This window comes from Thunnus albacares, chromosome 12, assembly GCF_914725855.1.
Source record: "Thunnus albacares chromosome 12, fThuAlb1.1, whole genome shotgun sequence".
Taxonomy (NCBI): Eukaryota; Metazoa; Chordata; class Actinopteri; order Scombriformes; family Scombridae; genus Thunnus; species Thunnus albacares.
Window position 1 is genome coordinate 32,391,838 of NC_058117.1, and position 72,089 is coordinate 32,463,926.

At 39.0% G+C, this 72,089-nt stretch overlaps 7 gene segments (V, D, J or C); 1 reads left to right on the forward strand and 6 right to left on the reverse strand.

The window, feature by feature from the left end:
• Positions 1-7,037: 7,037 nt before the first annotated feature.
• On the reverse strand, positions 7,038-7,639 carry LOC122993844 (the record flags this gene model as incomplete). The annotated part of the segment is given in 2 exon segments: positions 7,038-7,384; positions 7,475-7,639. Coding segments are annotated over 2 exon segments (393 nt in total), but the record flags the coding sequence as incomplete, so codon positions are not given.
• An 8,743-nt stretch (positions 7,640-16,382) lies between these two features.
• LOC122993855 lies at positions 16,383-17,270 on the reverse strand (the record flags this gene model as incomplete). The annotated part of the segment is given in 2 exon segments: positions 16,383-16,693; positions 16,985-17,270. Coding segments are annotated over 2 exon segments (354 nt in total), but the record flags the coding sequence as incomplete, so codon positions are not given.
• Positions 17,271-20,736: 3,466 nt separating this feature from the next.
• On the reverse strand, positions 20,737-22,237 carry LOC122994064. The segment is given in 3 exon segments: positions 20,737-21,194; positions 22,047-22,122; positions 22,214-22,237. Coding segments are annotated over 3 exon segments (432 nt in total).
• Positions 22,238-22,617: 380 nt separating this feature from the next.
• On the forward strand, positions 22,618-23,117 carry LOC122994065. The segment is given in 2 exon segments: positions 22,618-22,669; positions 22,786-23,117. Coding segments are annotated over 2 exon segments (384 nt in total).
• Positions 23,118-23,790: 673 nt separating this feature from the next.
• On the reverse strand, positions 23,791-25,156 carry LOC122994066. The segment is given in 3 exon segments: positions 23,791-23,956; positions 24,485-24,809; positions 24,900-25,156. Coding segments are annotated over 3 exon segments (537 nt in total).
• A 21,492-nt stretch (positions 25,157-46,648) lies between these two features.
• Positions 46,649-47,396, reverse strand: LOC122993850 (the record flags this gene model as incomplete). The annotated part of the segment is given in 2 exon segments: positions 46,649-46,971; positions 47,264-47,396. Coding segments are annotated over 2 exon segments (366 nt in total), but the record flags the coding sequence as incomplete, so codon positions are not given.
• Positions 47,397-65,654: 18,258 nt separating this feature from the next.
• On the reverse strand, positions 65,655-69,016 carry LOC122994067. The segment is given in 3 exon segments: positions 65,655-65,807; positions 68,372-68,676; positions 68,767-69,016. Coding segments are annotated over 3 exon segments (504 nt in total).
• Positions 69,017-72,089: the final 3,073 nt, after the last annotated feature.

The window sequence follows — 72,089 nt, forward strand, 5'->3', positions numbered from 1 at the left end:
GAAATGTTCTTTGGAAGAGGTTCTGGTAATGATACGGGCAGCCGACTCTTGAACAAGTTGAAGTTTATGGAGGAACTTGTGAGGAAGACCAGAAAGGATAGAGTTGAAGTAATCAATACAGGATGTAATCAGAGCATGAGTGAGAATGGCGGTACTGTTGGATGTAAGAGACAGACAGAGATGAGAGATATTGTGTAAGTGGAAGTCAGCAGACAGGATGATATTATTGATGTGTGGCTCAAAGGATAATGTGCTGTCAAGGATGACGCCCAGACTCTTAACCTGGGGGGAAGGGGTGACTGTGGAATAATCAATAGTCAGTGAAAAACTGGTGAGTTTGGATAAAGTAGATTTTGTACCCATGAGGAGAATCTCTGTTTTATCACTGTTAAGTTGGAGGAAATTTTGTGAAAGCCAGGATTTGATTTCCAGCAGGCAAGCGGAAGAGGAAGAGGATGCAAGAGTGGAAGTAGTTTTGGTAGACAGGTAGAGCTGGGTGTCATCCGCATAGCAGCGGAACTGTATTCCAAATTTTCTCAGAATATGGCCAAGTGGTGAGAGATAAATGATAAAATGAAGGAGGCCCAAGACAGAGCCCTGAGGAACACCGCTAATAACAGGGAAGGACTGGGATGACCTTGTTCAGGTCGTCCATGGAAGAGGTTTTTTGTTCATTTATTTATGTGTCTTGTTTAGTTTATTTTTAGTTTCCAGAGGGATCACCTATATTTCACAGCTGCTACATTCCCAAAGGATAAAACAGTGGACAGAAAGGTAAGAAATACTTCATCTACATATTTAATATCCCACAACTTTGGGTAAAGATGAAGATGAATTCCCTGTTTTTCTATATTAAACATCCTTGTAACAGTCTTTTCTGCTGACGTTCTTATCCAGAACAGCTCATGAGAGGCTTGAAAACCTGGAAACAGTGAAAGTTTGTGTCTTTTCTGTTCTGGTTTACATAACTTAAAACTTTTATCAGGTAGATAATAGTAAAACACTGACAACTGACAGTTCTTATGTCAACAAATGTAAATACCTGAAGACAACATGAAGTCAGTGACCATATCTCATTCACACTCGTAGTTCAAACAGTGGAGGCAGCAGACACCCTTGTTGAATGTCTAATGGAAACAGCTCATGATAAAAACTGACAGTATGAAACAAACATTCTCATATTTTCATTACATTCACTTTTTAACCCGACGAGTAACTTCAGGTTTTTGTTCAACACACAGTTTTATGTCACTTTATGTTTGATGGTGTCTTGTGTTTGAAGCATCATCCAGCTGGTTTGTCATTGATGTGGATTTGCTGCTCATGTGAATCCTCCCACAGTGTTTCATTAGCAGCTGTAACCACAGTGACTCTGATAAAACAGGAATTAGCAGAATCCATCTGATATGAAGCTGTGGTTTGAATACCACTTCCCTCCTCTTTGAAGAGTAGTCAGATATCTGTGTTCAGGTTTTTGTACAGCCTCTTCTACACTTTCTATCACTGTGTGTCTACAGCACAGTAGTAGAGAGCTGTGTCTGCCAGGGTTAGACTCTGTATGGTCAGCTCAGTTGTTGTAGCTGATGTTTGGGATTTATATCGTTTATTAGGAATATGTTCAGCTGTGCTCCCTTCTCGTTTCCAGAGTATAAACTGAGGTGCCTGAAGGTCAGAATTATGTCTGTACCAGTAAAGCCTAGGATTGCTATAGCTTGCCTTATAGGTACATGTGAGTGTGACAGATTCTCCTTCTCTTCCACTGACTTCATCTCGCACAGGAGAGATTGTGTCTCCAGCTATTAGTCCTGGAAAAAGTAGAGAAAATGAAGCCATTAGACTAACATTGTTCATGAGGCTGAGAGGAGAAGACAGTGGAAAATGTCAACTGTACAGTGTTACTCTGTGGACACAAACTGATCAACTGTTCATTTGACTGATTTCTATAGAAATCATCTTCCAAGGTGTTACCTAGTGAAGGAAACATGTTGTATTAAAGTTCTGTTCCAGAGTCAAATATCCATCATTTGGAAAATATCACACAATGACAAAAACATACGTACCTACAAGACCTGAAAACAGTAAAATGACAGCCAGTGTTTCCATGGTTACACAAGTGAAATGCTGTAAGTGAATGTTGAGTTTGAATAAGTGTTGAGTGGTTTTGTGAGTTGTGTTTGGTCTGATGTTCACAGCTGGAATCAAACAGCTCTCTGCCATGCAGCCACCTCTGCAGTCAGTAGGAGGAGACTCATATGTCAAATGACATTCATTTGTAAAACTCTTCATCACAACTGTGTCTCATGAGGGAAAAGAATCTAGACTGTTTGATAAGAAACCACTGAAGTTTAACAGTGTGTGACTCCCTCTAGTGGATGTTGTGGAGTATTCTGTTGTCTTTGCTCAAAAGGTTTTTGTACAGAGTTTTGGTGTTTCCTGTCACTGTGGGCTGCAGAGCACAGTAGTACACAGCAGAGTCAGACACTGCAGCAGAGGAGATCTGCAGTTTGACTCCACGCTTGTCTTCAAACAGTTCAGTGAAGAATCTTGTTTCTGACTTCAGAGAATCTGCTGGTCTTGTGAAACTACCACCTGAGATGTACATGAGGAACTCTGGTGGTTTTCCTGGATATTGTCGGTACCAGAAGAAATCATCAGTGCCAACAGCTTCTTTGGAGTATGTGTAGGACAGAGTAACAGTGCTGCCTTCTAAACTGTTCTCTTCATTGTTGACTGGAGTGAGTTCTTGACAGCTGACACCTAAAGGAAGAGATAACTCTGTTATAACATGTTGTCAAAGACTCATAACATGAATACATACAACTTCATGCTCAGTTTTCAATCAAACATCAATAGAGGTAAATATGAAGTGTGTCACCTACCTGTTAGTGTGATCAGAAACAAAGTTGAAAACAGACTTAATTGCATTGACACCATCTTGAAGATAAGAAGAAACTGTTTGTGTTGTTTAGTATGAAACACCACAGTGAAAGTTTGTGTCTTTCTGTACTTCAGTGACAGTTTTGCTCCTCCCTCAATCTCCTCCTCCCTGCTCTCACAGCTCCGACTAATAATGTGTTCAATGTGCTTTATATCACATTATACTGATTAGCTCATAGCTAATAGCATTACACTGGTTGACAGCTGACAGTTTTACCACATGGAGTTAATGACTGTGTTGTATATTGATTGAGTCCTTTAGGATAAAACAGCAGTGAGGAGAAAGTGGACCCTTGGTGGGAGCCTCTCAGCTGTTAGTGTTGTTGTCAGAAGAGTTACTGTGTGATACTCTCTCATTGATGTGAACCATACTTCATAGCTATCAGGACAGTCTACATCATTCTTCTATCTTTCTGCCTTCATTGTTCTTTCATTTTTTCTCACCAGTGAAAAGAATCTCGACTGTTTGGTAACAAACCACTGAAGTTTAACAGTGTGTGACTCCCTCTGGTGGAGTGAGTTCTTCACAGCTGACACCTAAAGGAAGAGATAACTTGATGTTAAACACAAAGTTAAAATCAGATTATCTTCTCCACAAGTTTCTCACATTGTTAAAGACATTTATTATTCCTGTATTGTTTCACCTCCCTTTTAGTACGGTCACAAAAAACAACAAAATATCACAACAATGCAGTGACAACATCTGACAGACAGTATCTGTGTTTAGTGGTTCAGGTATCGACTGCCTCTGACAACGGGAGTCTTCTTCTGTTCTCTTCTTCTGTGAGTCGCCCCTCCCTCCACCTATTCCTCCTCTCATGCCAATGTTATAAGCACCAAGACAAGACCTCTACATCTGTCTCTCTGTATATGTATGTATCTGTTTATTTGTTTGTTTGAAGCCCACAAAGATAAACCCGTTACTATGTCATCGTTCTCCAGACTAAATGTATTAAACTGCTGAATAATTAGAGACTCAAAACTCATCATGCACGAAGCAAACTACGAATCTCACATGAGACATTGTGGGACACTTTAATTAATATTCATGTTTGCATAAATCTTGGTATACATATGAACTACATTTTAATATAAAAATAGTACATTTATATAATAAATATATATTCTGACTATTGAACTGTATGTAGAGTATTTTAACTAACGTGCATATCCTGCACCATGGTAACACACTGTGAACCAGTCCTTCCACTGAACACACAGACAAAACTGATATCTATTCTACATCTAACTGCAGGTGAGACGCAAACAAGTTGAACTCCCAAAGAGTCAAAGTAACAGAATGTTACTGAGCTTAGTGAGTGTAATGTAATTAGTGAGAGTAAAGTTGTAATCCCTTACACTTCAAGGTAGTGAAAAACAGTCATCACATTCCTATAACATGAAACATGAAACTCACCTCAACAACCACAAATATGTAGAACCCACCTGGGTGATGCACAGCAGCCATTTTCACCAGAATGCTCACCACACATCATCTTGAGGTGGAGAGGAAGGGAATCATTGAGCCAGTTACACTGGGGGATGATCAGGTGGCCAGATGAAGAGAGTCAGGTTGGGAATTTTACCAGGAAACTGGGGTCACATGGGAGCTTTAACGACCACAGTGAGTCAGGACTTCAGTTTAACGTCTCATCTGAAGGACGGCGTCTCCTACAGCACAGTGTCCCGTTACTGCACTGGGGTAGCAGGATTTATTAGAAACAGAGGGAAGACTGGCCCCTACTGGCCCACCAACACCACTTCCAGCAACAACTTAGCTTTTCCAGGAGGTCTCCCATCAAAGTACTAACCAAACCCACACCTGCTTAGCTTCAGTCATTCAGCAGAAACAGGGTACATGTTGGTATGGCTACTGAATGCTCAGTCTTACTGCCCAAAACTTATAAATACACACATGTAATATTAATAACCTGATCAGATATCAAATAAACCATGTTGGATTTCCAAAAAGTCTTCCAGATTAAACACCAGAATACATCGTAGGTCCATGCCCTCCAGAATGACACGTAAGTATTTTTTTAAAGTCACTATAAGGACAAAATTGTTGTTTCAAAAATCAAACCTTTTTATGATGTGACCACACGATGGTTAAGGTTTGATTAGGTTAGGGCACTAAAACAACTTGGATAGGGAAACGTTGTACTTTGTTTTAAAAACTACTAGTTGGTAAAATACTCTGACTCTTTTAAACCTGCTGCTGCCTCTTTATTTGTCTTTGAATAAATGAATGTTTTACATCTGCTGCAGACTCACTTTCTTCCTGAGCATATAAAAGGTTCATTTTTGTGAACCTGCTGCTGCTCCTTTAATATTTCTATTATAAACTGAGAATGAATATTTGAAAAACTGATTTTTTGTTTTCTTTTTAGAATTTATTTCCTCTTGAATATAAATTGATAATTTTATGTCTTTTGGTGCTCTGCAGCTGTCAGAGGTCAGATGTAAAGATGGTGGAGTTGTTGTGGAAGCTTCAGTTTTTATGAATCAGCTGATTCTAAAGCTTCAGCTGTTAAAGTGATTCTGTTGAGTTTTTCATGTGTGAAGATATAAACGAGCAGTGATTTCAGAGTTTTAATGCTTCAGTGTGTATTTGGGGTGAAACTCAACATGTTGTCAAGGATAGTGAACAATGGAAGGAGCTGATTGTGACCTGATGGCCAACAGGGAACAAAGAGGATGAAGTCAGTCAGTCAGTGTCCATTTATAAATACCTGAAGACAACATGAAGTCAGTGACCATATCTCATTCACACTCGTAGTTCAAACAGTGGAGGCAGCAGACACCCTTGTTGAATGTCTAATGGAAACAGCTCATGATAAAAACTGACAGTATGAAACAAACACTCTCATATTTTCATTACATTCACTTTTTAACCCGACGAGTAACTTCAGGTTTTTGTTCAACACACAGTTTTATGTCACTTTATGTTTGATGGTGTCTTGTGTTTGAAGCATCATCCAGCTGGTTTGTCATTGATGTGGATTTGCTGCTCATGTGAATCCTCCCACAGTGTTTCATTAGCAGCTGTAACCACAGTGACTCTGATAAAACAGGAATTAGCAGAATCCATCTGATATGAAGCTGTGGTTTGAATACCACTTCCCTCCTCTTTGAAGAGTAGTCAGATATCTGTGTTCAGGTTTTTGTACAGCCTCTTCTACACTTTCTATCACTGTGTGTGTAGAGCACAGTAGTAGAGAGCTGTGTCTGCCAGGGTTAGACTCAGTATGGTCAGCTCAGTTGATGTAGCTGATGTTTTGGATTTATATCGTTCATCAGGAATATATTCAGCTGTAATGTCTCTTGCTCCTTTCGCCAGTATAAACTGAGGTGCCTGAAGGTCAGAATGATGTTTGTACCAGTAAAGGCCAACACGAGTCTCGGTTGTATCATAGGTACATGTGAGTGTGACAGATTCTCCTTCTCTTCCACTGACTTCATCTTGTTCCGGAGAGATTGTGTCTCCAGCTATTAGTCCTGGAAAAAGTAGAGAAAATGAAGCCATTAGACTAACATTGTTCATGAGGCTGAGAGGAGAAGACAGTGGAAAATGTCAACTGTACAGTGTTACTCTGTGGACACAAACTGATCAACTGATCATTTGACTGATTTCTATAGAAATCATCTTCCAAGGTGTTACCTAGTGAAGGAAACATGTTGTATTAAAGTTCTGTTCCAGAGTCAAATATCCATCATTTGGAAAATATCACACAATGACAAAAACATACGTACCTACAAGAGCTGAAAACAGTGAAATGACAGCCAGTGTTTCCATGGTTACACAAGTGAAATGCTGTAAGTGAATGTTGAGTTTGAATAAGTGTTGAGTGGTTTTGTGAGTTGTGTCTGGTCTGATGTTCACAGCTGGAATCAAACAGCTCTCTGCCATGCAGCCACCTCTGCAGTCAGTAGGAGGAGACTCATATGTCAAATGACATTCATTTGTAAAACTCTTCATCACAACTGTGTCTCATGAGGGAAAAGAATCTAGACTGTTTGATAAGAAACCACTGAAGTTTAACAGTGTGTGACTCCCTCTAGTGGATGTTGTGGAGTATTCTGTTGTCTTTGCTCCAAAGGTTTTTGTACAGAGTTTTGGTGTTTCCTGTCACTGTGGGCTGCAGAGCACAGTAGTACACAGCAGAGTCAGACAGCTGTAGCTTCTGGATCTTCAGAGGAACTGATCTTAAGTTGGAATCCAGTGTGGATGAAAATCTTTCCTTAAACTCATCTGGTGTGTTTCCTTCGTCCAGTTTAAAGCGGCTCAGGATGAATTTGGGGCTGTTGTTTCCATCCTGTTTGTACCAGAAGAGGTAATTAATTGTACCACTGCTGTTATATTGACAGTCAAGTGTTACTGCCTCTCCTTCAGCAGCAGTCACATCTCCTTTTGGTTGCAGCACGTTGTCTTTTTGTGCTCTGGATTCTGTAAAACAGCAACAAACAGTATCAGTGAGCTGTTAAAGAATCATGTCAATGTTGGATTGATATGACAGAAACAGAGCTGTGTTCATACCAAGGCACATAGCAGCCAGCAACACTGAGATGAACAGAGACGTCATATCTGCAGTGTTGAGTAACTCTGAGCTACAGCGAGTATAAAGAAGACTCTGATCTCTGTTTAGTCTTCATCAACACTAAGTTGGTGGATTTAAAGGAGGAGTCTGATCACAGTGACAGAGCTCATTCACAGCCCTGTGTTATTCCTCCTACTGACAACTTAACACTAAACACATGTTTGTGCCTCTCTCCTTTCCTAGCATAGCTTGTCTTATATGTAGTCATCACTGGAGATTTAATGTTTCCTGTTTTACATCTGGTGCAGACTCACTTTGATCTTCAACATATAATGATTGATTTATTTATTGACTGGGACAGTGTGCAGTTTTAAACATTAAAGATGCACCAGAGTTAGCTCAAAGCTAATTTGCATCCCTCGTCCTGACAAAAAACATACAACAGCACAACAACAAACAGTACAAAGCAAAAAAAAACCCAAAACAAAACACACAGAATACACCATACCAAATAGAAAATACAAAGACACACACAGCACATCACATACACCCACAATGTCAATTAGAAATTAATAATGTAAACTTGTCAAATTAAAAGCAAGACTACCTGCGCTAATGAGAAGACCATAGATGGAGTTTAGACTCAATGGTCACACAGCTGATTGGTCTTTAGTAGATTTTTTAATTTGGCCTTGAATGTATTGATTGAACTACAGTTCTTCATATCATCAGGTAGGACGTCCCACTGAGTTGTGGCTTTCACAGAGAAAGCTGATTGTCCAAATGCAGTGTGATTAAATGGTCCAATCTTGTGTAGAGGATATTCTGGAGGATCTAATAGAACTTACTGAGCGAGTGAACACAAAGTCACATAGTGGAGGAGGCCAAACCATTTAACATTTATAAACTAGGCACAAATTTGAGAATAATTTAAACTTCTCAAAGCTCAGTAAATTGTATTTCTCCAGAACCCTACAGTGATGGAAATGCATTGGCTTTTTGTCCAGAGTTTTTAGAGTTTGTTTGTAAAAGGACTCAAGAGGTTTTATGGCTGTTTCTCCAGCCTGCCCCCAACATGTGATCAATAAGACATATGAGAAAGAATCATAGCTGCATAAATATCTGCAGCGTCCAAAGAGAGACAGTTTCTAATATGTCTAAAATTTGCTAAGTTGAACTTTATGGTTTAAACCGTTTTTTTAACATGTTTCTCAAAGTTCAAATTTGGATCCAGTGTCACATCAAGATATTTAAAATCAGTAACTATGTCAATTTTTTCACCTTTGATGAGAATATCAGCGTTAGGAGGTTGTATCATAGTCTTAGAGAAAAACATACCCTTTGTCTTGTTTACATTTAGACTCAGACATAACTGATCAAGCCAATGTGTGATCCTTTCCAATGCAGCTGTTAGCTTAGCAGCAGCTAACTCAGCTGTTTTTGCATGTGTGTACACAACGGTGTCATCTGCATACATTTGTAGCTCTGCATCATGACACTGTTGAGGGGGGTCATTAATATATAGACTAAATAATAGGGGACCTAACACTGACCCTTGTGGAACACCCATTGTGCACTTCATGTTACTGGACAGTGTGTCACCAACTTTAACACATTGTCTCCTATTAGATAAATATGAAGACATCCATGCCAGTGCTCTAGATGAGAAGTTAAATTTAAAGAGTTTCAATGTTAAAACATCATGATTGACTGTGTCGAATGCTTTACGCAGATCTAAAAATACAGCAGCAACTACTCCTCCTTTGTCAAGTCTTGATTTAATTTGCTCTACTAAGTGCAAGGTAGCAGTTTCAGTGGAATGATTTGCTCTAAAGCCAAATTGCATACAATGTGGACCAAAATTGTTTGTATTAAGAAATGTTGTCAGTTGTTTAATGACAACTTTCTCAGCAACCTTTGAGAGTACTGGCAGTATACTTATTGGTCTGTAGTTACTGGCTTCAAGGCGGTCTCCAGATTTAAAAACAGGCTTGACAACGGCACGTTTCCAGTCATCAGGAAAGGAGCTGTGTTTAAAAGACAAGTTAATTAAATGAGCAATAGGGGGAGTTAAAATACCTTTGTGTTATTTGACAAACGTGGTGTCAAATTGGAAAGCATCTCTATATTTAAAGCTTTATAAGGAGCTGATGATTTTGTTTACCTGTAACTCATTAGTTTCTACCAGCTCGAAAACCTGACCTGTAGCATCTATATAATATCCAGTTTCCTTGAAGATGATCTTCAATTAACTTTCCCTGTACTTTGAGTTTAAAATTTTGTGTCCCTCCTTGTGAGATCATCAATGTTTTTCCAGATCAATTTACTGTTGCCTTTTGCCTCATTCAAAATATTGAGATAAAAACGAGATTTAGCTTCTCTTAGCTCTTGGATAACTTTGTTCCTTAAACCTTTATAAATCAGCATGTCGGTGTCTCTTCTAGTTTTAATTGCCGTCCTTAGTGCAGCATCTCTAGATTTCATTAGTTTCCACATATTTTCATTAAACCACGGTAAATTGTTTTTATTTTTAGATTTTATCTGTATCCTCACATTAAATATTTCCCTCACAGAGTTGATTCTGTGAGTAAAAGTATCACAGCCTGTCTAATGGAAACAACTCTTGATAAAAACTGACAGTATGAAACAAACATTCTCATATTTTCATTACATTCACTTTTTAACCCGACGAGTAACTTCAGGTTTTTGTTCAACACACAGTTTTATGTCACTTTATGTTTGATGGTGTCTTGTGTTTGAAGCATCATCCAGCTGGTTTGTCATTGATGTGGATTTGCTGCTCATGTGAATCCTCCCACAGTGTTTCATTAGCAGCTGTAACCACAGTGACTCTGATAAAACAGGAATTAGCAGAATCCATCTGATATGAAGCTGTGGTTTGAATACCACTTCCCTCCTCTTTGAAGACTAGTCAGATATCTGTGTTCAGGTTTTTGTACAGCCTCTTCTACACTTTCTATCACTGTGTGTCTACCGCACAGTAGTAGAGAGCTGTGTCTGCCACGGTTAGACTCTGTATGGTCAGCTTAGTTGTTGTAGCTGATGTTGTGGATTCATATCGTTCATCAGGAATATAATCATAACCACTCTGTGATTTTGCTCCTTTCCAGAGTATAAACTGAGGTGCCTGAAGGTCAGAATGATATTTGTACCAGTAAAGCCATGGACCAGTATTGGTTGTATCATAGGTACATGTGAGTGTGACAGATTCTCCTTCTCTTCCACTGACTTCATCTTGTTCAGGAGAGATTGTGTCTCCAGCTATTAGTCCTGGAAAAAGTAGAGAAAATGAAGCCATTAGACTAACATTGTTCATGAGGCTGAGAGGAGAAGACAGTGGAAAATGTCAACTGTACAGTGTTACTCTGTGGACACAAACTGATCAACTGTTCATTTGACTGATTTCTATAGAAATCATCTTCCAATGTGTTACCTAGTGAAGGAAACATGTTGTATTAAAGTTCTGTTCCAGAGTCAAATATCCATCATTTGGAAAATATCACACAATGACAAAAACATACGTACCTACAAGAGCTGAAAACAGTAAAATGACAGCCAGTGTTTCCATGGTTACACAAGTGAAATGCTGTAAGTGAATGTTGAGTTTGAATAAGTGTTGAGTGGTTTTGTGAGTTGTGTTTGGTCTGATGTTCACAGCTGGAATCAAACAGCTCTCTGCCATGCAGCCACCTCTGCAGTCAGTAGGAGGAGACTCATATGTCAAATGACATTCATTTGTAAAACTCTTCATCACAACTGTGTCTCATGAGGGAAAAGAATCTAGACTGTTTGATAAGAAACCACTGAAGTTTAACAGTGTGTGACTCCCTCTAGTGGATGTTGTGGAGTATTCTGTTGTCTTTGCTCCAAAGGTTTTTGTACAGAGTTTTGGTGTTTCCTGTCACTGTGGGCTGCAGAGCACAGTAGTACACAGCAGAGTCAGACACTGCAGCAGAGGAGATCTGCAGATGAAATGTCTTTGTGTCTTTGTCATGTTTCAAAGACAACCCTTCTCTCTCTGAATTTTCCATGATGAGCAGCTGTGGAGACGAACTGGACTTCTGTTGATACCAGTAGAGGTTTCTTATAGAACCAGAATAGTTGCAGGAGAGAGTCACATTGTCTCCTTCCAAAGCCAGCATTACATCTTTAAATGGTTTCAGTAAATCCTCAGAGGATCCTGAAAACAACAAATATGTATTTTACCTTAACATTTGTATTTTCAAAAGGATTAAATGTTTTTAAACTGAGTTTAATGGTTTAAAAAAGTAAGTAAATTCTGAAAAAAATAGTATATTGAATGATGTCTATCATCTCTTGTTACATGCTGATTGGTGTCCTGAGTACTTACCAGTATGAAAAGTGAGCATCATCATCCAAATGAAATGAAGTAACATTATTTGACTTGTAGTGAATGAACAATAGAAAGAACACAGTATCTCTTCAGTTCCAAATGAAGCCTTTCATATTCAGTTGTGTAGCTCCTCCTCTTGCTGTGGTCTGTTTACATTCAGGCTGATGGAAGCTTTAGAAATGACAGTGATGCTGCAGTCATCATCATCCAAGAAGGTCAGACTGAAGGAGGAATCTGCAGAAAATTCACCACAATCAATCTGTAGAGAAACAACTTTCTGACAAGTCAAAAAGTCCAAACTGCAAACTGTACAGAAAGAAACTGTGTTGTGAGTGTGAAACATGTTCAGGTTAACAGCGTTTTAGTCTCATACAGTCTGCCTGCTGGATGAACACATCATGGATACTGAACTACATGACTACTCACTTTCATTTCATTTATTAGTTGATTTGTCAGGGACAGTGCTCATTGATAAACATATACATATTAATGAGCAAGTGTTAGTCTGAGAGGATTAGTTTCATCTGTTGTCTCTGACCAGATATTAAAGCCTATAACTACATGAACAGAATAAGGTAATAACTGAAGACATATGATAAAACAGAATTACATGTATCACATTAAAAACACAAGATGGCAGCAGAGAGGGCTGTCGACAGACTAATGTCAGCAAACCTGGTTTTCAATGAGCCACATCGTCAGCTGGTCTGTGAAAGTGTGATATGTATGAATTTCCTTGATGAGCTTGAGGAGCGAGTTCCACTGTTTAGCTGCAATGACAGAATACTGACTGACTGAAAGCACTTTTTCTGATGGGAACGATGCGTTCTGTGTTGTGTTCATCTACTGACACATCATGGCTGAATAGTGACAACAAACACTTGAAATCTTGATACAAACCAAAACAAGGAAAAATGAACAAGGCTGCAAATATCAAAACTTTTTAAATTTGAATAATCTGTTGATTAATTTCACTAATTTAATTAGTGCATATAACTGGCACGGACCTGATATTATAGCCCCCTCTTCTATTTCCCCTCATCCCATAGGTTTATGCCTGAACTCTGCAGCTAGCTATCCTCTGAGTGATGATGGTGTTTCTGATTCCCCTTCACTGGTGTCAACTCTTCCAGTACATTATACTGCAAGGCTATCCAAAAAATGGACTGGCAGACACAAAAGGGTCCCATCTGACCTCATTTCTATTAAGACTCAGTCTGCCAGTTGTTGCAGTGCATCATTTTTAAATGGTTGTCTGTGGAGTTTAAGGTCCATCACCAATAAGTCTTTTACTGATAATGATTTTATTTCTTCTAATGATTTAGATTTTATCTTTATGGTTGAAACTTGAGCAGACACCGATGTCTCATTGAAGCATGTCCCCCTGGATATACATTTTGGAATAGTCCTAGGTTAAGTGGACGTGGAGGTGGACTTGCTGTCATTTATAAAGCTGACAACAAATGTACACCAACTGCTATTGGCAATTTTATCTCATTTGAGTTATTCTCATTCACTATTTCCCACCATACGATCTTTTTTGGGCTGTTATATAACCCTCCTAACTCAAAAGGCAACTTTCTTTCAGAATTTGATCACTTGCTTTCAATAACTACCACTAACTGTGAGAAAGTCATTTTATTGGGAGACTTAATATTCACATTGACAACCAAAGTGACAAACGTGCATCTGAATTCCTTGATCTTATCAGTACTTTTGACTGTATTCAGCATGTCTCTGGCTCTACTCACCAACATGGTCATACTCTTGACCTAATTATTACTTATGGCATTAATCCAGTAAATCTACAGTCCTTAAACAAGCATGTTTCTGACCTTGCAGCTATCCTTTTTAACATCCCATTAGTGCCTATGGTTTCGAACCCTAGAGGCCCTCGTTATTTTAGACCCATCACGCCACAAACCTGTGAGAATTTCTGCAATACCTCAGAAACTGCACTTTTAAAGTAAGTTTTAAATGACATTAGAATGAATTTGGATGCTGGCTGCTGTACTGTTCTGGTACTTTTAGACCTTTCTGCAGCATTTGACACAGTCGATGATGGAATATTAATTAATCGACTAGAAAACTGCATCGGCGTGACTCGTACTGCTCTAGACTGGTTTAAATCTTATTTGACAACAGAACATTCTCAGTTTCAATTGGAAATGTCTCTTCCAAATCCTCAATTATCAGCTGCGGCGTTCTTCAAGGATCAGTTCTTAGCCCTTTACTGTTTTCCATTTACATGTTACCACTGGGTCAAGTCATTCACAACTCCAATATTTCCTTCCATTTTTATGCAGACGATACACAGATATATCTATCCATAAATCCATCAGACATTACCTCACTTACCTCACTCACAACGTGTCTTGCAAGTATTAGATCTTGGATGTCCAATAATTTCTTAATGCTCAATAATGACAAAACTGAAGTGATGGTGTTTGGGCCCAGAGCACACAGGGACTCTATAAGCAAGACCTTAGTTTCCCAGGGTTTGCAGTGCACCCATGAGGCCAGAAATCTGGGTGTAATCTTTGATTCAGACTTGAATTTTTCTAAACATTTTACCAAAATCACCAAATCAGCTATCACTCAAATCAGGAACATTGCAAAGATTAGATCTTTTCTTTCTTTCAGTGATGCTGAAATACTCATTCATGCTTTTGTCTCTAGTCATTTAGATTACTGCAACTCCTTATTTGCTGAACTGCCCCTAAAATCAATCAACCACCTACAGCTTGTACAGAATACTGTGGCTAGGGTTCTTATAGGGGTGAGAAAATATGATCACATTTCCGCTGTTCTCGCCTCATTGCACTGGTTACCTGTGGTTTTTAGAATTGATTTTAAAATTTTACTGCTTGTTTTTAAATCTCTGAACAGCCTAGCTCCGTCTTATATCACTGACCTTCATCCCTTGCACCCCAGCTTGTTCTCTAAGATCTGTGGACCAGCTGTTGCTCTCAGTCCCCAGGGCAAAGCTTGAGACGGGGTAGAAGGGCATTTGCTGTTAGAGCTCCCCAATTGTGGAATAACCTTCCGCTGGAAATCACACAAGCTACCTCAGTGTCCTCTATTAAAACTCTTTTAAAAACTAATTTTTAGTGCATTTAGTGCATTTAATTAGAGTTTTTTTGTTCTTTTCATTTGTTTATTTGGTCTTACCTTTGTTTCCATTTCTTACTGTCTTTTAGCTTTTCGATATGTAATTGCATTGTGTATTTTGTTTTATGTCTGTGAAGCACTTTTTTTTAAACTTGTTTTTGAAAAGTGCTATATAAATAAAGTTTATTATTATTGTTATTTTTATTTGTTTTTTTTCATTTAATATTTTTTGTCTCTGAAATGGTGTCTTGTGTTTGAAGCATCATCCAGCTGGTTTGTCATTGATGTGGATTTGCTGCTCATGTGAATCCTCCCACAGTGTTTCATTAGCAGCTGTAACCACAGTGACTCTGATAAAACAGGAATTAGCAGAATCCATCTGATATGAAGCTGTGGTTTGAATACCACTTCCCTCCTCTTTGAAGAGTAGTCAGATATCTGTGTTCAGGTTTTTGTACAGCCTCTTCTACACTTTCTATCACTGTGTGTCTCACAGCACAGTAGTAGAGAGCTGTGTCTGCCAGGGTTAGACTCGGTATGGTCAGCTCAGTTGATGTCCATGTTTTGGATTTATATCGTTTATCAGGAATATATTCTTCATCACTCCGTGATTTTGCTCCTTTCCAGAGTATAAACTGAGGTGCCTGAAAGTCAGAATGATGTTTGTACCAGTAAAGGTCAACATTGCCATAAATTGTCTCATATGTACATGTGAGTGTGACAGATTCTCCTTCTCTTCCACTGACTTCATCTCGTACAGGAGAGATTGTGTCTCCAGCTATTAGTCCTGGAAAAAGTAGAGAAAATGAAGCCATTAGACTAACATTGTTCATGAGGCTGAGAGGAGAAGACAGTGGAAAATGTCAACTGTACAGTGTTACTCTGTGGACACAAACTGATCAACTGTTCATTTGACTGATTTCTATAGAAATCATCTTCCAAGGTGTTACCTAGTGAAGGAAACATGTTGTATTAAAGTTCTGTTCCAGAGTCAAATATCCATCATTTGGAAAATATCACACAATGACAAAAACATACGTACCTACAAGAGCTGAAAACAGTGAAATGACAGCCAGTGTTTCCATGGTTACACAAGTGAAATGTGCTGTAAGTAAATGTTGAGTTTGAATAAGTGTTGAGTGGTTTTGTGAGTTGTGTTTGGTCTGATGTTCACAGCTGGAATCAAACAGCTCTCTGCCATGCAGCCACCTCTGCAGTCAGTAGGAGGAGACTCATATGTCAAATGACATTCATTTGTAAAACTCTTCATCACAACTGTGTCTCATGAGGGAAAAGAATCTAGACTGTTTGATAAGAAACCACTGAAGTTTAACAGTGTGTGACTCCCTCTAGTGGATGTTGTGGAGTATTCTGTTGTCTTTGCTCCAAAGGTTTTTGTACAGAGTTTTGGTGTTTCCTGTCACTGTGGGCTGCAGAGCACAGTAGTATACAGCAGAGTCAGACAGCTGCAGCTTCTGGATCTTCAGAGGAACTGATGTCTCATTAACTGTAGCATCAAATCTGTTTTTCTGGAACTCTGCAGCATTATCTCCTCCACCAGACATGTAACGCCGCAGCATATACTTTGGCGAATCATTTAATTCTTGTTTGTACCAGAACAAAGAAGAACCTCTGTTACTGGTCTCAAATGTACAAGCAAGTGTAACTGTGTCTCCTTCAGCAGCAATGACATCTCCTGTTGGCTGGGTCACGCTGTCTTGTCCTTTACACTCTGGGGAAGAACAGAACATGCAGAGGAAGAGATGAATCAATAAAGATGATTGATTAAAGGAGAACAATCAGGAGCTTTAAAGAGTTACCTAGCAGACACTGACACATCTAGAATAGTCTGTTTTTTACTGACTGCTGTCTGTCAGACTGAACTACATCTTTTTTTCTAAAAAAGTTATAAATGGCAGCAGAAATTATCTGTCTCCTCTATGATGGACATTAAAAGCACTTATAGCTCAGTTCTGTGTTAAAAACTGTGGAGAAAGGAAACACATTCTGCTTTCTGTCTTACCAAAGAAAAGAGCAGCGAGAATAATCCACAGCCAATGTTCCATCTCTACAACAAGGTTTAAATCAACAGGAGAAACTATCTGATGTTCAACATTCGGTCTGAGAATTGTTCTCTTCACAGCAGCAGTTATTATTGACAGAATGGTTGAACACAGTGCAGAAGTAGTGCACCGCCTACTTGATAATGTGGCCCTCTAGTGGAGGTAAAAAGTTCAGTACAACAGTGTGGAAAAAAGGCTTCCAGCAGCTTGTCAGTGTGTCAGCTTGTGTTTTTGTACAGAGACTGTGGGTTTGCTGTCACTGTGGGCCTCACAGCACAGTAGTACAGAGCAGAGTCTGTCACTGCAGCAGAGGAGATCTGCAGACCCATTTGGGTTTTATCTTTAATCACATTAACAGACAGTCTAGGTACTGGATTTTCAACCACTTCTCCGTTTTCCATGTGAGAGATGAGGAATTCTGGTGGTTTTCCTGGATATTGTCGATACCAGAAGAAATAATCAGCAGCTCCTCTCGTATATTTACAGGACAGAGTAACAGTGCTGCCTTCTAAACTGTTCTCTTCATTGTTGACTGGAGTGAGTTCTTGACAGCTGACACCTAAAGGAAGAGATAACTCTGTTTTACTTCATGTTTATCAGTAAAACTCCTTTAAAGTCAATAGTAGAAAATATTATTTAGTAGTTCATCTGCTCACCTACCTGTCAGTGTGACGAGAAACAAAGTCAGAAACAGACTAAAGTGCACTGACAGCATCTTAAAAACCAACCGTGTTTGTGTTAAAGTCCACAGTGAAAGTTTGTGTCTTTTCTGTTCTTCAGTCTCAGGTTTTCTCCTCCCTCCTCTCAGCTCTCAGCTGTTTTTCTTCCTGCTGCTGTCTTCCTCTTCAGGATATTATATAACTACGATCAGGTGATAAAAGGATAATTATCAGACTTAGTAGCTTGTTCATTAAATTTTTAAATGTTTCTTTGTGAGAACAGTGAACGTAATAAACTTTGGCTTCAATCTACATGTTTTCAGACATTAATGTGATCATTATTTTGCAGCAGATACTGCTCCATTAAAATATTTACTTCTTTAATTCATAAATTGAAATGTTTTTAAGTGTGTGATGTGCTAAAAACATGAGTTTCCAGAGAGGGTCTCTTATATTTCACAGATGCTGACTGATGACTTTAATGCAATAGTTCATAATAAATTAATATTTGAATGTATAACTGTTTAGAGTAAAACAGCAGTGGAGAGAAAGATTAGACTGTAATCATTATCTCAGAAACACATGTACAATATTTTCATAATACAAAATGTTTTCATGTTTCTCTGTTATAACATGTTAAAGTCACGATCAAGGAATCACATTCAGACAAAAGTGGAATTGAATTTTTTTCATGCAGAAACTTTCATACCTGTTAGAATGACTAGAAACAGTAAAGAAAATACATAATACTTCAATGCCAGCATGTTGAATGAAGGTAATGTTTGTGGTTTGTGTATTGAACTCTGCTGAATATGGAAGTTCGTCTCTCTTCTATAGTTCAGTAACAGCTTAGCTCCTCCCTGAATCTCTCCGTCTCCTCTTAGATCTGTATTTTCACTTCTCTCAGTTACTCTTCCTCCTCGTTAACAGACTGGTTACATTTATAACTGGAGTTGCAGAAAGGTAGCTGATCACCTTTTCAGGCTGTACAAACACAAGAAGAACCTATTGGTTTGCTTCAAAAGTGGAGACAACATTACCTCTTCACTGTACGATTTAAGCCAGCTGATGATTAAATGAAAACACAGCATCAAATGTTATACACAGACTATGAGCAGTAAGTTTAACATCAACAGACAGTTTCAGCAGATTTCACCTGTTTGGTAGAATTTTAGGGGCAAATTAAAGGATCTCAGTTTAAGAATCACTGGATTGTAGGAAGATCTGGAACACTAACACTTAACTCTTTGATCCAACAGTAACATGTAAACTGAAAATAAGAGGACCCAGGATTGAACCCTGTGGTTCACCACAAGAAATCCAAGAGAACTACAGAGAAACTTGTTTTATAATAAGAATAAACCAATCAAACTCTGAGTCTGTGATGTCAACCAGTTCATGAAGAGAAATTATCATATTTTCTATAGAATGTTGATATGATCTATTTATCTGTATTGCTTCTATTTCTGTTGTTTTCATCACCACTACAAGAAATCTAGACTGTTTGATAATAATTGACTTGACAAATAATCAGCCCACCCTCCCTTCTATATTCACCTTCATCCAGCCCTTTTGCACTTTGTGCTCCGGCACATTCATGAACCTGAATAACAGGAGTGCCTGGAGACGCCTGCACAGTCCGTACATCCAGGATATACCATGCTGCACTTAAAATACGGTCCGTTATGTGTCTACAAAAGTAATCAGTGAAGATGTTTCTTATTATTTATCCTCTGGGCCAAACTGTCAGTGAACCAGATTCAGCTTTAAGATTAAAACAGCAGTGGACTTCCTCTTTCTGCACCACTCTCTACATTTTGTCATCATAACATTAGAAACATCACAACATTTCAGATGTTGTTTCAGTCACACCATTGAAAAATCTATCTATATGCCGATGACATTTTATTATATTTCACAAAATCCTACATTCTCTCTGATCATAATAATAATAATAATCAGATCTCAGAGGGAAACAATGTTGGTATCTCTTGGTTTCATGGCAGGAGCTGAAATTAAGGAGGGCTTTTAAGAAGAACTCTAATGGAAACAAAATTATCTTAGATAGTCATTTTTGTGTTATTAGCAGTTTTTTCCCTTCTTTCTTTCAGACACACATGAAAAGGTCAGAGGTCTAGTGTGGGGGGAACATGGGGAGGCAGGCCATATGCACTACATTTGTACAATGATTGTACCTACTGTATATGTACATAGTGTAACTTTAGAGATGACACTCATGTTTTGTTATTTTTACATATTTGTTATGATTATGTCCTGCATTCTATGTCAGATCTTCATTTTTTATTCTTTAGACTTTTGTCAATTTATTGACAGGATTCAGGATATCAGCTTAATGCACATTTACCCTTTATGAAACTGAAATAATAATAAATTACATCAAGGTCAAAGGATACCTGGGTGATTTTCCATGAAATGATCAAACCAGTTTAGAAAACTAAAATATGAGCAAACAAAGTCCTATATCTGTTTAAACATTACAAATACAAATGTTACTTTTCTCTTTGAATAAGATAATACCCTTTCAGACATTAAAACATATTATTGCACATTTTAACATCTCAAAACCAGGGACAATTCAATAAGAACTTTAATGCAGCACATAAATAAAAACACATCAGAGGTGTTCTTTTGGTATACTTAAAGAAACATGCAACAAACATACTGACATGGAAACCTTTGGTGTAAAAGAAGAACCAGGTGATATCATCTTTTGCTGGCAATACTCTGCACTTTGTTTCTAATCCTCAAAACTCTATTAATGTAAACTACATTTTGAAAGGATTTTAAAATTATGGGATCCTTTCATCCTTCCATTAACACCATGTTTTACATAATGATTTATGATACCACTGCTAAACAGACACACTGTCAGTTGAGACTCAAAGACTTCATAGATATGTAACAATACTTTATATAATCCCAAGATTAAGATCAAGAAAGAGTTATAATCCTGCATGTATTGTTGGTGTCAAACATCCACAGAAAAATATTTGATTTCAAGAGAGAAAATGTTTATTGTTTCAAGCATCTAAGTAATCAGTACTACATTAATGCAGTTGTTACAGTTTGAAGTTACACAATGTTACACTGTTCTGATTAGAGATCAGAGTGAGAGCAGTAGCAGAGTAAAACCAGTAGCAGAGTCCCAGTGAGTCAGGTCAGGACTGGGAACACTGGTCTCTCCTCAGTGTCTCTGAGACTGGAGTCTGGGAGCCCTGGGTGGCCTCACAGGTCACAGAGCCCACTTTCCTCCACTGGTCTGCAGGGAGCCTCAGGGTGCTGCTCCAGCTGTAGCGGCCGTCCTTCTGCAGCACCCCGGGGCTCCTGCTCTCCTCCCCGCTGCTGCTGCTGCTGCTGCTGCCGTCCACCTTCCAGGCCAGACTCCAGTCTGAGGGGAAGCCCTTGTTGGCCAGACATAAGAGCGTGGCGTTCCCCTGCTGCAGCTCCTCGCTGGAGGGGGGCAGCACCGTCAGGGTGGGACGGACAACACCTAAGAGACACCAATCAGATTAGAGGACAGCTGTCAATCCAACACCAGACACTTGGACACCTTTACTGTGAGAGGGTGGAGCCATATGAGGACTCTTTCTGTGCTGATATGCATGAGAGGTTTCTCAGAGGGAAGTGAAACAGTGTGTCAGTGAGTGACTGGTGGAGCAGAAAAAACATCTGACAGAAACTCCTTTAAGTCGTTTATATGACTGTTTAATGTATTTTATTTTACACTATACACTATATATAAATAAGGACATAAAGTTTGAATATATAATTCAGACATCTATGATTTAGTTTGAATTTATAACAACATATTTACTTTCAAAACTATCAAAAGATCAACAGTTAATCAGATTCATCAGTCAAAACTAACAGACCACCGTAATATACGGAAAATGTTGAGACATTCAAAAAATGAAAAACCCTCAAAAATCTGTCAAAATGATTTCAGACTGAGGTTAAAAGACAACTGGAGACATTTTAAATGATCAGAGATTCACAGCGTTTCACATTGTTTATCTTCTTTGAATTTAAATTATTAAATTAAAACAGAGAATTAAAGGCTGAAATTAAAATCATTTTTAAAGTAGGATTGTTGTTTTTTACTCTGTCCTGCAGTTCAAGCTGTTCACATTTAACAAATTAACTTGAACATTTCAAAAAAAAGTTCAGTAAAGCTGCTTTGAGTTCAACTTTAAGGAAACACAAGAGGAACAAACAATAAAACTGAGACTTTAAAGTGTTTTAGATCAGCACAGTGGAAACTTATATCTACTACAAATGTTCAGACGTAGAAATTATAAACTTAACTGATGATACAGTATTTAATATTTTAACAGAAACTTACTTCCAACATCCAGTCTGGTTCCTCCACCGAATGTGAACCACAGTGATACAAACTCATTGAGCCGCCGTACAAAAACCTCTCAGTGTAGAGAGACACGGCTCTCTGACTTTGACACAAACAAACTCACCAAAATGAAGTAAAATTACTGAAATAACTCGAAAACTTACAACAACACAGAGCCGCCAATTCATGAACTTGTGATTTTATTTCATATAAATTAATTTAAATTAATGTTAAATTTGTGTTATAATACATTTAACTGTAACAAAATATATTCTGAAAGAAAACAGTCGTCAATACACATGAAGTCCAAACCACATAAAAATAATCACTGACACATCCTAATCAATACTGTGATAAGTTGATTGATCCATTGATGAAACAGCATCATCAGAGTAATCCAAGTCCCTGTTGGAGTCAGTCAGAGCATTTCCATAGAGAGCCACTTTGCATCAGCGGCACCATGCTCCAGTGCTCTGGGAGAGTTTATAGTCCTGAGAGTTGAACACTGGATGACTGACAGCTGTCCTTCATCACAACAGAAGCCACAGAAATCCTCCTCATCAACAACATGACTTTGATCTCCGTCCTCATCTGGACTCTCCTCTGCTGCTGCTTCACAGGTAAAGTCCAGAGAATCAAACTCCTCTCCTCTATGAACATCCGTCCCTCTGAAATGAAGCCCACAAAACCATCAAAACCATGACGCTGCTTTATGTTTTTGTCTCTGTATCCTCAGAGTCCAGAGGCCAGATCACAGTGACTCAGCCTGCAGCAGTGACATCTGCTCTGGGAGACTCCGCAACCATCAGCTGTAGGACCAGTCAGGATGTTTATAGTGACAGCAAATACCACTGCTTAGCCTGGTACCAACAGAGAGATGGAGAAACTCCTAAACTTCTCATTTATGCTGCTTATCAGCGAGAATCAGGGATTCCAGATCGTTTTACAGGCAGTGGATCAAACTCTGACTTCACTCTGACCATCAGTGGAGTTCAGGCTGAAGATGCAGCAGTTTATTACTGTAAGAGTTATCACTATATCAACAGTCAGAGTGTGTTCACACAGTGAAAAACCGTCCTACAAAAACCTCCCTCAGTCAGACTGAACAGAAACTGACTGATACAGTTCACTGAACACACACACACACACACACACACACACACACTTTATTAAGTGTGTCAAAACTAAAACTATATTCAAACAATGAAATAAAGGACTCACACAAACAGTTTTATTTATAAGGAGATTCCTCTGAAATCAGTGAAGTTTACCATCACAGCTTCTTAGCATCAACTCAACAATGATCCCATGTTTGTCATTAATTATGAGCTTGAAAAGAGAGAATATACCAGTCTGCTACTGTTGGTGAGCCATGGCTCAGTATGGCTGATGACCTTTAACCAAAACCATCAAAACAGGTGATATACTGTGGTTATTACATATGTAACAACAGCTCACATGTTGTAACAAGATCATTAAGGAACAGAAACATGTCAGGTATTTGGGCGGGAAAAAAATCAAGGTGGTTAAGCTGTTTCCTTAATATCAAATATTTTATTTGTGCAGGTTTTGAGACACACAGCTCTGAGATTTGTCAGCCCAACAAAGGAAGCGGGAGTCATTTTCACAGACCTATCTGCATGGAAAGATATCACATGAAAGAGCCGACCAGCAGTGTGTTTGAGAAGGAAAAAAAACTCAACTAAACATTGACATACATTAGTATTTAACTGTATCATGCTTATGATGGTATGGTATATATGGCTGTGAAGTCAGAAGGAGGAGGATGGAGTGGATGGCAGGCGTACAACATGCAGGACTCTGGCAGCAGAGACCCGGGTTTGCATCCTGAGTCCCGTGTGTAGTTGGGTTTAGGCAACAAGTCAGGGTGGGGGCGACTCCACCCACTGCAGGGAGAGAGACTGATCACATTTCTGCTCTTCAGTGTTTCACTTCCCTCTTTGAGCTCAGTAACCATGACAACAGAGAGGCATCACTGCTGAACCATGACAACAGACAGGTTTCAGAACTAAAGATAAAAAGTTGAAAGCGCTCTCTCTTACTCCAATGTATCATTTTCAACAACCAGACTAATAGTTTACATCTTCATCATTTCAAAAATCATCTGTTAGCAAGAGTGTAAAACTTTAGTTTCATTATATTAAAATTAAAACTGTAAATTTCTGGACCAAAACCTTCAGGTTGTGTGAACCAGTTTCAGTTTGAAGGATAAACAGCAGCAGAGAGAGAGAGAGAGAGAGAGAGAGAGAGAGAGAGAGAGAGAGAGAGAGAGAGAGAGGACACCTTTAGTGGATGTTTCTCAAACGTTTGTTGTTTAATATCCTTAAAGTTTAACAGTGTGTGACTCCCTCTAGTGGATGTTGTGGAGTATTCTGTTGTCTTTGCTCCAAAGGTTTTTGTACAGAGTTTTGGTGTTTCCTGTCACTGTGGGCTGCAGAGCACAGTAGTACACAGCAGAGTCAGACAGCTGCAGCTTCTGGATCTTCAGAGGAACTGATCTTAAGTTGGAATCCAGTGTGGATGAAAATCTTTCCTTAAACTCATCTGGTGTGTTCCCTTCGTCCAGTTTAAAGCGGCTCAGGATGAATTTGGGGCTGTTGTTTCCATCCTGTTTGTACCAGAAGAGGTAATTAGTTGTACCACTGCTGTTATATTGACAGTCAAGTGTTACTGCCTCTCCTTCAGCAGCAGTCACATCTCCTTTTGGTTGCAGCACGTTGTCTTTTTGTGCTCTGCATTCTGTAAAACAGCAACAAACAGTATCAGTGAGCTGTTAAAGAATCATGTCAATGTTGGATTGATATGACAGAAACAGAGCTGTGTTCATACCAAGGCACATAGCAGCCAGCAACACTGAGATGAACAGAGACGTCATATCTGCAGTGTTGAGTAACTCTGAGCTACAGCGAGTATAAAGAAGACTCTGATCTCTGTTTAGTCTTCATCAACACTAAGTTGGTGGATTTAAAGGAGGAGTCTGATCACAGTGACAGAGCTCATTCACAGCCCTGTGTTATTCCTCCTACTGACAACTTTACACTAAACACATGTTTGTGCCTCTCTCCTTTCCTAGCATAGCTTGTCTTGTATGTAGTCATCACTGGAGATTTAATGTTTCCTGTTTTACATCTGGTGCAGACTCACTTTGATCCTCAACATATAATGATTGATTTATTTATTGACTGGGACAGTGTGCAGTTTTAAACATTGAAGATGCACCAGAGTTAGCTCGAAGCTAATTTGCATCCCTCGTCCTGACAAAAAACATACAACAGCACATCAACAAACAGTACAAAGCAAAAAAAAAAAACATAACAAAACACACAGAATACACCATACCAAATAGAAAATACAAAGCCACACACAGCACATCACATACACCCACAATGTCAATCAGTAATTAATAATGTAAACTTGTCAAATTAAAAGCAAGACTACCTGCGCTAATGAGAAGACCATAGATGGAGTTTAGACTCAATGGTCACACAGCCGATTGGTCTTTAGTAGATTTTTTAATTTGGCCTTGAATGTATTGATTGAACTACAGTTCTTCATATCATCAGGTAGGACGTTCCACTGAGTTGTGGCTTTCACAGAGAAAGCTGATTGTCCAAATGCAGTGTGATTAAATGGTACAATCTTGTATAGAGGATATTCTGGAGGATCTAATAGAACTTACTGAGCGAGTGAACACAAAGTCACATAGTGGAGGAGGCCAAACCATTTAACATTTATAAACTAGGCACAAATTTGAGAATAATATAAACTTCTCAAAGCTCAGTAAATTGTATTTCTCCAGAACCCTACAGTGATGGAAATGCATTGGCTTTTTGTCCAGAGTTTTTAGAGTTTGTTTGTAAAAGGACTCAAGAGGTTTTATGTATGTTTCTCCAGCCTGCCCCCAACATGTGATCAATAAGACATCTGGGAAAGAATCATAGCTGCATAAATATCTGCAGCATCCAAAGAGAGACAGTTTCTAATATGTATAAAATTTGCTAAGTTGAACTTTATGGTTTAAACCGTTTTTTAAACATGTTTCTTAAAGTTCAAATTTGGATCCAGTGTCACACCAAGATATTTAAAATCAGTAACTATGTCAATTTTTTCACCTTTGATGAGAATATCAGCGTTATGAGGTTGTACCATAATCTTAGAGAAAAACATACCCTTCGTCTTGTTTACATTTAGACTCAGACATGATTGATCAAGCCAGTGTGTGATCCTTTCCAATGCAATTGTTAGCTTAGCAGCAGCTAACTCAGCTGTTTTTGCATGTGTGTACACAACGCTGTCATCTGCATACATTTGTAGTTCTGCATCATGACACTGTTGAGGGAGATCATTAATATATAGACTAAATAATAGAGGACCTAACACTGACCCTTGTGGAACACCCATTGTGCACTTCATGTTACTGGACAGTGTGTCACCAACTTTAACACATTGTCTCCTATTAGATAAATATGAAGACATCCATGCCAGTGCTCTAGATGAGAAGTTAAATTTAGAGAGTTTCGATATTAAAACATCATGATTGACTGTGTCGAATGCTTTACGCAGATCTAAAAATACAGCAACAACTACTCCTCCTTTGTCAAGTCTTGATTTTATTTGCTCTATTAAGTGCAAGGTAGCAGTTTCAGTGGAATGATTTGCTCTAAAGCCAAATTGCATACAATGTAGACCAAAATTGTTTGTATTAAGAAATGTTGTCAGTTGTTTAATGACAACTTTCTCAGCAACCTTTGAGAGTACTGGCAGTATACTTATTGGTCTGTAGTTACTGGCTTCAAGGCGGTCTCCAGATTTAAAAACAGGCGTGACAACGGCACGTTTCCAGTCATCAGGAAAGGAGCTGTGTTTAAAAGACAAGTTAATTAAATGAGCAATAGGGGGAGTTAAAATAATAATATTTTCATTAAACCAGGGTAAATTGTTTTTATTTTTAGATTTTATCTGTATCCTCACATTAAATATTTCCCTCACAGAGTTGATTCTGTGAGTGAAAGTATCACAGCCTGTCTAATGGAAACAGCTCATGATAAAAACTGACAGTATGAAACAAACATTCTCATATTTTCATTACATTCACTTTTTAACCCGACGAGTAACTTCAGGTTTTTGTTCAACACACAGTTTTATGTCACTTTATGTTTGATGGTGTCTTGTGTTTGAAGCATCATCCAGCTGGTTTGTCATTGATGTGGATTTGCTGCTCATGTGAATCCTCCCACAGTGTTTCATTAGCAGCTGTAACCACAGTGACTCTGATAAAACAGGAATTAGCAGAATCCATCTGATATGAAGCTGTGGTTTGAATACCACTTCCCTCCTCTTTGAAGAGTAGTCAGATATCTGTGTTCAGGTTTTTGTACAGCCTCTTCTACACTTTCTATCACTGTGTGTCTAGAGCACAGTAGTAGAGAGCTGTGTCTGCCAGGGTTAGACTCTGTATGGTCAGCTCAGTTGTTGTAGCTGATGTTTGGGATTTATATCGTTTATCAGGAATATATGTCCGATCACTCCGTGATCCTGTTACTTTTCGGAGTATAAACTGAGGTGCCTGAAGGTCAGAATGATGTCTGTACCAGTAAAGGTAAACATCAGTATAGCTTGTCTCATAGGTACATGTGAGTGTGACAGATTCTCCTTCTCTTCCACTGACTTCATCTTTTACAGGAGAGATTGTGTCTCCAGCTATTAGTCCTGGAAAAAGTCGAGAAAATGAAGCCATTAGACTAACATTGTTCATGAGGCTGAGAGGAGAAGACAGTGGAAAATGTCAACTGTACAGTGTTACTCTGTGGACACAAACTGATCAACTGTTCATTTGACTGATTTCTATAAAAATCATCTTCCAGGGTGTTACCTAGTGAAGGAAACATGTTGTATTAAAGTTCTGTTCCAGAGTCAAATGTCCATCATTTGGAAAATATAACACAATGACAAAAACATACGTACCTACAAGAGCTGAAAACAGTGAAATGACAGCCAGTGTTTCCATGGTTACACAAGTGAAATGTGCTGTAAGTGAATGTTGAGTTTGAATAAGTGTTGAGTGGTTTTGTGAGTTGTGTTTGGTCTGATGTTCACAGCTGGAATCAAACGGCTCTCTGCCATGCAGCCACCTCTGCAGTCAGTAGGAGGAGACTCATATGTCAAATGACATTCATTTGTAAAACTCTTCATCACAACTGTGTCTCATGAGGGAAAAGAATCTAGACTGTTTGATAAGAAACCACTGACCACAGTAGTACACAGCAGAGTCAGACATAGCAGCCAGCAACACTGAGATGAACAGAGACGTCATATCTGCAGTGTTGAGTAACTCTGAGCTACAGCGAGTATAAAGAAGACTCTGATCTCTGTTTAGTCTTCATCAACACTAAGTTGGTGGATTTAAAGGAGGAGTCTGATCACAGTGACAGAGCTCATTCACAGCCCTGTGTTATTCCTCCTACTGACAACTTTACACTAAACACATGTTTGTGCCTCTCTCCTTTCCTAGCATAGCTTGTCTTGTATGTAGTCATCACTGGAGATTTAATGTTTCCTGTTTTACATCTGGTGCAGACTCACTTTGATCCTCAACATATAAAAGGTGATAATATTCCTGAACCTGCTGCTGCTCCTTTAATGTTTTTCATCTTAAAAGCTGAAAACTGAGAATGAATATTTGAACAATTTATGACTTTTTAAGTTCTTCTTGGAATTTTGTAAAGCAGAAAAAATAGACAAATTAAGATAAAATAGCACATACTACCCAAATGCCTGTCTGAACAACTGGGAGTTTAGCTGCTTTTTAAAGGAGTCTACATTATCCAAGGACCTTAAGCTTGTTGGAAAACTATTCCAAAGCTTAGCATGATCTCCGTGGGTCTTAACATGTGTACGAGGTACACTTAGAAAGCCCTGGGTGGAGGATCTAAGAGCTCGACTAGTGGTGTAGGGGTGCAGAAGGACTGTAATGAACTGTGGAGCCATGTATGACTTCTAAAATTTACTAGAAGCCAGTGCAATGAGATTAAAATAGGAGTCATATGTGACCATCTGTTGGATTGTATTAAAAGCCTAGCAGCAGCATTTTGGACAGTTTGTAAGCGATGTATGGAAGATTTATTAAGGCAGGTAAAAAGAGAGTTACAGTGGTCCAAACATGATGATATAAAAGCATGTATTAACATCTCCATTTCATTTCTTGATACCACAGACCGGAGTTTGGCTGTTTCTCAGGTGAAAGAAACATGATCGAGTTAGCGTCTTAACATGCACTTCAAAACTCATGGACTGGTCAAAATTACACCAAGATTGTGCAGGCAAGACCGATAAGATGAAGATAAGGCACCAAGGTTCTGCCTGATTGATGACTGAAGATTATCAGGGCCAAAGATCAGGACTTCAGTTTTATCTGCATTTAACTGCAGAAAATTATTTGCCATCCAATTCCTAATTGCATGTAAACAGTTGTTAAGTACAGAGAGTTTGTGAAGCTCATTAGGTTTAAATGAAAAGTACAACTGGATGTCATCAGCGTATAATTGATAGGAGATGTTCTTGAAACTCCTGATGATCTGTCCCAGTGGCAGCATGTATATGGAGAATAAAATGGGTACCAAGACTGATCCCTGGGGGACACCACATGACAAAGCCTCCATGTCCGACACAAATTCACCTACAGAGACTGACAAAGATCTATCCATGAGATATGAGGAGAACCACTCCAATGCAGTCCCAGAAATGCCCCCCAGGTGATTTAGCCTGTGGATCAGAATGTGATGGTCCACAGTATTGAACGCTGCGCTGAGGTCCAATAGTACTAGAACAGAACCGTCTCCGGCATCTGCAGCCATTAAAATGACATTTGAGACCTAAAGTAGAGCTGCTTCAGTGGAGTACAGTTTACAGAAACCAGATTGAAATCTATCAAACACCCTGTGCAATTCCAGTGTTTGAACAAGTTGTTTCTCAACAGTCTTTTCTAAAATTTTGGAAAAGAAAGGGAGTTTTGAAATGGACCTGTAGTTCTCTGGCAGGGAGGGGTCCAGGTTTGATTTCTTTAATAGAGGCTGAACTATAGCCTGCTTAAAGTATCTGGGGACACACCCTGATAGAGGAGAGTGGCTTATAATATTGGCTATGCACTTTAAAAACATAGTGGTTGGTAGGACATCTAGTGGGCTTGAGGAGGGTTTCATTTGTCCTAACAGGGCTGCTATATCCTCCATGGACACTGGACAAAAGGAGGAGCCACTAGTAAGGGGACTGAACATGGGTGAGATGTTTGCCCTGATATTGGCAACCTTGTCAATATCAACCTTGGCTGAGTATCTCCAGTCTGTCAGAGATACCAAGCAGAGACGGATCCTGACCAATCACAGGCTCAGTGACCAGCTGGCAGTAGAAACAGGAAGTTACAGACAGACATGGCGCCCAGAGAGGAGCGTGTATGTGCTCACTGCTCGACAGGGGAGGTAGAGACAGAGATGCACTTCCTCCTCCACTGTGAGAAGTTCTCTTCAGTAAGAGACTTCCACTACCAGGAAATAGCCAAGAAAACACCAAACCTCCAGATGTTAACTCCAGAGGAGAAACTGGCCGTTCTCCTGGTGAAGAGACAGCAGCTCCTCTAGCAGCTAAATATGTATCTGCCTGCCACAGCCTGAGGGACTCACAATCACTGGAAAATCTATATTTATAAGATATTAAGTAACTGCATCAAATTCTATAAAACTGTGTTGTATTGCAATCAAAGAATGGACTGCATCAGTGTAATATAGAACCTGCATGTGACACCTGTATGTTTAATGTCTATATGAAATATGTAATATATGAATCCTCTGTAAACTGCTTTGGCAAAAACATGTTTTTCTTTTATTCATGCCAATAAAGCTATTTTGAATTTGAATTTGAGAGAGAGAGAGAGAGAAAGAGAGAGAGAGAGAGAGAGAGAGAGAGAGAGAGAGAGGACACCTTTAGTGGATGTTTCTCAAACATTTGTTGTTTAATATCCTTAAAGTTTAACAGTGTGTGACTCCCTCTAGTGGATGTTGTGGAGTATTCTGTTGTCTTTGCTCCAAAGGTTTTTGTACAGAGTTTTGGTGTTTCCTGTCACTGTGGGCTGCAGAGCACAGTAGTACACAGCAGAGTCAGACAGCTGCAGCTTCTGGATCTTCAGTGGAACTGATGTCCCATTTATTTTAGCATCAAATCTATTCTTCTCAAACTCAGCAGCATTATGTTCAGCTCCATAATTATCACGTCGCAGTATAAACTTCGGGGAATGATTTACTTCCTGTTTGTACCAGAATAAGTATGGTCTTGTGTCACTGGTCTTAAATGTACAAGCAAGTGTAACTGTGTCTCCTTCAGCAGCAATGACATCTCCTGTTGGCTGGGTCACGCTGTCTTGTCCTTTACACTCTGGGGAAGAACAGAACATGCAGAGGAAGAGATGAATCAATAAAGATGATTGATTAAAGGAGAACAATCAGCAGCTTTAAAGAGTTACCTAGCAGACACTGAGACATCTAGAATAGTCTGTTTCTATTGACTGCTGTCTGTCAGACTGAACTACATCTTTTTTTCTAAAAAAAGTTATAAATGGAGGCAGAAATAAGTTGTTTCCTTTATGATGGACATTAAAAGCACTTATAGATCAGTTGTGTTAAAAACTGTTGAGAAAGGAAACACATTCTGCTTTCTGTCTTACCGAAGAAAAGAGCAGCAAGAATAATCCACAGCCAATGTTCCATCTCTACAACAAGGTTTAAATCAACAGGAGAAACTATCTGATGTTCAACATTCAGTCTGAGAATTGTTCTCTTCACAGCAGCAGTTATTATTGACAGAATGGTTGAACACAGTGCAGAAGTAGTGCACCGCCTACTTGATAATGTAGCCCTCTAGTGGAGGTAAAAAGTTCAGTACAACAGTGTGGAAAAAAGGCTTCCAGCAGATTGTCAGTGTGTCAGCTTGTGTTTTTGTACAGAGACTGTGGGTTTGCTGTCACTGTGGGCCTCACAGCACAGTAGTACAGAGCAGAGTCTGTCACTGCAGCAGAGGAGATCTGCAGATGGATTTGGGTTTTATCTTCACTCACATTAAAAGACAGTCTAGATACTGGATCTGATAGTGGATCCCCCGTTCCTGTGTGAGAGATGAGGAATTCTGGTGGTTTTCCTGGATATTGTCGATACCAGAAGAAATCATCACTAGGTGAAAGTTTTGGGTATTTGTAGGACAGAGTAACAGTGCTGCCTTCTAAACTGTTCTCTTCATTGTTGACTGGAGTGAGTTCTTCACAGCTGACACCTAAAGGAAGAGATAACTCTGTTATAACATGTTGTTAAAGTCTCAGTAAATGAATTACATTCAGATACTATTAGTATTAAACTTTTATAAAATACAGAATCTAACATACCTGCAAGAATGGCCAGAAATAGTAAGTAAAATACGGAGTATTGCAAAGCCAGCATGTTGAATGAAGGTAATGTTTGTGGTTTGTGTATTGAACTCTGCTGAATATGGAAGTTCGTCTCTCTTCTATAGTTCAGTAACAGTTTAGCTCCTCCCTGAATGTCTCCGTCTCTTTGTAGTTCTGTATTTATAGTTCTCTCTGTTAGGAAAGGCAAGTTTATTTGTGTAGCACGTTTCAACAACAAGGCAATTCAAAGTGTTTTACATAGAGCATAAAAGGCATCAAGACAGAATATAAAGGCAACACAAGTAAAAAGACATTTAAATACAATAAAAAGTGTTAAATTTGGAAATAAAAAGAAGCTAAAAAAAGAATAAGACAGATAAAACAGGAGAATAAAAGTTACAGTGCAGTGTAAAATATTGACCCTTAAATTTGGTTTAATAAAACTCAAACAGAAAAGTCTTCAGCTACGATTTAAAAGAATTGAGAGTTGCAGCAGATCTGCAGTTTTCTGGGAGTTTGTTCAGATATGTGGAGCATAAAAACTGAACGCTGCTTCTCCATGTTTAGTTTTGACTCAGGGGACAGAAAGCAGACCTGATCCAGACGACCTTAGAGTCGATGACCTGCAGCATCTGAATCAGCTGCAGCTGTCTGATTGTTTTTTAGGGAGACCTGTGAAGACAGCGTTACAGTTGTCGAGTCTACTGAAGAGAAATACATGGACAAGTTTTTCCAAATCCTGCTGAGACATAATTCTTTTAATTCTTGATATATTCTTCAGGTGATAGTAGTCTGACTTTGTAATTGTCTTAATGTAGCTGTTGACATTCAGGTCTGAGTCCATGACTACACCAAGATTTCTGGCTTGGTTTGTAGTTTTTAACATTATCGACTGAAGCTGAGTGCTGACTTTTAAACGTTCTTCCTTGGCTCCAAAAACAATTACTTCAGTTTTATCTTTGTTTAATTGAAGAAAATTCTGGCACATCCAATCATTGATTTGTTCAGTGCACTTACTCAGTGCTTGTATTGGACCATAGTTTCCTGGTGATATGGTTATGTAAATTTGTGTATCATCTGCATAAATAGTAACATATTTAGTTGTTTTCCATAACCTGAGCTAGTGGCAGCATGTAGATGTTGAACAGAAAAGGCCCCAGAATGGAGCCTTGAACAGACAAACACTGACACTACATCAGTATCTGCAGTAATACTCAGGTGATTCATCAGATCAAGTATCTGCCATGATGAGACCAATCTACATGTAATACAGTCTCTTCTTCCATGTCATTATAACATTTCAGTGTTTTCACTACCAGTTATATTCATTCAGTCACATCAGCAATCCATGACCTCATGAGACCTCATGTTGAAGTTGTTCCAATGAGTTTCAAGCAGTGGGGTGCACAGATTTGAATGTGGGAAAAAGAGAGCACTGCTATGGGATCAGTACTCTGCATCAGCAGATACTCTGAGCTGAGAGACAGGAATCCTTATCAAGAGAGAAAGAGTCGGACCCATTCATCCCCTCTGTTACACTTCTTTGATTCAACTGTGGAAATGACACTGATGCTGCAGTCACCATCATAATCCAGGTTTCACACATGTTGGATACAGATAAGTCTTTTGTAGGGCTGAGTCAAATATGTGAAGATTCAAACCACTGAAGTTTAACAGTGTGTGACTCCCTCTAGTGGATGTTGTGGAGTATTCTGTTGTCTTTGCTCCAAAGGTTTTTGTACAGAGTTTTGGTGTTTGCTGTAACTGCCACAAACAAACTTTACAAACACACAGCGGTGAAAACAACATCAATAAATCCAACAAAGCAGCATCATACAAAATAGGGTTAAAATAGTAAATAGAAGTATTAAATCATCATCAATGCAAAGTTGATTTGAATAAAGCAATCAGAGGGAATGAGCCACTTTGAAAAGGTACGTTTTGAGACGGGATTTGAAGGTTGGGAGAGAATCAGTGTTGCGTATGTCTGAGAGACAGAGGTCCAGAGGTGAGGGGCAGCACAGCTGAAGGCTCTGGACCCCATGGTTGTCAAGCAGGCAGGAGGTGTAGTGAGGAGAATGGCAGAGGATGATCTGAGAGTACAGGAGGGTGTGAAGGTGTGAAGGAGGTCAGAGAGATACAGAGGTGCCAAGTTATGAAGGGCCTTGAAGGTGAGAAGCAGAATCTTAAAGTCAATACGGTGTTTAACAGGAAGCCAGTATAGTTGCTGGAGAACAGAGGTGAAATGCTCTTTGGAAGAGGTTCTGGTAATGATACAGGCAGCAGAATCTTGAACCAGTTGAAGTTTATGGAGGAACTTGTGAGGAAGACCAGAAAGGATAGAGTTGAAGTAATCAATACAGGATGTAATCAGAGCATGAGTGAGAATGGCAGTACTGTTGGATGTAGAGACGGACAGAGATGAGAGATATTGTGTAAGTGGAAGTCAGTAGACAGGGTGATGTTACTGATGTGTGGCTCAAAGGATAATGTGCTGTCAAGGATGATGCCCAGACTCTTAACCTGGGGGGAAGGGGTGACTGTGGAATAATCAATAGTCAGTGAAAAACTGGTGAGTTTGGAGAAAGTAAATTTTGTACCCACGAGGAGAATCTCTGTTTTATCACTGTTAAGTTTGAGGAAATTATGTGAAAGCCAGGATTTGATTTCCAGCAGGCAAGCGGAAGAGGAAGAGGATGTAAGAGTGGAAGTAGGTTTGGTAGGCAGGTAGAGCTGGGTGTCATCTGCATAGCAGCGGAACTGTATTCCAAATTTTCTGAGAATATGGCCAAGTGGTAAGAGATAAATGATAAAACGAAGGAGGCCCAAGACAGAGCCCTGAGGAACACTGCTAATAACAGGGAAGGACTGGGATGACCTTGTTCAGGTCGTCCATGGAAGAGGTTTTTTGGTCATTTATTTATGTGTCTTGTTTAGTTTATTTTTAGTTTCCAGAGGGATCACCTATATTTCACAGCTGCTACACTCCCGAAGGATAAAACAGTGGACAGAAAGGTAAGAAATACTTCATCTACATGTTTAATATCCCACAACTTTGGGTAAAGATGAAGATGAATTCCCTGTTTTTCTATATTAAACATCCTTGTAACAGTCTTTTCTGCTGACGTTCTTATCCAGAACACCTCATGAGAGGCTTGAAAACCTGGAAACAGTGAAAGTTTGAGTCTTTTTCTGTCCTGGTTTACATAACTTAAAACTTTTATCAGGTAGATAATAGTAAAACACTGACAACTGACAGTTCTTATGTCAACAAATGTAAATACCTGAAGACAACATGAAGTCAGTGACCATATCTCATTCACACTCGTAGTTCAAACAGTGGAGGCAGCAGACACCCTTGTTGAATGTCTAATGGAAACAGCTCATGATAAAAACTGACAGTATGAAACAAACATTCTCATATTTTCATTACATTCACTTTTTAACCCGACCAGTGACTTCAGGTTTTTGTTCAACACACAGTTTTATGTCACTTTATGTTTGATGGTGTCTTGTGCTTGAAGCATCATCCAGCTGGTTTGTCATTGATGTGGATTTGCTGTTCATGTGAATCCTCCCACAGTGTTTCATTAGCAGCTGTAACCACAGTGACTCTGGTAAAACAGGAATTAGCAGAATCCATCTGATATGAAGCTGTGGTTTGAATACCACTTCCCTCCTCTTTGAAGAGTAGTCAGATATCTGTGTTCAGGTTTTTGTACAGCCTCTTCTACACTTTCTATCACTGTGTGTAGAGCACAGTAGTAGAGAGCTGAGTCTGCCAGGGTTAGACTCTGTATGGTCAGCTCAGTTGTTGTATCTGATGTTGTGGATCCATATCGTTCATCAGGAATATATTCTCGATGACTCTCTGATTTTGCTCCTTTCCAGAGTATAAACTGAGGTGCCTGAAGGTCAGAATGATGTCTGTACCAGAAAAGCATATCACGGTCTGCAGTTGTCTCATAGGTACATGTGAGTGTGACAGATTCTCCTTCTCTTCCACTGACTTCATCTTGTTCAGGAGAGATTGTGTCTCCAGCTATTAGTCCTGGAAAAAGTAGAGAAAATGAAGCCATTAGACTAACATTGTTCATGAGGCTGAGAGGAGAAGACAGTGGAAAATGTCAACTGTACAGTGTTACTCTGTGGACACAAACTGATCAACTGTTCATTTGACTGATTACTATAGAAATCATCTTCCAAGGTGTTACCTAGTGAAGGAAACATGTTGTATTAAAGTTCTGTTCCAGAGTCAAATATCCATCATTTGGAAAATATCACACAATGACAAAAACATACGTACCTACAAGAGCTGAAAACAGTGAAATGACAGCCAGTGTTTCCATGGTTACACAAGTGAAATGCTGTAAGTGAATGTTGAGTTTGAATAAGTGTTGAGTGGTTTTGTGAGTTGTGTTTGGTCTGATGTTCACAGCTGGAATCAAACAGCTCTCTGCCATGCAGCCACCTCTGCAGTCAGTAGGAGGAGTCTCATATGTCAAATGACATTCATTTGTAAAACTCTTCATCACAACTGTGTCTCATGAGGGAAAAGAATCTAGACTGTTTGATAAGAAACCACTGAAGTTTAACAGTGTGTGACTCCCTCTAGTGGATGTTGTGGAGTATTCTGTTGTCTTTGCTCCAAAGGTTTTTGTACAGAGTTTTGGTGTTTCCTGTCACTGTGGGCTGCAGAGCACAGTAGTACACAGCAGAGTCAGACACTGCAGCAGAGGAGATCTGCAGTTTGACTCCACGCTTGTCTTCAAACAGATCAGTAAAGAATCTTGTTTCTGACTTCAGAGAATCTGCTGGTCTTGGTTTGTTCAGTCCTGAGTTGTACATGAGGAACTCTGGTGGTTTTCCTGGATATTGTCGATACCAGAAGAAATGATCACTATAATCAGCTTGTTTGGAGTAGTTGTAGGACAGAGTAACAGTGCTGCGTTCTAAACTGTTCTCTTCACTGTTGACTGGAGTGAGTTCTTGACAGCTGACACCTAAAGGAAGAGATAACTCTGTTATAACATGTTGTCAAAGACTCATAACATGAATATATACAACTTCATGCTCAGTTTTCAATCAAACATCAACAGAAGTAAATATGAAGTGTGTCACCTACCTGTTAGTGTGATCAGAAACAAAGTTGAAAACAGACTTAATTGCATTGACACCATCTTGAAGATAAGAAGAAACTGTCTGTGTTGTTTAGTATGAAACACCACAGTGAAAGTTTGTGTCTTTCTGTACTTCAGTGACAGTTTTGCTCCTCCCTTAATCTCCTCCTCCCTGCTCTCACAGCTCAGAGAGTGGCTGCACCAGAGATGGGCTCCTGAATACATCTCAAACTTGGACATACAAAGTGGGACATTTTGCAAAATAACCTTCAAATAATCTTCAGAAGATACTCTACAGAAGAGGTAACAACATTAATTAACAGTAGAAGAAATATCATCTTTAGATATATTTTTAAATCAAAACAGCTAGCTAGCTGTCAACTGCTACCTGCTACTGTTACCTTCATTCCAAAGGAGAAACTGCACTGAGGAAGCTAACAGAAGAGTTATTTTGTGAAGAAGAGAAAGAGACAAGAAGAGAAATTAAGGGGTCCTTGTTGGTGGTATTCTCTCTCTCCATGAACTGGTGTGATGGTGGCACAACCAACGTTTGCAGCGGCCTCTCGTAGTTCTGACTTGCAGTATCGTTGTCCATGTCTACGTCTACATCTGTGACATCCTGTGGGGTGTAGGGGAAATATGTCTATAATATGTCTATATCAGTTTTTTTGGACATTTGTAACAAAGACTTTTGCTTCGAGAAATACTGGCTGGGAGCTAAATCAGCTGATGGCGTTTGGTCTGCTGTACCCAGTGGACCCAAAGCAAGCGCAGATGAGTGCAAGCTAGGCTAACTGTTAACCTATACATACCGGTCATGCAACAACAATCATGTTGCCAAATGTTCTCTGGACAGCATAATGGATTATATAACTCCCCCATCAGTGCTGGTCAGTCGTTGACATGCAAGAGCTGTCTACATCCAATTGAGACATGTACTTTTCTCTCTAAATGCACTTTAATGCACTGTGCTGCTAACTGCTAGTTCTTTTTTTGTTTTTTTCTCTTGGGATTTATGTGTTTTCATCATTTTTTTAAATAGAATTTTTGCATACACAGTATATCTTTATCCTTTATGTTGTTGTTACATTGCTGTGAGCTGGGAGGAACAGCATTTTGTTTTTTGTGTATGCAAATACACAAGAAAATGTCAATAAACTAAAACTTGAATCTTGAAGTAAAGATTTAGTTATGTAGTTAAATAGTGCCTCAAAACCTCTGTTGTATCATCACTGAATAAGAAAGTTAAAGAAGTTTTTAAACATCCAGCTTCTCATAGAGTCCAGGCAATCCTTTAAATCAGACAGTTTGCTGAAATTGCCACATTTGAGGGAAATGTACAGCTGTTTGTCGTCTGCATAAAAGTGAAAAGATATGTTAAAACAGTAGTATATGAATAGAAAATAAGATAGGACCAATAACAGACCCTTGAGGCACTCCATAACTCAAGACAGCAGCATCAGACATATCATTAGCAACCATCACAAATAATTATTTATTTGATAATATGATATAAACCAGCTTAAATCAGAAACAGATGGGCCAACCCACCGTTGTAGCCTGTCACTGAGGACTCCATGATCCACTGTATCGAAATCTGAGCTAAGATCCAACAACTCAAAATATTTTTGAAATAAAAGGTCATTTTGAGCTAGACCTGAAATGATTGCATACAGTTGGATCCAGATCAGGTTTGTTAAGCAGACGCTGCACACTAGTTAACTTTAAACAGTTAAGAAGCATTAATCATGGCCAATAACCAAAGACCTGCAGTGGCTACAACCTGTTTGAGAAATCTACTGTAACTTGTAGTGAAATTCTTCAAGAAATTCATAATGTAGTACCATGTTCATAGATAGTGATATGTAGCACAAGAAGCTAGCGAAGCTCTGTTAACAGAATAGCATTCCTGCACATGCTCAGTAGTCAGTGACCATATTTCATTCACACTCGTAGTTCAAACAGTGGAGGCAGCAGACACCATTGTTGAATGTCTAATGGAAACAGCTCATGATAAAAACTGACAGTATGAAACAAACATTCTCATATTTTCATTACATTCACTTTTTAACCCGACGAGTAACTTCAGGTTTTTGTTCAACACACAGTTTTATGTCACTTTATGTTTGATGGTGTCTTCTGTTTGAAGCATCATCCAGCTGGTTTGTCACTGATGTGGATTTGCTGCTCATGTGAATCCTCCCACAGTGTTTCATTAGCAGCTGTAACCACAGTGACTCTGATAAAACAGGAATTAGCAGAATCCATCTGATATGAAGCTGTGGTTTGAATACCACTTCCCTCCTCTTTGAAGAGTAGTCAGATATCTGTGTTCAGGTTTTTGTACAGCCTCTTCTACACTTTCTATCACTGTGTGTCTACAGCACAGTAGTAGAGAGCTGTGTCTGCCAGGGTTAGACTCTGTATGGTCAGCTCAGTTGATGTAGCTGATGTTTTGGATTTATATCGTTTATCAGGAATATATTCACTTGTATATTCCTTTGCTCCTTTCCAGAGTATAAAATGAGGTGCCTGAAGGTCAGAATGATGTTTGTACCAGAAAAGGGCAACACGAGTCTCGGTTGTCTCATAGGTACATGTGAGTGTGACAGATTCTCCTTCTCTTCCACTGACTTCATCTTGTTCCGGAGAGATTGTGTCTCCAGCTATTAGTCCTGGAAAAAGTAGAGAAAATGAAGCCATTAGACTAACATTGTTCATGAGGCTGAGAGGAGAAGACAGACACTCATATGTCAAATGACATTCATTTGTAAAACTCTTCATCACAACTGTGTCTCATGAGGGAAAAGAATCTAGACTGTTTGATAAGAAACCACTGAAGTTTAACAGTGTGTGACTCCCTCTAGTGGATGTTGTGGAGTATTCTGTTGTCTTTGCTCCAAAGGTTTTTGTACAGAGTTTTGGTGTTTCCTGTCACTGTGGGCCGCAGAGCACAGTAGTACACAGCAGAGTCAGACACTGCAGCAGAGGAGATCTGCAGAGGAACTGATTTTGAGGTTGAATCCAATGTGGATGAAAATCTTTCCTTAAACTCATCTGGTGTGTTCCCTTCGTCCATTTTAACTCGGCTCAGGATGAATTTGGGGCTGTTGTTTCCATCCTGTTTGTACCAGAAGAGGTTATGATTTGTACCACTGCTGTTATATTGACAGCCAAGTGTTACTGCCTCTCCTTCAGCAGCAGTCACATCTCCTTTTGGTTGCAGCACGTTGTCTTTTTGTGCTCTGCATTCTGTAAAACAGCAACAAACAGTATCAGTGAGCTGTTAAAGAATCATGTCAATGTTGGATTGATATGACAGAAACAGAGCTGTGTTCATACCAAGGCACATAGCAGCCAGCAACACTGAGATGAACAGAGACGTCATATCTGCAATGTTGAGTAACTCTGAGCTACAGCGAGTATAAAGAAGACTCTGATCTCTGTTTAGTCTTCATCAACACTAAGTTGGTGGATTTAAAGGAGGAGTCTAATCACAGTGACAGAGCTCATTCACAGCCCTGTGTTATTCCTCCTACTGACAACTTTACACTAAACACATGTTTGTGCCTCTCTCCTTTCCTAGCATAGCTTGTCTTGTATGTAGTCATCACTGGAGATTTAATGTTTCCTGTTTTACATCTGGTGCAGACTCACTTTGATCCTCAACATATAAAAGGAGATAATATTCCTGAACCTGCTGCTGCTCCTTTAATATTTTTCATCTTAAAAGCTGCAAACTGAGAATGAATATTTGAACAATTTATGACTTTTTAAGTTCTTCTCAGAATTTATTTCCTCTTGAATGTAAATTGACAGTTTAGTGTCTTTTGGTCCTCTGCAGCCGTCAGAGGTCAAATGTAAAGATGGTGGAGTTGTTGTGGAAGCTTCAGGTTTTATGAATCATCTGGACTCTATGGAAGAGTAGATGTCTCCCGCTCAGTTTTCACTTCATCTGGACTGTAAGAAAGTGAGCAAACAAAGTTTATTTATATAGCACCTTTCACAAACACCAGTCACAAAGTGCTTCACAGTCAAAGAAATAAAATAAAATAAAATAAAATGCAATCAGAATGAATAAAAAGAAAAGACACCAGATAAAATATACAAGAAGAGCAGATAAAATAGACAAATTAAGATAAAATAGCACATACTACTAAAGGATACATTATCCAAGGACCTTAAGCTTGATGGAAAACTGTTCCGAAGCTTAGCATGATCTCCGTGGGTCTTAAAGTGTGTACGAGGTACATTTATAAAGCCCTGGGTGGAGGATCTCAGAGCTTGACTAGTGGTGTAGGGGTGCAGAAGGACTGTAATGTACTGTGGAGCCATGTAGGGCTCTATAAGTGAGCACCAAATATTTAAAATGACTTCTAAAATTTACTAGAAGCCAGTGCAATGAGATTAAAATAGGAGTTATATGTGACCATCTGTTGGATTGTGTTAAAAGCCTAGCAGCAGCATTTTGGACAGTTTGTAAGCAGTGTATGGAAGATTTATTAAGGCAGGTAAAAAGAGAGTTACAGTAGTCCAAATGTGATCATATAAAAGCATGTATTAACATCTCCATTTCATTTCTTGATACCACAGGCTGGAGTTTGGCTGTTTCTCAGGTGAAAGAAACATGATCGAGTTAGCGTCTTAACATGCGCTTCAAAACTCATGGATTGGTCGAAAATTACACCAAGATTGTGCAGGCAAGACCGATAAGATGAAGATAAGGCACCAAGGTTCTGCCTGATTGCTGACTGAGGAGTATCAGGGCCAAAGATCAGGACTTCAGTTTTATCTGCATTTAACTGCAGAAAATTATTTGCCATCCAATTCCTAATTGCGTTTAAACAGTTGTTAAGTACAGAGAGTTTGTGAAGCTCATTAGGTTTAAATGAAAAGTACAACTGGATGTCATCAGCGTATAATTGATAGGAGATGTTCTTGAAACAGCTGATGATCTGTCCCAGTGGCAGCATGTATATGGAGAATAAAATGGGTACCAAGACTGATCCCTGGGGGACACCACATGACAAAGCCTCCATGTCCGACACAAATTCACCTACAGAGACTGACAAAGATCTATCCATGAGATATGAGGAGAACCACTCCAATGCAGTCCCAGAAATGCCCACCAGGTGATTTAGCCTGTGGATCAGAATGTGATGGTCCACAGTATTGAACGCTGCGCTAAGGACCAATAGTACTAGAACAGAACCGTCTCCGGCATCTGCAGCCATTAAAATGTCATTTGAGACCTTAAGTAGAGCTGCTTCAGTGGAGTACAGTTTACAGAAACCAGATTGAAATCTATCAAACACCCTGTGCAATTCCAGTGTTTGAACAAGTTGTTTCTCAACAGTCTTTTCTAAAATTTTGGAAAAGAAAGGGAGTTTTGAAATGGACCTGTAGTTCTCTGGCAGGGAGGGGTCCAGGTTTGATTTATTTAATAGAGGCTGAACTATAGCCTGCTTAAAGTATCTGGGGACACACCCTGATAGAAGAGAGAGGTTTATAATATTGGTTATGCAAAAATCTTTAAAAACATAGTGGTTGGTAGGACATCTAGTGGGCTTGAGGAGGGTTTCATTTGTCCTAACAGGGCTGCTATATCCTCCATGGACACTGGACAAAAGGAGGAGCCACTAGTAAGGGGACTGGACATGGGTGAGATGTTTGCCCTGATATTGGCAACCTTGTCAATATCAACCTTGGCTGAGTATCTCCAGTCTGTCAGAGATACCAAGCAGAGACGGATCCTGACCAATCACAGGCTCAGTGACCAGCTGGCAGTAGAAACAGGAAGTTACAGACAGACATGGCGCCCAGAGAGGAGCGTGTATGTGCTCACTGCTCGACAGGGGAGGTAGACTGTGAGAAGTTCTCTTCAGTAAGAGACTTCCACTACCAGGAAATAGCCAAGAAAACACCAAACCTCCAGATGTTAACTCCAGAGGAGAAACTGGCCGTTCTCCTGGTGAAGAGACAGCAGCTCCTCTAGCAGCTAAATATGTATCTGCCTGCCACAGCCTGAGGGACTCACAATCACTGGAAAATCTATATTTATAAGATATTAAGTAACTGCATCAAATTCTATAAAACTGTGTTGTATTGCAATCAAAGAATGGACTGCATCAGTGTAATATAGAACCTGCATGTGACACCTGTATGTTTAATGTCTATATGAAATATGTAATATATGAATCCTCTGTAAACTGCTTTGGCAACAACATGTTTTTCTTTTATTCATGCCAATAAAGCTATTTTGAATTTGAATTTGAGAGAGAGAGAGAGAGAGAGAGAGAGAGAGAGAGAGAGAGAGAGAGAGAGAGAGAGAGAGAGGACACCTTTAGTGGATGTTTCTCAAACATTTGTTGTTTAATATCCTTAAAGTTTAACAGTGTGTGACTCCCTCTAGTGGATGTTGTGAAGTATTCTGTTGTCTTTGCTCCAAAGGTTTTTGTACAGAGTTTTGGTGTTTCCTGTCACTGTGGGCTGCAGAGCACAGTAGTACACAGCAGAGTCAGACACTGCAGCAGAGGAGATCTGCAGATGAAATGTCTCATTTACTTTGTCATGTTTCAAAGTCAACCCTTCTTTCTCTGAATTTTCCATGATGAGCAGCTGTGGAGACGAACTGGACTTCTGCTGATACCAGTAGAGGTAGTAAACAGAGCCTTTATATTTGCAGGAGAGAGTCACATTGTCTCCTTCCAAAGCCAGCATTACATCTTTAAATGGTTTCAGTAAATCCTCAGAGGATCCTGAAAACAACAAATATATATTTCACCATGAAATTTGAAATTTTAAAATGAGAAAATATCTTTAAAAAGAGTTTAGTTGTAAAGAGAAGTTAACACATTTTGAAAAATGAACAGTAGTTTATTGAATGATGTCTATCATCTCTTGTTACATGCTGATTGGTGTCCTGAGTACTTACCAGTATGAAAAGTGAGCATCATCATCCAAATGAAATGAAGTAACATTATTTGACTTGTAGTGAATGAACAATAGAAAGAACACAGTATCTCTTCAGTTCCAAATGAAGCCTTTCATATTCAGTTGTGTAGCTCCTCCTCTTGCTGTGGTCTGTTTACATTCAGGCTGATGGAAGCTTTAGAAATGACAGTGATGCTGCAGTCATCATCATCCAAGAAGGTCAGACTGAAGGAGGAATCTGCAGAAAATTCACCACAATCAATCTGTAGAGAAACAACTTTCTGACAAGTCAAAAAGTCCAAACTGCAAACTGTACAGAAAGTAACTGTGTTGTGTGAAACATGTTCAATCTTAAGGAGCCCCCCCCCCATGGGTCACATGGTAGGAAGAAACTTATTGATCTGGAAACCCATGTCAACAGATTGATAAATCACTTGTTCAGATTACCAAAGTGTAAGAGATGAAATATTTAGAGGAACAAACGCCTGCATGTGATGCACGACTCTGCCTGACCACATTTATTTTTTATTTTATTTTATTACTTTTTTTACTAATGTCAGGACTGGTAAAATGTGGATGTTACATACAAAGCCGATGATAAACAAGAGCAGCTCTTACACTAAGCATAATAATGACAAGTAAGACTGTTCTAGTGTTCACAAGTTTGATTTCTAATGAACCAGGCTCTTAATGTTGTGGTCAATGAATGATAGTTGACACAGTTTCTTATGTGTTGTGGTAAATTGTTCCAATCTTGCGATGCTCTGACAGAAAAAGCAGATTGGCCAAAACTACTTTGTCTTCTTGGAATAAGACAATCTCCTCTAGTTGTTGCTCTGGTAGTTCAGCTTGTTTTTAATGTGATGTATGTACAGAGTGGTGGAGGAGCCATATTGTGTATTACCTTGAAAACAAGACACATTCTACTGTATTTAACCAGCTTAATAAGTTGTGCTTTTTCAAAATATTGCAATGATGGTGTCCTTGTGGCTTCATGTCTATAGTTTTTATTGTTTGTTTGTACAGATTCTATTGGCTTCTGCTTGGTTTTATTGACATGTCCCCAACTTGTCAGACAGTACGTGATGTGTGGAAAAATCATTGTGTTCATGAACATTTCAGCTGCATTAATGGTCATGCAGCTCCTTGTAAATATGAAATTGGCTAGATTGAATCTAACATTCCTTGCAACATGTGATGTCAAAGACAGATTAGAGTCAACAGTGATATCAAGGTATTTAAACTCAGACTCAGTCTGTAGTTTTTTTTCCAGAGACTATGATATCTGGATCCGGTGTTGAGGTTGATCTTTTTGTGAAGAACATGCTGACTGTTTTTGTAGTGTTGGGCTGAAAGCAGGATTGAACTAGCCACGTGGTAACTTGGACATGTTTGTGATGCAAACTGAGGTGAGTCTCTTTGTTTTCAGGTGCTGCTGCTCTAAATGTGGCTGTTAACTGACAGCTTAGCTCCTCCCTGAATGTCTCCGTCTCTTTGTAGTTCTGTATTTATAGTTCTCTCTGTTAGACAAACACTGACACACTACATCAGTATCTGCAGTAATACTCAGGTGATTCATCAGATCAAGTATCTGCCATGATGAGACCAATCTACATGTAATACAGTCTCTTCTTCCATGTCATTATAATACTTCAGTGTTTTCACTACCAGTTATATTCATTCAGTCACGTCAGCAATCCATGACCTCATGTGACCTCATGTTGAAGTTGTTCCAATGAGTTTCAAGCAGTGGGGTGCACAGATTTGAATGTGGGAAAAAGAGAGCACTGCTATGGGATCAGTACTCTGCATCAGCAGATACTCTGAGCTGAGAGACAGGAATCCTTATCAAGAGAGAAAGAGTCAGACCCATTCATCCCTTCTGTTACACTTCTGTGATTCAACTGTGGAAATGACACTGATGCTGCAGTCACCATCATAATCCAGGTTTCACACATGTTGGATACAGATGAGTCTTTTGTAGGGCTGAGTCAAATATGTGAAGATTCAAACCGCTGAAGTTTAACAGTGTGTGACTCCCTCTAGTGGATGTTGTGGAGTATTCTGTTGTCTTTGCTCCAAAGGTTTTTGTACAGAGTTTTGGTGTTTCCTGTCACTGTGGGCTGCAGAGCACAGTAGTACACAGCAGAGTCAGACAGCTGCAGCTTCTGGATCTTCAGAGGAACTGATGTCCCATTAACTGTAGCATCAAATCTGTCTTTCTGGAACTCTGCAGCATTATCTCCTCCACCAGACATGTAACGCCGCAGCACATACTTTGGGAAATCATTTACTTCTTGTTTGTACCAGAACAAAGTTGGTTTTCCACTCTTCGGAAATGTACAAGCAAGTGTAACTGTGTGTCCTTCAGCAGCAATGACATCTCCTGTTGGCTGGGTCACGCTGTCTTGTCCTTTACACTCTGGGGAAGAACAGAACATGCAGAGGAAGAGATGAATCAATAAAGATGATTGATTAAAGGAGAACAATCAGCAGCTTTAAAGAGTTACCTAGCAGACACTGAGACATCTAGAATAGTCTGTTTTTACTGACTGCTGTCTGTCAGACTGAGCTACATCTTGTTTTCTAAAAAAAAGTTATAAATGGAGGCAGAAATAACTTGTTCCCTCTATGATGGACATTAAAAGCACTTATAGTTCAGTTTTGTGTTAAAAACTGTTGAGAACGGAAACACATTCTGTTTTCTGTCTTACCAAAGAAATGAGCAGCAAGAATAATCCACAGCCAATGTTCCATCTCTACAACAAGGTTTAAATCAACAGGAGAAACTATCTGATGTTCAACATTCAGTCTGAGAATTGTTCTCTTCACAGCAGCAGTTATTATTGACAGAATTGTTGAACACAGTGCAGAAGTAGTGCACCGCCTACTTGATAATGTGGCCCTCTAGTGGAGGTAAAAAGTTCAGTACAACAGTGTGGAAAAAAGGCTTCCAGCAGCTTGTCAGTGTGTCAGCTTGTGTTTTTGTACAGAGACTGTGGGTTTGCTGTCACTGTGGGCCTCACAGCACAGTAGTACAGAGCAGAGTCTGTCACTGCAGCAGAGGAGATCTGCAGATCCATTTGGGTTTTATCTGCACTCACTTTAAAAGACAGTCTAGGTACTGGATCTGATATTGGATTTCCTCTGCCATAATGAGAAATAAGGAACTCTGGTGGTTTTCCTGGATATTGTCGATACCAGAAGAAATAATCATTGCCAGCAGCTTGTTTGGAGTAGTTGTAGGACAGAGTAACAGTGCTGCCTTCTAAACTGTTCTCTTCATTGTTGACTGGAGTGAGTTCTTGACAGCTGACACCTAAAGGAAGAGATAACTCTGTTATAACATGTTGTCAAAGACTCATAACATGAACACATACAACTTCATGCTCAGTTTTCAATCAAACATCAACAGAAGTAAATATGAAGTGTGTCACCTACCTGTTAGTGTGATCAGAAACAAAGTTGATAACAGACTTAATTGCATTGACACCATCTTGAAGATAAGAAGAAACTGTCTGTGTTGTTTAGTATGAAACACCACAGTGAAAGTTTGTGTCTTTCTGTACTTCAGTGACAGTTTTGCTCCTCCCTTAATCTCCTCCTCCCTGCTCTCACAGCTCTGACTAATAATGTATTCAGTGTGCTTTTCAGATTGATATAATATCAATCAATAAGAAAATGCTATTTATAATTAATTAAAATATAATATTGAACATTTTAGTCAAACACAAATAACAGTAATATTGTATTTGTGTTACATGTCAGGACCAATAAACACATAAAACTCAAATTTATTGATAAAGCACATTTAAAAACAACAAGTTGACCAAAGTGCCGAACAATCAAGATAACAAAAGCCATAAACAACACAATAAAGACACAAAGACCAGTTTAACAGACAAAAAGACAACGCAATGCAACTCTCATACTGAGTTAAAAGTCAAGGAATAAAAATGTGTTTTAAGACGGGATTTAAAAACAGGCAGTGTGGGAACCAGTCTAACATGCAGAGGCAACTGGTTCCAGAGTTTGGGGGCTACAACTGCAAAGGCACCATCTCCCCTGTGCTTCAACCTGGATCTTGGAACAACCAGAAGCAACTGGTCAGCAGACCTGAGTGACCTTGATGGGACATGTGGTTGTAAAAGATCAGAGAGACAGATTGGAGCTAGCCCATTTAATGATTTCTAGACAAACAATAAAATCTTCAAATCAATCCTGAAAAAGTGGAGGGAGGCCAGTACGGGGGAAAGCTGCTCTCACTAGTGTTCCTGTTAAAAGACCAGCTGCATGAAAGAAAACCTGAACATTATATTTTACCTACAAAGACAAAGATTGACTTTAAAGTCAAATGATAATTTTACAGCAGAACTTGTTCAGGTCGTCCATGGAAGAGGTTTTTTGGTCATTTATTTATGTGTCTTGTTTAGTTTATTTTTAGTTTCCAGAGGGATCACCTATATTTCACAGCTGCTATACTCCCGAAGGATAAAACAGTGGACAGAAAGGTAAGAAATACTTCATCTACATATTTAATATCCAACAACTTTGGGTAAAGATGAAGATGAATTCCCTGTTTTTCTATATTAAACATCCTTGTAACAGTCTTTTCTGCTGACGTTCTTATCCAGAACAGCTCATGAGAGGCTTGAAAACCTGGAAACAGTGAAAGTTTGTGTCTTTTCTGTCCTGGTTTACATAACTTAAAACTTTTATCAGGTAGATAATAGTAAAACACTGACAACTGACAGTTCTTATGTCAACAAATGTAAATACCTGAAGACAACATGAAGTCAGTGACCGTATCTCATTCACACTCGTAGTTCAAACAGTGGAGGCAGCAGACACCCTTGTTGAATGTCTAATGGAAACAGCTCATGATAAAAACTGACAGTATGAAACAAACATTCTCATATTTTCATGACATTCACTTTTTAACCCGACGAGTAACTTCAGGTTTTTGTTCAACACACAGTTTTATGTCACTTTATGTTTGATGGTGTCTTGTGTTTGAAGCATCATCCAGCTGGTTTGTCATTGATGTGGATTTGCTGCTCATGTGAATCCTCCCACAGTGTTTCATTAGCAGCTGTAACCACAGTGACTCTGATAAAACAGGAATTAGCAGAATCCATCTGATATGAAGCTGTGGTTTGAATACCACTTCCCTCCTCTTTGAAGAGTAGTCAGATATCTGTGTTCAGGTTTTTGTACAGCCTCTTCTACACTTTCTATCACTGTGTGTCTAGAGCACAGTAGTAGAGAGCTGTGTCTGCCAGGGTTAGACTCGGTATGGTCAGCTCAGTTGTTGTATCTGATGTTTGGGATTTATATCGTTCATCAGGAATATATTCACTTGTATATCCCTTTGCTCCTTTCTTGAGTATAAATTGAGGTGCCTGAAGGTCAGAATGATGTTTGTACCAGTAAAGGTAAATAAAAGTATCGGTTGTCTGATAGGTACATGTGAGTTTGACAGATTCTCCTTCTCTTCCACTGACTTTATCTCGTACAGGAGAGATTGTGTCTCCAGCTATTAGTCCTGGAAAAAGTAGAGAAAATAAAGCCATTAGACTAACATTGTTCATGAGGCTGAGAGTACAAGACAGTGGAAAATGTCAACTGTACAGTGTTACTCTGTGGACACAAACTGATCAACTGTTCATTTGACTGATTTCTATAGATATCATCTTCCAAGGTGTTACCTAGTGAAGGAAACATGTTGTATTAAAGTTCTGTTCCAGAGTCAAATATCCATCATTTGGAAAATATCACACAATGACAAAAACATACGTACCTACAAGAGCTGAAAACAGTGAAATGACAGCCAGTGTTTCCATGGTTACACAAGTGATATGTGCTGTAAGTGAATGTTGAGTTTGAATAAGTGTTGAGTGGTTTTGTGAGTTGTGTTTGGTCTGATGTTCACAGCTGGAATCAAACAGCTCTCTGCCATGCAGCCACCTCTGCAGTCAGTAGGAGGAGACTCATATGTCAAATGACATTCATTTGTAAAACTCTTCATCACAACTGTGTCTCATGAGGGAAAAGAATCTAGACTGTTTGATAAGAAACCACTGAAGTTGAACAGTGTGTGACTCCCTCTAGTGGATGTTGTGGAGTATTCTGTTGTCTTTGCTCCAAAGGTTTTTGTACAGAGTTTTGGTGTTTCCTGTCACTGTGGGCTGCAGAGCACAGTAGTACACAGCAGAGTCAGACACTGCAGCAGAGGAGATCTGCAGATGAAATGTCTCATTTTCTTTGTCATGTTTCAAAAACAACCCTTCTTTCTCTGAATGTTCCATGATGAGCAGCTGTGGAGACGAACTGGACTTCTGTTGGTACCAGTAGAGGTATTTGACAGAACCAGAATAGTTGCAGGAGAGAGTCACATTGTCTCCTTCCAAAGCCAGCATTACATCTTTAAATGGTTTCAGTAAATCCTCAGAGGATCCTGAAAACAACAAATATGTATTTCAGCATGGACTTTGTATTTTTAAAATGATAAAATATCTTTAAATTGAGTAAAAAAAAAGAATAAATAAATTCTTAAAATTTTCTTTGAATGATGTCTATCATCTCTTGTTACATGTTGATTGGTGTCCTGAGTACTTACCAGTATGAAAAGTGAGCATCATCATCCAAATGAAATGAAGTAACATTATTTGACTTGTAGTGAATGAACAATAGAAAGAACACAGTATCTCTTCAGTTCCAAATGAAGCCTTTCATATTCAGTTGTGTAGCTCCTCCTCTTGCTGTGGTCTGTTTACATTCAGGCTGATGGAAGCTTTAGAAATGACAGTGATGCTGCAGTCATCATCATCCAAGAAGGTCAGACTGAAGGAGGAATCTGCAGAAAATTCACCACAATCAATCTGTAGAGAAACAACTTTCTGACAAGTCAAAAAGTCCAAACTGCAAACTGTACAGAAAGTAACTGTGTTGTGAGTGTGAAACATGTTCAGGTTAACAGCGTTTTAGTCTCATACAGTCTGCCTGCTGGATGAACACATCATGGATACTGAACTACATGACTACTCACTTTCATTTCATTTATTAGTTGATTTGTCAGGGACAGTGCTCATTGATGAACATATACATATTAATGAGCCAGTGTTAGTCTGAGAGGATTAGTTTCATCTGTTGTCTCTGACCAGATATTAAAGCCTATAACTACATGAACAGAATAAGGTAATAACTGAAGACATATGATAAAACAGAATTACATCTATCACATTAAAAACACAAGATGGCAGCAGAGAGGGCTGTCGACAGACTAATGTCGGCAAACCTGGTTTTCAATGAGCCATATCGTCAGCTGGTCTGTGAAAGTGTGATATGTATGAATTTCCTTGATGAGCTTGAGGAGCGAGTTCCACTGTTTAGCTGCAATGACAGAATACTGACTGACTGAAAGCACTTTTTCTGATGGGAACGATGCGTTCTGTGTTGTGTTCATCTACTGACACATCATGGCTGAATAGTGACAACAAACACTTGAAATCTTGATACAAACCAAAACAAGGAAAAATGAACAAGGCTGCAAATGTCAAAACTTTTTAATTTTGAATAATCTGTTGATTAGTTCCACTAATTTAATTAGTGCATATAACTGGCACGGACCTGATATTATAGCCCCCTCTTCTATTTCCCCATATCCCATAGGTTTATGCCTGAACTCTGCAGCTAGCGATCCTCTGAGTGATGATGGTGTTTCTGATTCTCCTTCACTGGTGTCAACTATTCCAGTACATTATATTGCAAGGTTATCCAAAAAATGGACTAGCAGACACAAAAGGGTCCCATCTGACCTCATTTCTATTAAGACTCAGTCTGCCAGTTGTTGCAGTGCATCATTTTTAAATGGTTGTCTGTGGAATTTAAGGTCCGTCACCAATAAGTCTTTTACTGATAATGATTTTATTTCTTCTAATGATTTAGATTTTATCTTTATGGTTGAAACTTGAGCAGACACCGATGTCTCATGGAAGCATGTCCCCCCGGATATACATTTTGGAATAGTCCTGGGTTAAGTGGACGTGGAGGTGGACTTGCTGTCATTTATAAAGCTGACAACAAATGTACACCAACTGCTATTGGCAATTTTATCTCATTTGAGTTATTCTCATTCACTATTTCCCACCATACGATCTTTTTTGGGCTGTTATATCGCCCTCCTAACTCCAAAGGCAACTTTCTTTCAGAATTTGATCACTTGCTTTCAATAACTACCACTAACTGTGAGAAAGTTATTTTATTGGGAGACTTAATATTCACATTGACAACCAAAGTGACAAACGTGCATCTGAATTCCTTGATCTTATCAGTACTTTTGACTGTATTCAGCATGTCTCTGGCTCTACTCACCAACATGGTCATACTCTTGACCTAATTATTACTTATGGCATTAATCCAGTAAATCTACAGTCCTTAAACAAGCATGTTTCTGACCTTGCAGCTATCCTTTTTAACATCCCATTAGTGCCTATGGTTTCGAACCCTAGAGGCCCTCGTTATTTTAGACCCATCACGCCACAAACCTGTGAGAATTTCTGCAATACCACAGAAACTGCACTTTTAAAGTAAGTTTTAAATGACATTAGAATGAATTTGGATGCTGGCTGCTGTACTGTTCTGGTACTTTTAGACCTTTCTGCAGCATTTGACACAGTCGATCATGGAATATTAATTAATCGACTAGAAAACTGCATCGGCGTGACTGGTACTGCTCTAGACTGGTTTAAATCTTATTTGACAACAGAACATTCTCTGTTTCAATTGGAAATGTCTCTTCCAAATCCTCAATTATCAGCTGCGACGTTCCTCAAGGATCAATTTTTGGCCCTTTACTGTTTTCCATTTACATGTTACCACTGGGTCAAGTCCTTCACAACTCCAATATTTCCTTCCATTTTCATGCAGACGATACACAGATATATCTATCCATAAATCCATCAGACATTACCTCACTCACAACGTGTCTTGCAAGTATTAGATCTTGGATGTCCAATAATTTCTTAATGCTCAATAATGACAAAACTGAAGTGATGGTGTTTGGGCCCAGAGCACACAGGGACTCTATAAGCAAGACCTTAGTTTCCCAGGGTTTGCAGTGCACCCATGAGGCCAGAAATCTGGGTGTAATCTTTGATTCAGACTTGAATTTTTCTAAACATTTTACCAAAATCACCAAATCAGCTATCACTCAAATCAGGAACATTGCAAAGATTAGATCTTTTCTTTCTTTCAGTGATGCTGAAATACTCATTCATGCTTTTGTCTCTAGTCATTTAGATTACTGCAACTCCTTATTTGCTGAACTGCCCCTAAAATCAATCAACCACCTACAGCTTGTACAGAATACTGCGGCTAGGTTTCTTATAGGAGCGAGAAAATATGATCACATTTCCCCTGTTCTCGCCTCATTGCACTGGTTACCTGTGGTTTTTAGAATTGATTTTAAAATTTTACTGCTTGTTTTTAAATCTCTAGCCTAGCCCCGTCTAACTGATATTTCTATTCTCAGTTACACTTCCTCTACCTTCAACTCTGGAAACTCTGATGATCCTCACAAACATCCAGCAAACAATCAAACACATGTTTTGACTGTTTTTATCTCTTGTTTTCTCTCTTTTCTTTTGATTCATTTATTCTTAAGCATTTTCATTTTAGCAAAACAACCAATATTTTATTGTGTTTATTAAAATATATTCAGGATTTTCTGTCATGGACTCACGGTTTGGGACTCTTTGTGTTTTTTGTGTTTTACTGTGTTACACTTATGTTGCCTGGTCCTTTGGATCATTTGGTTTAGCTTGTTGAAAGACTTTCTTGCATTCTTGGTTGGATTGTGGTGTTGTGGACCTGGGTTTATGTGTTCTGAGACGGTTTGGTTTATGCTGGGTTGTGGATTGACTGTTGTGTGTCCTGGTTTTGGTTTGCTCTGTGTTTCCCTTGTGTGTTCCTCCTCTCACCTGCCCTGCTCTGTGTTTCTCCAGCCAATGAGCTCCCTGTTTGTTCTCCTGTTTTGTCACCTCACTCCCCTCTCCTGAGCTTCTCCATCCATCTCCCCACCTGCACCTCGTCTCCTCGTTAGTTCAGTTAGTTTTTAAGTCCTGGTTTTCTGTTCAGTCTTTGTTGGATCCTTTGTTTGTTCTGTATTGTTGAGTGTCTTCTATTACAGTCATGTCTTGTATTCTGTTAAGCTCGGCCAGTTTTGTTTTTTGACTACACGAGCCTCAAAATAAAGAAGGTTTTGCACTCTTTTGCGCCTGGGTTCATATAGAAATATGACAACACAACAATATAACTGGGTCCTGTTGGAATGTCAGATTTTCATGTGCAGCATCATTTGTGTTTCTTCATGAAGCTTTAATGTTTTCCGGCTCGTCCTCCTGCTGTGGTCTGCTGAGAGTGTTGCTGATAGAAGGTCACAGTTATTCTAGTTAAGTATTAAACAATACCTGAAGACAACATGAAGTCAGTGACCATATATCATTCACACCCGTAGTTCAAACAGTGGAGGCAGCAGACACCCTTGTTGAATGTCTAATGGAAACAGCTCATGATAAAAACTGACAGTATGAAACAAACATTCTCATATTTTCATTACATTCACTTTTCAACTTGATGAGTAACTTCAGGTTTGTTTTTTAACACAATTTTACGTCACTTTATGTTTGATGGTGTTTTTCAGAGTAAAATGAAAACAGCTAAAGTCATACCCATATATAAGGCTGGAGATAGACACATACTCTCATATTACAGACCTGTTTCTTTGCTTTCACAATTATCTAAAATATTGGAAAAAATATTTTATTCGAGATTAGACGACTTGATCATAAAACACAATATACTGTGTGATCAACAATATGGATTTAGAAACAATAGGACTACTTCATATGCACTCATGGACATTGTGAAGGAGATAATAACTGCTATAGAAAATAAAGAATATGCTGTAGGAGTATTCCTAGATTTGAAAAAAGCATTTGACACAGTTGACCACAACTTATTATTAATGAAACTTAAAAAATACGGAATCAGAGGAGTAGCACTTTCTTGGCTAACCAGTTACCTAGAGAATAGGAGTCAATATTTCCAAATTAATCATGTTAAATCACAACCACTGAAGGTTAAGTGTGGGGTTCCCCAAGGCTCAGTGTTGGGACCATTGCTGTTTATTTTGTACATTAATAATATATGTGAGGTTTCCAGAACACTTTTATTTGTAGATGATACAAACTTACTCTGCTGTGGGGATAACTTGGAACAAATTTTGGATACAGTAGGAAATGAACTGAAGAAACTGAAGAGATGGTTTGATTCAAATAAAATAACACTAAATTTAAGCAAAGCAAAATTTATAATATTTGGGAATCGTTCAACTAACTCATGCAAGAAACTCATGATAAATGATGTACAAATCAATTTCTTGGAGTAAAAATAGACAATAAATTATTATGGAAGCCACAAATAAATTATATTAAAGCAAAAATATCAAAGTCAGCTGAAATATTAAACAAAGTCAAAGATCTCCTAAATCAACCATCACTATACACCTTGTACTGTTCCTTCATACTCTCATACATTACCTACTGTGTGGAAGTGTGGGGGAACACATACAAAACAAACACAGATCCAATTATCATCCTCCAATAAAGAGCCATAAGAATCGTAAATAAAACTACTAACAGAGAACCAACAAACCAACAAACTCTTCATCAAACTAAATGCACTGAAATTTAAGGACCTGGTTGATTTCAAAACTATTCAAATCATGTACAGAGTAAAAAATATCAGCAGTTACCAAACAAACATTATCCAAAGGCTGTTTCAAATGAAGGAAAGTAAATATGATTTCAGAAGAAGATGTATGTTCAAAAAACAATTAGTGAAGACAAATGCAAAACTTCACTGTATCACAACAAAGAGAGTTAATCTATAGAGCAACTGTAGTGAAGAAATGACAACATGTGCAACATTAAGTAAGTTTAAACAAATCTTTATAAATAACTTATTGAACAGATATAGAATGAATGAACAAAGAGGTGGAACAATATAATTTAGTACAGAGTGTCTTTTTGACTTGTGTTGTTTTTATTTGTTGTTATTGTTTCCATGCAAGTTATATTTATTTTCTTGTGTTGTTCTGAATGTTTTTTTGGCTTTGACTTGATCAATAAAGTCAATTAAAAAATAAAAAATAAAATGAAATAAAAAAGAGGTAGGACTAGAAAATTTCTCTACTTCATCCTACACCCTTTTCGGACATTGAAAGGTTATTATTTGTGTGGTTTACTGAAAGTTTGCTGTTATTGTTGTCATTGATGTGGATTTGCTACTCATGTGAATCCTCCCACAGTGTTTGATTAGCAGCTGTAACCACAGTGACTCTGATAAAACAGGAATTAGCAGAATCCATCTGATATGAAGCTGTGGTTTGAATACCACTTCCCTCCTCTTTGAAGAGTAGTCAGATATCTGTGTTCAGGTTTTTGTACAGCCTCTTCTACACTTTCTATCACTGTGTGTCTAGAGCACAGTAGTAGAGAGCTGTGTCTGCCAGGGTTAGACTCTGTATGGTCAGCTCAGTTGTTGTAGGTGTTGTTTGGGATTTATATCGTTTATTAGGAATATATTCATCTGTGCTCTCCTTTGCTCCTTTAAGGAGTATAAACTGAGGTGCCTGAAGGTCAGAATGATGTTTGAACCAGAAAAGGTTTAGACGGTCTGCAGTTGTATCATAGGTACATGTGAGTGTGACAGATTCTCCTTCTCTTCCACTGACTTCATCTTGTTCAGGAGAGATTGTGTCTCCAGCTATTAGTCCTGGAAAAAGTAGAGAAAATGAAGCCATTAGACTAACATTGTTCATGAGGCTGAGAGGAGAAGACAGTGGAAAATGTCAACTGTACAGTGTTACTCTGTGGACACAAACTGATCAACTGTTCATTTGACTGATTTCTATAGAAATCATCTTCCAAGGTGTTACCTAGTGAAGGAAACATGTTGTATTAAAGTTCTGTTCCAGAGTCAAATATCCATCATTTGGAAAATATCACACAATGACAAAAACATACGTACCTACAAGAGCTGAAAACAGTAAAATGACAGCCAGTGTTTCCATGGTTACACAAGTGAAATGTGCTGTAAGTGAACGTTGAGTTTGAATAAGTGTTGAGTGGTTTTGTGAGATGTGTTTGGTCTGATGTTCACAGCTGGAATCAAACAGCTCTCTGCCATGCAGCCACCTCTGCAGTCAGTAGGAGGAGACTCATATGTCAAATGACATTCATTTGTAAAACTCTTCATCACAACTGTGTCTCATGAGGGAAAAGAATCTAGACTGTTTGATAAGAAACCACTGAAGTTTAACAGTGTGTGACTCCCTCTAGTGGATGTTGTGGAGTATTCTGTTGTCTTTGCTCCAAAGGTTTTTGTACAGAGTTTTGGTGTTTCCTGTCACTGTGGGCTGCAGAGCACAGTAGTACACAGCAGAGTCAGACACTGCAGCAGAGGAGATCTGCAGTTTGACTCCACGCTTTTCTTCAAACAGATCAGTGAAGAATCTTTTTTCTGACTTGAGAGAGTCTGCTGTTTTTATGATGTTACTGCCTGTGATGTACATGAAGAACTCTGGTGGTTTTCCTGGATATTGTCGATACCAGAAGAAATAATCAGTGCCAGCAGCTTCTTTGGAGTAGTTGTAGGACAGAGTAACAGTGCTGCCTTCTAAACTGTTCTCTTCATTGTTGACTGGAGTGAGTTCTTGACAGCTGACACCTAAAGGAAGAGATAACTCGGTTATAACATGTTGTCAAAGACTCATAACATGAATACATACAACTTCATGCTCAGTTTTCAATCAAACATCAATAGAAGTAAATATGAAGTGTGTCACCTACCTGTTAGTGTGATCAGAAACAAAGTTGAAAACAGACTTAATTGCATTGACACCATCTTGAAGATAAGAAGAAACTGTCTGTGTTGTTTAGTATGAAACACCACAGTGAAAGTTTGTGTCTTTCTGTACTTCAGTGACAGTTTTGCTCCTCCCTTAATCTCCTCCTCCCTGCTCTCACAGCTCAGAGAGTGGCTGCACCAGAGATGGGCTCCTGAATACATCTCAAACTTGGACCTTCAAAGTGGGACATTTTGCAAAATAACCTTCAAATAATCTTCAGAAGATACTCTACAGAAGAGGTAACAAAATTAATTAACAGTAGAGGAAATATCATCTTTAGATATATTTTTAAATCAAAACAGCTAGCTAGCTGCCAACTGCTACCTGCTACTGTTACCTACATTCCAAAGGAGAAACTGCACTGAGGAAGCTAACAGAAGAGTTATTTTGTGAAGAAGAGAAAGAGACAAGAAGAGAAATTAAGGGGTCCTTGTTGGTGGTATTCTCTCTCTCCATGAACTGGTGTGATGGTGGCACAACCAACGTTTGCAGCGGCCTCTCGTAGTTCCGACTTGCAGTATCGTTGTCCATGTCTACATCTACATCTGTGACATCCTGTGGAGTGTAGGGGAAATATGTCTATAATATGTCTATATCAGTTTTTTTGGACATTTGTAACAAAGACTTTTGCTTCGAGAAATACTGGCTGGGAGCTAAATCAGCTGATGGCGTTTGGTCTGCTGCACCCAGTGGACCCAAAGCAAGTGCAGATGAGTGCAAGCTAGACTAACTGTTAACCTATACATACCGGTCATGCAACAATAATCATGTTGCCAAATGTTCTCTGGACAGCATAATGGATTATATAACTCCCCCATCAGTGCTGGTCAGTCGTTGACATGCAAGAGCTGTCTACATCCAATTGTGACATGTACTTTTCTCTCTAAATGCACTTTAATACACTGTGCTGCTAACTGCTCGTTCGTTTTTTTGTTTTTTTCTCTTGGGATTTATGTGTTTTCATCATTTTTTTAAATATAATTTTTGCATACACAGTATATCTTTATCCTCTCTGTTGTTGTTGCACTGCTGTGAGCTGGGAGGAACAGCATTTTGTTTTTTGTGTATGCAAATACACAAGAAAATGTCAATAAACTACGTCTTGAATCTTGAAGTAAAGATTTAGTTATGTAGTTAAATAGTGCCTCAAAACCTCTGTTGTATCATCACTGAATAAGAAAGTTAAAGAAGTTTTTAAACATCCAGCTTCTCATAGAGTCCAGGCAATCCTTTAAATCAGACAGTTTGCTGAAATTGCCACATTTGAGGGAAATGTACAGCTGTTTGTCGTCTGCATAAAAGTGAAAAGATATGTTAAAACAGTAGTATATGAATAGAAAATAAGATAGGACCAATAACAGACCCTTGAGGCACTCCATAACTCAAGACAGCAGCATCAGACATATCATTACCAACCATCACAAATAATTGTTTATTTGATAAATATGATATAAACCAGCTTAAATCAGAAACAGATGGGCCAACCCACCGTTGTAGCCTGTCACTGAGGACTCCGTGATCCACTGTATCGAAATCTGAGCTAAGATCCAACAACTCAAAATATTTTTTGAAATAAAAGGTCATTTTGAGCTAGACCTGAAATGATTGCATACAGTTGGATCCAGATCAGGTTTGTTAAGCAGACACTGCACACTAGTTAACTTTAAACAGTTAAGAAGCATTAATCATGGCCAATAACCAAAGACCTACAGTGGCTACAACCTGTTTGAGAAATGTACTGTAACTTGTACTGAAATTCTTCAAGAAATTCATAATGTAGTACCATGTTAATAGATAGTGATATGTAGCACAAGAAGCTAGCGAAGCTCTGTTAACACAATAGCATTCCTGCACATGCTCAGTAGTCAGTGACCATATCTCATTCACACTCAGTTCAAACAGTGGAGGCAGCAGACACCCTTGTTGAATGTCTAATGGAAACAGCTCATGATAAAAACTGACAGTATGAAACAAACATTCTCATATTTTCATTACATTCACTTTTTAACCCCACGAGTAACTTCAGGTTTTTGTTCAACACACAGTTTTATGTCACTTTATGTTTGATGGTGTCTTGTGTTTGAAGCATCATCCAGCTGGTTTGTCATTGATGTGGATTTGCTGCTCATGTGAATCCTCCCACAGTGTTTCATTAGCAGCTGTAACCACAGTGACTCTGATAAAACAGGAATTAGCAGAATCCATCTGATATGAAGCTGTGGTTTGAATACCACTTCCCTCCTCTTTGAAGAGTAGTCAGATATCTGTGTTCAGGTTTTTGTACAGCCTCTTCTACACTTTCTATCACTGTGTGTCTAGAGCACAGTAGTAGAGAGCTGTGTCTGCCAGGGTTAGACTCTGTATGGTCAGCTTAGTTGATGTAGCTGATGTTTGGGAATCATATCGATTATCAGGACTATATTGATCACTATTTCCCTTTGCTCCTTTCCTGAGTATAAATTGAGGTGCCTGAAGGTCAGAATGATGTTTGTACCAGTAAAGGTAAATATAAGTATAGCTTGTCTGATAGGTACATGTGAGTGTGACAGATCCTCCTTCTCTTCCACTGACTTTATCTCGTTCAGGAGAGATTTGTTGTCCAGCTATTAGTCCTGGAAAAAGTAGAGAAAATGAAGCCATTAGACTAACATTGTTCATGAGGCTGAGAGGAGAAGACAGTGGAAAATGTCAACTGTACAGTGTTACTCTGTGGACACAAACTGATCAACTGTTCATTTGACTGATTTCTACAGAAATCATCTTCCAAGGTGTTACCTAGTGAAGGAAACATGTTGTATTAAAGTTCTGTTCCAGAGTCAAATATCCATCATTTGGAAAATATCACACAATGACAAAAACATACGTACCTACAAGAGCTGAAAACAGTAAAATGACAGCCAGTGTTTCCATGGTTACACAAGTGAAATGCTGTAAGTGAATGTTGAGTTTGAATAAGTGTTGAGTGGTTTTGTGAGTTGTGTTTGGTCTGATGTTCACAGCTGGAATCAAACAGCTCTCTGCCATGCAACCACCTCTGCAGTCAGTAGGAGGAGACTCATATGTCAAATGACATTCATTTGTAAAACTCTTCATCACAACTGTGTCTCATGAGGGAAAAGAATCTAGACTGTTTGATAAGAAACCACTGAAGTTTAACAGTGTGTGACTCCCTCTAGTGGATGTTGTGGAGTATTCTGTTGTCTTTGCTCCAAAGGTTTTTGTACAGAGTTTTGGTGTTTCCTGTCACTGTGGGCCGCAGAGCACAGTAGTACACAGCAGAGTCAGACAGCTGCAGCTTCTGGATCTTCAGAGGAACTGATGTCCCGTTAACTGTAGCATCAAATCTGTCTTTCTGGAACTCTGCAGCATTATCTCCTCCACCAGACTTGTAACGCCGCAGCATATACTTTGGGAAATCATTTACTTCTTGTTTGTACCAGAACAAATAGGGAGTTCCACTGCTCTTATATTGACAGCCAAGTGTAACTGTGTCTCCTTCAGCAGCAATGACATCTCCTGTTGGCTGGGTCACGCTGTCTTGTCCTTTACACTCTGGGGAAGAACAGAACATGCAGAGGAAGAGATGAATCTATAAAGATGATTGATTAAAGGAGAACAATCAGCAGCTTTAAAGAGTTACCTAGCAGACACTGAGACATCTAGAATAGTCTGTTTCTACTGACTGCTGTCTGTCAGTAAAAAACACATATTATTTTCTATAAAAATGGCAGCAGAAATCATATTTTGTTATTTTCTGTGTAAACATGGACATTAAAAGCACTTATAGATCAGTTCTGTGTTAAAAACTGTTGAGAAAGGAAACACATTCTGCTTTTTATCTTACCAAAGAAAAGAGCAGCAAGAATAATCCACAGCCAATGTTCCATCTCTACAACAAGGTTTAAATCAACAGGAGAAACTATCTGATGTTCAACATTCAGTCTGAGAATTGTTCTCTTCACAGCAGCAGTTATTATTGACAGAATGGTTGAACACAGTGCAGAAGTAGTGCACCGCCTACTTGATAATGTGGCCCTCTAGTGGAGGTAAAAAGTTCAGTACAACAGTGTGGAAAAAAGGCTTCCAGCAGTTTGTCAGTGTGTCAGCTTGTGTTTTTCTACAGAGACTGTGGGTTTGCTGTCACTGTGGGCCTCACAGCACAGTAGTACAGAGCAGAGTCTGTCACTGCAGCAGAGGAGATCTGCAGATCCATTTGGGTTTTATCTTCACTCACATTAAAAGACAGTCTAGATACTGGATCTGATAGTGGATCCCCCGTTCCTGTGTGAGAGATGAGGAATTCTGGTGGTTTTCCTGGATATTGTCGATACCAGAAGAAATAATCAGTGCCAGCAGCTTGTTTGTAGTATGTGTAGGACAGAGTAACAGTGCTGCCTTCTAAACTGTTCTCTTCATTGTTGACTGGAGTGAGTTCTTGACAGCTGACACCTAAAGGAAGAGATAACTCTGTTATAACATGTTAAAGTCACGATCAAGGAATCACATTCAGACAAAAGTGGAATTGAATTTTTTTCATGCAGAAACTTTCATACCTGTCAGAATGACTAGAAACAATAAAGAAAATACATAATAGTCCAATGCCAGCATGTTGAATGAAGGTAATGTTTGTGGTTTGTGTATTGAACTCTGCTGAATATGGAAGTTCGTCTCTCTTCTATAGTTCAGTAACAGCTTAGCTCCTCCCTGAATCTCTCCGTCTCCTCTTAGATCTGTATTTTCACTTCTCTCAGTTACTCTTCCTCTACCTTCAACTCTGGAAACTCTGATGCTGCAGTCACCATCATATAAATCATGTTTCACTCATGTTGGATATAAATAGTGTTTGTTTCTTCATTATCATTGAGTCAAACAGATGAAACCAACATACAAACTATAAAAAAGTCTCATGTAGAAATGATTTGCTCTACTGATTATGGAAGTGTTGAGATGAAATTACATAACAGTTGATGATTTTTGATCATTCTTGTTCCAAACCAACCAAAGTGAGATCAGGGAGAGATGAAAAGCAAAGTGTCTCTGAGGAAACTTAAAGAAACTGAGCTTCTGAATTCTGACATTATATAAAGTCTTGAGTGTTAGTTTACTTCAAATACACACAATGTCTCAATGAGTGTTACAGGACAACTTCTCTACTTTGGTGAATGTCATTGTACCTGCTGGAATTTAAGCAGTTAAACATTAGCTTCAACCTAAATCTGTTGCTTTCAGATAATCAATGAAAATAATTATTGATCCTGTGTCTTGTTTTTTATCCTCTGGACCAAACTGTCAGGTTGTGTGAAGCAGTTTGAGCTTTAAGGATAAAACAGCAGTGGAGAGAAAGGACATCCTTGGTGGTTTCCTCTCTGTTGTTAGATTAGTTGTCTGAAGAGTTACTGTGTGATACTCTCACTTATGTCAACAATAGCTCACATACAAAGTTAACATCCCAAAACCTTATTGTCATCAGTGTTGCACCATACAACTACATATCAAATTCATATTCAAATAAGCTTTATTGACATGACAGATCACAAACCTATATTACCAAAACACTACAGAGAATTATTAACATTGACAGATGATTAGCAATAAATATACAATATGCAAATATCAACAATCATATCAAATACAATATAATAAAAGGCTTTTTTACAGATGTAATCACACAGAAACATGTAGTACAGAGCTTGTTTCTCTTGAAGTATGACAATATTTAACATATTTTGCGGCTATTACTGCACACTGACTTCTCTCCCCACATAGAGGCAGGTTCTGAGGGTCGGGGAGATGGATCAACTCAGGATATATATGATTTATTTTTTCTCTCTTAAATCTCTATATTTCTCACAGTATAACAGGAAGTGAGATGCTGTCTCAACCTCTCTTTTATGACAAAGTGAACACAGCCTGGCCTCCCAGGGGAGCCTGTTCTGCCTGTGACGACCTGTTTCTATGGCCCGGCTGTGTCCACTCAGTCTGTCAGTGTTTTCCTTAGTTTTCTATCAGTCACGGTGGTCAGGTACTCTGCCACCATGTGCTCTCTCTTTAGGGTCAAATACAATCCTAATTTACTTTGTGATTCGGTGGTTTGGTTCCAATATTTGATATCATCTTCTTGTTGTTTTGAGATGATTGAGTTGGGCCAGATTGTTTGGTGTCTGTCCTGAAGCCCTGGTGTGTGAGGGCAGAGCTTCAGGACCAGCTGGCAGAGGGGACTCTTATCTTTGTTCAACTCTTGGCACTGAAGGGCTTTGTACTGGTAGGAGTGGGGGACGTTAGATTGGAGGTCTTTATAAAATTTGATGTCTGGCTTTTGAATTTGAATTATTAAAGGGTATTTAAGTAGTAAGTTTATCACTCTCCATCATTCTTTCATCTTAATTTCTGCACTTTTCCTGAGAATTTTATCATTTGAACAAATCCAGACTGTTTCATAACAAACTTGAACTTTAGTGGATGGGGCTCTGAAACCAGCTGTTGACATTCGGTGATCAGTGAGGTTCAACTCCAACAATCACATTTTTTTGTGTGTTAATAACAAATGTGCCTCTGAGAAATGATCCAAACTGTATCTGAAATGTTCTGTTGTCACTTTTGTCCACACTGGAGGATCTTGTTGTTCCTCTTTGAGTTTAACTGATATCAGAAAGTTATTTTTTTACATCTCAAAAATCACTGAGTTGAACAGTCAACACAAATAAACTACTTTGTGATCATTATACTGTTATTATATATGTATAACTGTCTGGTTGTTTGTTGCTGCATCATATCTCTCATATTCATATCCAGCTCATTAACATCAGAGTTTCAGTTTTATAAAACAAACACTTAGACCACTGAAGTTTAACAGTGTGTGACTCCCTCTAGTGGATGTTGTGGAGTATTCTGTTGTCTTTGCTCCAAAGGTTTTTGTACAGAGTTTTGGTGTTTCCTGTCACTGCCACAAAAAAACCTTACAAACACAAACTAAAATGAAACACTCAGCAGTGAAAACAACATCAATAAATCCAAAAAAGCAGCATCATATAAAATAGGGTTAAAATAGTAAATAGAAGTATAAAATCATCATCAATGCAAACTTGATTTGAATAAAGCAATCAGAGGGAATAAGCCACTTTGAAAAGCTGCGTTTAGAGACGGGATTTGAAGGTTGGGAGAGAATCAGTGTTGTGTATGTCTGGGAGACAGAGGTCCAGAGGTGAGGGGCAGCACAGCTGAAGGCTCTGGACCCCATGGTTGTCAAGCAGGCAGGAGGTGTAGTGAGGAGAATGGCAGAGGATGATCTGAGAGTACAGGAGGGTGAGAGATACAGAGGTGCTAACTTATGAAGGGCCTTGAAGGTGAGAAGCAGAATCTTAAAGTCAATATGGTGTTTAACAGGAAGCCAGTATAGTTGCTGGAGAACAGAGGTGAAATGTTCTTTGGAAGAGGTTCTGGTAATGATACAGGCGGCAGAATCTTGAACCAGTTGAGGTTTATGGAGGAACTTGTGAGGAAGACCAGAAAGGATAGAGTTGAAGTAATCGATACAGGATGTAATCAGAGCATGAGTGAGAATGGCGGTACTGTTGGATATAGAGACAGAGATGAGAGATATTGTGTAAGTGGAAGTCAGTAGACAGGGTGATATTATTGATGTGTGGCTCAAAAGATAATGTGCTGTCAAGGATGATGCCCAGACTCTTAACCTGGGGGAAGGGGTGACTGTGGAATAATCAATAGTCAGTGAAAAACTGGTGAGTTTGGATAAAGTAAATTTTGTACCCACGAGGAGAATCTCTGTTTTATCACTGTTAAATTTGGGGAAATTATGTGAAAGCCAGGATTTGATTTCCAGCAGGCAAGCGGAAGAGGAAGAGGATGCAAGAGTGGAAGTAGGTTTGGTAGACAGGTAGAGCTGCGTGTCATCCGCATAGCAGCGGACATGTTTTTCAAATTTTGTGGTAAGAGATAAATGATAAAACGAAGGAGGCCCAAGACAGAGCCCTGAGGAACACCGCTAATAACAGGGAAGGACTGGGATGACCTTGTTCAGGTCGTCCATGGAAGAGGTTTTTTGGTCATTTATTTATGTATCTTGTTTAGTTTCTTTTTAGTTTCCAGAGGGATCACCTATATTTCACAGCTGCTACACTCCCGAAGGATAAAACATTGGACAGAAAGGTAAGAAATACTTCATCTACATATTTAATATCCCACAACTTTGGGTAAAGATGAAGATGAATTCCCTGTTTTTCTATATTAAACATCCTTGTAACAGTCTTTTCTGCTGACGTTCTTATCCAGAACACCTCATGAGAGGCTTGAAAACCTGGAAACAGTGAAAGTTTGTGTCTTTTCTGTCCTGGTTTACATAACTTACAACTTTTATCAGGTAGATAATAGTAAAACACTGACAACTGACAGTTCTTATGTCAACAAATGTAAATACCTGAAGACAACATGAAGTCAGTGACCATATCTCATTCACACTCGTAGTTCAAACAGTGGAGGCAGCAGACACCCTTGTTGAATGTCTAATGGAAACAGCTCATGATAAAAACTGACAGTATGAAACAAACATTCTCATATTTTCATTACATTCACTTTTTAACCCGACGAGTAACTTCAGGTTTTTGTTCAACACACAGTTTTATGTGACTTTATGTTTGATGGTGTCTTGTGTTTGAAGCATCATCCAGCTGGTTTGTCATTGATGTGGATTTGCTGCTCATGTGAATCCTCCCACAGTGTTTCATTAGCAGCTGTAACCACAGTGACTCTGATAAAACAGGAATTAGCAGAATCCATCTGATATGAAGCTGTGGTTTGAATACCACTTCCCTCCTCTTTGAAGAGTAGTCAGATATCTGTGTTCAGGTTTTTGTACAGCCTCTTCTACACTTTCTATCACTGTGGGCCTCAAAGCACAGTAGTAGAGAGCTGTGTCTGCCAGAGTTAGACTCTGTATGGTCAGCTCAGTTGTTGTAGCTGATGTTTTGGATTTATATCGTTTAACAGGAATATGTTCTTGTCTACTCCATGATTTTGCTCCTTTCCAGAGTATAAACTGAAGTGCCTGAAGGTCAGAATGATGTTTGTACCAGTAAAGTTCAGGGTAATCTGAGCTTGTCTCATAGGTACATGTGAGTGTGACAGATTCTCCTTCTCCTCTACTGACTTCATCTCGTTCAGGAGAGATTGTGTCTCCAGCTATTAGTCCTGGAAAAAGTAGAGAAAATGAAGCCATTAGACTAACATTGTTCATGAGGCTGAGAGGAGAAGACAGTGGAAAATGTCAACTGTACAGTGTTACTCTGTGGACACAAACTGATCAACTGTTCATTTGACTGATTTCTACAGAAATCATCTTCCAAGGTGTTACCTAGTGAAGGAAACATGTTGTATTAAAGTTCTGTTCCAGAGTCAAATATCCATCATTTGGAAAATATCACACAATGACAAAAACATACGTACCTACAAGAGCTGAAAACAGTGAAATGACAGCCAGTGTTTCCATGGTTACACAAGTGAAATGTGCTGTAAGTGAATGTTGAGTTTGAATAAGTGTTGAGTGGTTTTGTGAGTTGTGTTTGGTCTGATGTTCACAGCTGGAATCAAACAGCTCTCTGCCATGCAGCCACCTCTGCAGTCAGTAGGAGGAGACTCATATGTCAAATGACATTCATTTGTAAAACTCTTCATCACAACTGTGTCTCATGAGGGAAAAGAATCTAGACTGTTTGATAAGAAACCACTGAAGTTTAACAGTGTGTGACTCCCTCTAGTGGATGTTGTGGAGTATTCTGTTGTCTTTGCTCCAAAGGTTTTTGTACAGAGTTTTGGTGTTTCCTGTCACCGTGGGCTGCAGAGCACAGTAGTACACAGCAGAGTCAGACAGCTGCAGCTTCTGGATCTTCAGAGGAACTGATCTTAAGTTGGAATCCAGTGTGGATGAAAATCTTTCCTTAAACTCATCTGGTGTGTTTCCTTCATCCAGTTTAAAGCGGCTCAGGATGAATTTGGGGCTGTTGTTTCCATCCTGTTTGTACCAGAAGAGGTAATTATTTGTACCACTGCTGTTATATTGACAGCGAAGTGTTACTGCCTCTCCTTCAGCAGCAGTCACATCTCCTTTTGGTTGCAGCACGTTGTCTTTTTGTGCTCTGCATTCTGTAAAACAGCAACAAACAGTATCAGTGAGCTGTTAAAGAATCATGTCAATGTTGGATTGATATGACAGAAACAGAGCTGTGTTCATACCAAGGCACATAGCAGCCAGCAACACTGAGATGAACAGAGACGTCATATCTGCAGTGTTGAGTAACTCTGAGCTACAGCGAGTATAAAGAAGACTCTGATCTCTGTTTAGTCTTCATCAACACTAAGTTGGTGGATTTAAAGGAGGAGTCTGATCACAGTGACAGAGCTCATTCACAGCCCTGTGTTATTCCTCCTACTGACAACTTTACACTAAACACATGTTTGTGCCTCTCTCCTTTCCTAGCATAGCTTGTCTTGTATGTAGTCATCACTGGAGATTTAATGTTTCCTGTTTTACATCTGGTGCAGACTCACTTTGATCCTCAACATATAAAAGGTGATAATATTCCTGAACCTGCTGCTGCTCCTTTAATGTTTTTCATCTTAAAAGCTGCAAATAATTTGAAAAACGTTTGACTTTTTATGATCTTTTCAGAATTGATTTCCTCTTGAATATAAATGAACAGTTTAGTGTCTTTTGGTCCTCTGCAGCCGTCAGAGGTCAAATGTAAAGATGGTGGAGTTGTTGTAGAAACTTCAGTTCTTATGAATCAGCTGATTCTAAACTTGGTAAAAGCTTCAGCTGTTAAACTGATTCTTTTGAGTTTTTGACGTGTGAAAATAGGAAAACAGTGATATTAGACTGGTAGCATTGACATCAATTGAAGGCATTATGGTAGGGAACCTATGAAGCGAGGTACCCATTTGCTTATAATGATGGTGGAGGCACTGATGATGCTCTAAACACGACAACTTATTTTAAAACACCTTGAAAATCCTACAGCTTATGTTAGACTAATGTTTATAGACTTTAGTTCACTATTTAATATCATACTCCCTCAGACCCTGTTAAACAAGCTGGAACAGATGGAGCTGAACCCCTATATAATCAGATGGTTCCTTGCATTTCTCATAGAAAGACAACAGCAGGTGAAAGTCAACTCAACTCTCTCTGACATACAGGTTATAAGTACTGGAGCTCCTTAAGGCTGCGTAAGCTCTCCTGTTCTTTAACATTATATATGAATGATTGTAGAAACCAGTACACAAACAACTACATGATGAAGTTTTCTGATGATACAGCCATACTCAGTTTACTGACAAAAGATTTAGACATTGCTGTGTATAAGTCACAGATAGAAAAGGTTGTGCAGTGATGTGAGGGGTAAAACCTGATGTTAAACGTTAAAAAAACTAAAGAAATGGTCTTCGATCCCAGGTCTGATGATGATCACAGCCCCGTTTGAATCAATGGGGAGAGTTGAGCAGGTAACAACATACAAGTATTTGCTTTGATTTTCAGTTACATTGGGCTCATCAAGTGGAGTATGTCTGTTCACAAATGAGTCAGCGTCTGTATTTTCTGTGGAGGCTCAGGGTCCATGGAGTGGATAAAAGCATTATGTTACTGTTCTACAGGGCAGCCATTGATCTATTATTCGTTACAACATCACAACATGGTTTGGTAACCTGTCCCTTAAACTCAAATAACAACTCCACAACCTGATCAAAGGGACTGGAGAAATACGTGGCTTGCTGCCCCCATCTTCTCTCCAGGAGATATTTGAGGAGACAGCGTGGAGGCAGGGCCTTAAAATCACCTGTGACCCAAACCACATCCTTCACCGAGAGTATGAGCTGATGCCTTCTGGCAGAAGCTACAGGTTACCAAACTGTAAGTTTAACAGGTATAAATTCTCTTTAGTTCCACTATCAATCAAACTACTAATCAGTAAGAGATTAAGTTAGGGGGGGAGGGGTGTTATGGCTTTTACAAGGGGGGATGTGCAATGTCCTCATGTAGTGCATTGTTTAATATTCTTGGTAGGTATGTTCTGGTGTATACAGATCTGTGTGTGATACTGCATGTTGACTGTAGTTTGACTGTATATGAATACAGATGTATTGTGTGTATATGGTGAGGCTAAGTGCTGTTATGTTCTCTTAAATGCCCAAGACAAATTTCTGTCAAGGGAGACAATAAAGGCTAATTTGATGTAATAAATGAGCAGCAATGTCAGAGTTTTTATGCTTCAGTGTGTATTTGGGGTGAAGCTCAACATGTTGCCAAGGATAATGAACAATGGAAGGAGCTGATTGTGGCCTGATGTCCCACAGGGAACAAAGAGAATGAAGTCAGTCAGTCAGTGTCCATTTATTATGTTTGATGGTTTCTTGTGTTTGAAGCATCATCCAGCTGGTTTGTCATTGATGTGGATTTGCTGCTCATGTGAATCCTCCCACAGTGTTTGATTAGCAGCTGTAACCACAGTGACTCTGATAAAACAGGAATTAGCAGAATCCATCTGATATGAAGCTGTGGTTTGAATACCACTTCCCTCCTCTTTGAAGAGTAGTCAGATATCTGTGTTCAGGTTTTTGTACAGCCTCTTCTACACTTTCTATCACTGTGTGTCTAGAGCACAGTAGTAGAGAGCTGTGTCTGCCAGGGTTAGACTCTGTATGGTCAGCTCAGTTGATGTAGCTGATGTTTTGGATTTATATCGTTTATCAGGAATATATTCTTCATCACTCCGTGATTTTGCTCCTTTCCAGAGTATAAACTGAGGTGCCTGAAGATCAGAATGATGTCTGTACCAGTGAAGCCAAACATCAGTATAACTTGTCTTATAGGTACATGTGAGTGTGACAGATCCTCCTTCTCTTCCACTGACTTCATCTCGTACAGGAGAGATTGTGTCTCCAGCTATTAGTCCTGGAAAAAGTAGAGAAAATAAAGCCATTAGACTAACATTGTTCATGAGGCTGAGAGTACAAGACAGTGGAAAATGTCAACTGTACAGTGTTACTCTGTGGACACAAACTGATCAACTGTTCATTTGACTGATTTCTATAGATATCATCTTCCAAGGTGTTACCTAGTGAAGGAAACATGTTGTATTAAAGTTCTGTTCCAGAGTCAAATATCCATCATTTGGAAAATATCACACAATGACAAAAACATACGTACCTACAAGAGCTGAAAACAGTGAAATGACAGCCAGTGTTTCCATGGTTACACAAGTGATATGTGCTGTAAGTGAATGTTGAGTTTGAATAAGTGTTGAGTGGTTTTGTGAGTTGTGTTTGGTCTGATGTTCACAGCTGGAATCAAACAGCTCTCTGCCATGCAGCCACCTCTGCAGTCAGTAGGAGGAGACTCATATGTCAAATGACATTCATTTGTAAAACTCTTCATCACAACTGTGTCTCATGAGGGAAAAGAATCTAGACTGTTTGATAAGAAACCACTGAAGTTTAACAGTGTGTGACTCCCTCTAGTGGATGTTGTGGAGTATTCTGTTGTCTTTGCTCCAAAGGTT